Raw genomic sequence first — 72,089 nt, forward strand, 5'->3', positions numbered from 1 at the left:
CAAGAAAATATATGGTTTACAGGCGAATATCTGGACCGTTTACAAGTTTTCAAACAGGAGGGGGTGGGGTGACCCCCTAGGGACTTCCCTTTTATTTCTTTTCAATTGCTTTATTGTCCCCTATAATAATATGTATGGTTTAGGGGTGGGGATCTGGACCGTTTATAAGACAATAGCACATTCTCAAATTGAACAGGGTGGGGGCGACCCCCCCGGGCCTTCCCTTTTACATAATTAACTTTGTTTTATCGTCCCTTTCAAGAATATATGCTTTAGGGATTGGGATCGTTTAAAAGATAGTAGTATATTCTCAAATTTGAAGGGATGGAGATGACACACCAGGGATTCCCCTTTATTTCATGTGATTTCTTTTTATAAATTTATAATAATTTCTGAAGAATGTATGTGTTATCAAGTTTTCAAGTTATATTTATTTGAAAATTTTCAAAAACAAAATCCCCGAGGGTTCTATAGTTAGCCCCTCTCTTAGTTCGGCCCCCCAAAATACTCCTTTATAGACCGCAAACGAACGATTGATGACGCATCTAGACATATCAATCCCACATTTTATGAAAACATAAGTAAATCTGACAAGTGGTTTTGGAGAAACGCAGCGGCCAAGTTCATTTTTATAAAGTGGCAGAAGAAAAATAAAAATAATTAAAAACTAATTGTTCAGAGAACAATTGAAGGTCTTTCCACCAAAAACAATGTGTTTTAATATGAAAGTTGTAAAATTAAGTTTAAAATGTCATTTCAATCGTTAAATGATAGCTTATTGTATGCTGATTCCAAAAATATATGGTTTCTAGACATTTTTTTTAAAATAAGGGAGATGATTTGTTACTTCCGGTTTGAAAAATGTTACTTTCGATAATATTTAAATATTTACTTGACACTGATTCCAAAAATATCTGGTTCTATATACTTTTATATTAATAAAGTATCGAAAAAATCTACTTCCGGTTTACACAAGGTCACTTCCGGTTTTTTTTTTCAAGGTTAAATGGTTTGATACCTTTTGCCAAAAGTCTCATGGCTTTATCATGTATACATGTGAGGAAAAAGAAAAGGTCAAAATCTAGAACGTCAAATTAAGCTATGACCTTGAGATCAATTTCAAGGTCATAAACCAAGGGCCTCAAATAAAAAGATCATAGGTTTTTATTATATTTGGTTAATGAGTTGTATCACAATACGTGTATTTTTAAATACAAGAGAGGAGAAAACTCCCTATTACGTTCAATGTACCTTTGTAATCAAAATTTACGTGTTACGACATGTCGCAACTAACATTTTAGAAAAAGTAATTTGTTGATATCTTATACGGTTTCTGGAATGAGTGGAAATAAGCTAAATTCAAAAATGACCTAGACCTTTGACCTTGACCTAATTTATTTTTTTTTGGACCAAGGACCTCAAATCAAGGTGCTAGGTCTCTATCACTTATGGTTTACAGATAGAAATGCAGAATACTTATAGCAAATGCATTAGGGGAAATAACTCTCATATGGAGCATTCATATCGCTTCGGTCAAAATAGGACAAATCATGCGAAGGATATAACGAGCAATTTTATAAAATAAATTTGTCGTCATCTTTTACGGTTGCGAAGGATTAGTAGACAGAAGGAAAACAGTGTTTGGGGAGATAACTCCTAAAAACAAAAGTATTCAGTTATGCAGGTAAATTTCAAAAGCGCATAAACTGTTCGATATCATATACCAAATATTTGAGCGACATATTGCGAAACAAATATTTATCGCAAGAACAAAATTAGGTGGAAGAAAAAGAAAAAAAAATAATCAAAAGAAAAACAATAGGTCTTTCCACAGAAAAGTGGAAAGACCTAATAAAAAACAATAAGTCTCAATGGGGGGGGGGGGGGGGGGGGGGGGGGGGGGGGGGAGGGGGCGTTGAAGGTGAAGGAATACAACAACGATTGTTTAAAGTTTTTAAAGTTTTAGTTTTCATCATACAATGGCAGACAATTGTCTTAACTTATACATCGTTCATAAACATTCAGTTTAGATCCATACCAGCATGAAACGCCCGTGGAAAATATCTATTGAAACACCATGTATACCAAATACCAAAATAGTCGTAACAAGTGAAACTGCAATGCAACTGCTCACTGATGATACCCCCGCCGCAAGTGGATAATATTAATAGTGTAAAAATATGCAAGTGTTCGGTAAACGCATCACACGGTATAGCTGACTTATAGTTCCTAAGAAAAATGTGACGAACATTTTCAACTTGGCTATCATGTGTAAAATCATACAAGTGTTCGGTAAACAGGAAGTTGTCAAGTGATCAATCTGAAAACGCATCACTCGGTATAGTTGACTTAGATAAACCCTGAAACCAAATTTCAGAAATCCTAGTTTTGTAGTTTTGTAGTTCCTGAGAAAAATGCAACGAAAAATATTCATTGGACGGACGGACTGACGGAAGGACAGACAGAGGTAAAACAGTATACCCCCTTCTTTTAAGCGGGGGTATAACATCTCGTGGTTATAGTATCAATGAAACATTAACAACAAACCTTCTAAAGGTAACAGAACCATCTCAATACTTTCAGTAGCAAATGTCTTAATACGTTCCAAAATCTTTTCTAGAAATAAAACCAATGTGGATTGTAACAATTCATCTGTTTCAATCATTTCCAACGAAATATCTGCATTCAGGACAATACTCCCTTTTGTGGCAACAATGAACTCTATTCCATTTAAGCCTTCATTTATTTCGTCTTTGAGCGAATTGAGGATATCAATATTTTTCTCTACATCATTCTCGGTTTCAAAGATGATCTGTAAACGAACTTTCTGTCTTCCTACTCCAAAAAATATATAATATGTTATAATGATTTGATGTATATCTGTCTGAACATTTAATACAGACATAAACTGAGTCGTAATACAATTCAGTACATTAATTCGTAAAATAAACAGCGTAATAATCTCATTAAAATATTCATTAAGAAAAGAATGATATTAGAGCATCCATCACTAGGAAGAATACATATGGAAGAAAAAAATCATTGTAATTGTTTACATTTTTAAATGATCGTCACTTTGGGTATAAAAGAACATATATTTTACTATAATCATGCAGATGTTAAATCAATCAGCGTATCTTCGGCATGGCAATAATTTTGATATTTTTATGTTGGTCTTTCCCTATAGTAAACATCTGTAATCGACATTTAGTGGTGCCTCAATTTAGTGGTACAGGATAATATACAATACATCTATAGATATATAGATATTATTTTTAACATATTGAAATTGTTATTGATTGACATCAACTTTCTTATAGCTTACAAATGTTCTTTGTTCTCGATATCTGCAGGAGAAGATGTGCAATGATAATTCCCCAACACATTAATATTTCTAAATTTTATTTTTGCCCGTTTGTGCATTTCACTAAATGATGGAATACTGTTTTTTCTATTTGTAATTATCTTTGTCATTAATCGTCTGTTTACATTGATTGTTTAATATATTTCTTGAATACATCACATGTAACTTATAAATGTGAAATCTATAAAAGATATTGATCATATTAAGGCAAATTACCATCTAATATTTTTTCTTTTAAAAGCGATCGAAGATTCCTCAAACTTTTTTCAAAGGTCTCTCCCCAGTAAAACGTTATTGGCTCTTTTTCATATTTCACTGTAGAAGAAAATATATTGCCAAGCTATAAAAACTCATATTCAAAAGTCATTTGAAAAACAAAATATGTATACGTGTCGTTTCCTGGACACATCTTGATGTTCTTATCTGTACATAATGTATTCAGAGTCTAAGATGTCAACATTTAGACAAATTAAGGTAGTGAACAGAAACAGATAATTCCATGAAATTCAAATATATGTACAATACTAGTATTTCCGAATTTTAAGCTGAATGAGGATGAAAAAATAATAATAATAGACACGTGCTTAAATATTGTTTTCAAATTTAAGGATTCATTACTTGAAAGCCAACTATGATAACTATTTAAGATACTAATCTTGAAATGATTCTAAACAAAAATCAACCAAGACTTTTCTTGTGAGTTATTGTTTATATTGTTCAGAGTTTTTGAGTTGACTCTAGGTAAAAAGTATGTGTACATTTTCGTCCTCACAACGTTTGGTTGAGCATGTCTGGTTTGAGAAAATCCGTACCGGACATTCCAAATTTACACAATATATGTTTTCATCTTATGGAAACACTACAAACATATTTTAATGTTATATGTTTATGATTGATGATTGATTGTTGGTTGCTTTACGCCGAAGAAGCACACAAAGGCTATATCGCGGCGAGTGCTTAATTCGAATATTTTTTACGATTTAAAGCATATTTTAAAATTAGACAAAAGGTCCTTAAATAAACTAAAATTCTAGACTAAAGGATATTATTTATAAATTAAAATCAACAGAAAAATAACGTGATCAATATTAAAATCGATTTAAATATAATAACATTTTTATATTAAAAATAAATTCCAACTTCTTTTAAGAATGCAGCAATATTTGTATATGGAACATAATTCAATAAATCATTAATATTATAAACATTGAAATGCTTACTACGAATATCAGCAAAGTCAATACAATTAATTAAAACATGTTTGATAGTATACTTGCAGTTACAAGGTATACATTGTGGTTCTGCTTCATTCTTTAAAGGATATTAAAGAATATTCGTGGTACATGTGTACGAAAAATGTACTCAATGATTCAAATAATCAAAATAAACAAGTGTCAAAACATTGTAATACTGCAGTCATTGGAAAATTCAATAAAATGTTAGACTTGATGACTTACATTTAATGCTTTCTATCTCCTTCATCGCATTCTCATATTTTATTTGTGTTTCCGCATCCATTGCACATGTTGTGTGTCCAATTATTTGCTTTTCATAGTCGGTATAGTGGAAAATATGAAGATCCATTCTACGACAAATTTCTCGAAACTTATTGAAGTAATCATTGAAATGCGATTGATTGATATTGGTGTCACGTCGATGAGCAAGATCATTTCTATAGCATCGTATACGTTCAATATCATCTCCCAAACTAGTATCTGCATTGTCTGGAATAACTCCCCATCCTTTAGTTGGAGAAGGTATAAGCGAAAACTGTTTTAATAGTCTATACACTATTGTAATATCTAAGGAATCATAAGTATTTGAATTCGATAGTTCTTTAAGGCTTGTCCGTTGTTCTGGATAGAACGTTTTAAGAGATGGCTTACACATTGTATACAGCTGGCTTGCAGATATTCTTGATCGAATAACATGTCTTAAAATTTTCGGAAAAGTTTCGATGATGGCCATCGAAAGCCTAGAATACCTTTCTTGCTCTTCACTTTCACTATTTGGTAAGAACTTCGTCACTTCAAAAATTAAACAAATTGTAAATGAGAAATTACAAATGACTTTAGACACTTATGTGAATATTTGGTAAACCAAAAACATAAAAGTAAAATCGTTTGACATGTTTTCTTACTCGATATGTTTGTACTTGGATATATAAGTGATTGTGGTGAATGCGTAACGCAAATAGTATCACAGCATTGGCGATTTGTTTTTAATGTAATTATATATTACCGAGCTCAGTGTACACAAGTTTTGCATCTCAAATATCCTGCTTGTTATTATGTCAACGAAAATTTGAGCATCGGTCGTTAGTAACGAGAATCGAATACCAAAATGATACTCGATTAATCTATTTGGTTTAATGTTCAAACATTGTTCCCTCTTTAAATACATTTATTTTCTAAAGAACGCCTTTCAGCATGTTCAGAGAATCAATGGAATTCATAAACAAAATGTTGTTGACAAACTGTTTCGTATGTTCTGAAATATGTTTCTATTATAAACTAGAAGAAAATCAAAAGAACGTTAATGACTTAAGGTGCTTATTTGCTTATGAAATCATACTTAACTATACTTAACTTAATTATAAATATTGATTGAGCTAATAATTATGTTTGTCGATCATGTTTTGGATTACAGCTATTAAACCCAAAAAAATAAATTTGCTACCAAATACCGCTCGATAAATCGAGCTTTTCGATTAGTAAGTCTTCGTGGAAATGACATCTCTTCTGTGTGCGATTTTTACGAAATCACATTGTTGACACATGACAAAGGATATTATTGTTAATGCTCAACGTGAAATTTAATATACAGATTCATGTGTACTTGAATTTTGTTGAATCAAAATCTATAATAATCCTACGTGAAACTTACCTTCGATTGCTTTTATCATTGATAGGTCTTGTAAGACGGAGGTAGTATCTATTCCAGATCTGCTTAAAGTGTTATACATGCTTCTTAAAGTGTCTTGTTTAAAACATGAATCCGTTCTGGTAACTATCAATTTGATGTGCTCTAGCAACTTATCGGAATAATTCTGTGTTACCTCTTCAGATTTTATGCTAACTATTGAATTTGTTGCATTAATTAACCGTTGTATATCATCGGTCATTTCTACTTCTACCTCATGAGGGACATTTCCCCATTTACATTTAGGTTCGTCTAACATATTTTCAGATATAAGTATTTTGTAGCATAATTCAATTGTAAAATCGTCCACGTTTGGAAGCTTGTCCATTACAGCAATTTCATTTGCCCTAAACACAAAACGGTATTCGTTTTTCGTATATTTCCGTTGTAACCATTGTGGAGTGAAATACTGTATTAAAATCATCTGCATAACTTGAGGAAACAATCTAAGGACCATGCATCCTAACTTTGCATGTCGATCTTTATATGAATTGGACATTATGACAACTTATCTTATCGTACCGCTTGATTTCCAGCGCACACACCTTTTCAAACATGTTGTCTCAAAGTGACCCATCTGCCAAGAAGATATGAAAAGTAAATGCTTAAGAAATAAATTAGAAAGTTGCGTGTTGTATGGGAATTAGAAGCAGTATTCAATATATTGTTGAAACAAAATATGGGCGTTGCACTGTCATGTAGCCTTTGATATTTATAAAATGTTTTTATAGGCGATATCTATTCTACATGCGGTTTCAAATTAGAAAAAAATAAATAAAATAAGTTACATTATGAATTATATTTAAGCCAATGAAAACCTGTATTGACGTAGATACACGTATTTTGTCGTTGGAAGAGATACATCCTACTCTAATTCAAACAATCTTTGAAACTTATCAAGATGCATGATGTCTTGATTGACAACATTTTTATCACGTTTGGAGGACGTATATTTCAACAAACTATCGGCATTTCAATGGTAACCAAATGTGCCACTCTTCTTGACAACTTGTGAGGCTGACTTCATACATAGGAAGAAAGCAAAGGAGTTACCAATGCCCTTTAACTTTACTTTCCGCTGTATAGATGACTATAAAAAAGAAAATGTGGTATGATTGCCAATGAGACGTTCTCTCATTAAATAATTCAAAATTCAGTGACTATTTTAAACGCAACTATCGCATCGAGCTAATGAATAAGAATACACCAGAAACAGTAAGGTCTGCCTCAAATCTTGACTTGCATATAGTCATTGAAAATAAGAGTCAGTTGAAAACGGAACTTTGCGACAAAAAAAATGATTTCAGCTTCCAAATTATGAACTTTTCATTTATATGTATCATCATCACAGCAGCGCCGGCATACAGAGTATATATATATTCAAATTGATACGATATACCTGGTCTTGGATTTCCTTGATAGAGGGTTGCTGCTCACATGGAAGCTATTTAACCAAGAGTTCAAAATGGTGAAGTTAAGTATTTTTACGGGTCCCATCACGAGTTGTTTGTCAGTTATGGAATATCAGTGTCACATAATTATGAAAACGGAAATTTGCCTTATGTCGTAACTACAATTTGGTTCCTTTTTTTCAATGTGACTGACCAGGTTTGTAATAACATGAACAACACAACGGGACAAGAACTGCTTAACCTTCCGGAGCACTTGATATACCCCAAGTTTATGGTGGGGTTCGTGTTACTTTGTCTATTTTTCAATGCTGTGTTTCGTCTACTATTGCTTGTCTGTCAATCAATGGCGTCGTCAGTTTATTTTCGATTTGTGAGTTTGAATGTCCCTCTTGTATCGTTCGCTCCTCTTTTTTTGTGCTCTTGCTACAATGAATTTAGGACTGGCTGGAAATTTTGATTCACCTCCACATTACAGGTTTCTTTTGCACATTATAAACCATTATTTTCACGAAACACCTGATTTAGGCGAACATGGATTTTTCAATACCGGAGTAAAGGTATACTCTTAAAACAATGACATTCATATCAGAATTTCTACATCCACAACCACCTCTACCGAAAATGGGAGAGAATCATCCCATGTGTATGCAAACATAACAACCGTATATCGTTTATTTTTAAACAAGACAAAGGTAAGTAATGTTATTGATTGGTTTATTTTTTATGACTGATCTGTTTATCCTCGTTAAATGTTTTTATTTGACATTTCATTTTACTTTGATTTATTCATGGATTGGTATTTGATTTACGCCGCATGAGAACAAAAACGCTATATCACGGCGAGAGCTTTTTCAAATATCTTTACAACTTATATAATATTTTAAAAATCATACAACAGGTCCCTCAACAAACTTATATTATAATTTTTAGCAAATTGTTTATTTAAAAATAAAATTCAACACTAAGATAACGTGATCAACATTCAAATTTCTTTATCAGTTGATTTGAGATAATATTGATTCTTGTTTAAATTAGTTATGTAATAAATCGTTTTTTGGTTAAATAACATCCAATGCTGTTGATGTTTTTATTGTGAGAATGGGATTTAAATGGTGTAAATTGTAGCTCTGTAAAAATATTTGATTGAGTCTGTTAATTAAATATTTGTTCATCTGAGATATTTCGGGAAGGTGACATCTTCTGTATAGTTGAAAGTCTTTATACTGATTTACTTTTTAAAGAAAAGAACATACGACGAAAGTTGAATGTTATTAAACCAAATACAATTAAAAATAACACTATAACACGTAACTAAGATATCTGTCCTTCAAAGTTCGATATTTGTGTTATTTAATTTTTTCAACTCAAAATACCTTTATCTTACAGTTCATGTCCAAATTTCCCCGACCTTCAGCGTCTTAATTTCAGGACCTACATTGTGTACTAATCGTGAACATGCATGGACTATTTGCTACTATACTGCGAAAGTACTTTAATTCGTGGGTAGATTCGTGGATTTAAGTTTTCTGAAAGAAAAAAAATCAAGTTACGAATTGAAGCCATCAGAAACGATTTTATTTTTAATAACCATATTGATTTGTGGACGTGGACATGGAAAAGTAAGGTGCTCATTTTCACTTATAGTGACGTCTTTAAAAAAAATGACAACATTCAACAAATTTATGGCATGCTCGTATCCAAGCAAACAACCCATGTCTTGATTTGGACAATAGTTTGTATATTACGTGGGACACTTAAATTCTTGTTTAAAGTCATCAACAAAAACCACGAAAATTGGTTCCCTACGAACAGAAAGGCTATACATGAATGCACAGACATGTTATACGAACACGAAATATGGTCAATGGACAGGAGTAATATTTTTGTTTGGAATTGATTTAAGGCGACGGCTATTAGTTTAATCATATTTATTTATAGTGGATTGGGAAACAAGTTTTGCAATTTATATTAATCCCTTTCCACTTTGCGGGTGCGAGTGCTGCCTTGTAGCGGCATTTGCCTACTCTTTTTCGAAATCTACAAGGATGTCTTTAACATGCAAGAGATATGACTCTCTCTTAGCACGGGTCAGCTATTTATCATCCCCTTCCGCCAGACTATCATCGTTACCTCAAGACCATACTGCTATACATTAACAGCTATTGTTTTTACAAAGTGTATGACTTTTTTTGCGTTTACACATTTTTCAAATTTTAATATAAATATCCCTAGGTGTTCTGAAGAGCCTGATGCGCTCACCTGTATAAACAAGTAAAATTATGTTTTTTTCTTAATTAAGACACGGCCCATTATAGGGTGCTTGAACACTGTATGTTACTGTGTTTTTCAGCAAAGTTGCGAAGACGTGACTGAAAAGTGTACCTCTTGCACAGCCAAACGGACGCCCCACTTTAGCTCGGGTTTTACTGTCGATCGGGAAAATACTAATGGTGACCAAATTTCTATTCCCAGTCACCCTTCGGGTTACTTCTAACAAGTGAAAGTGCACAAAAATCACGCCCCTGCTTTATCGCAATAATTTATTGCATTCTTATCATCAAATATTTATTCCCTTAGTCATTCTCCAAGAGTTAACGATTCATATCTAGCATATGATAACGGTAATCTCTGCTTTGTTTTGTGGTGATGTAAACAGTATTTGTAAATATGAGAGTACCTTGCAAATTTCTTTACTAAGTTTCGACATATTTTTGACTTTCACTTTCACTGCGGTGACCTTTACAAACACATAAATTTGTAAAGATTATGGTCAAATGGTAAGTAAATTTCTATGAACCGTGGTGTAGTCTTCTCACACAAAGGTTCCTGGTTCAATTCCCGTTCCGGGAGTTCGGGGAAAAAATTCAGGGACTGATTTTTTTTGCCCTCCCTTGACACCGTTTGCCAGTATGGTATTGAAAACGATTATTGGAAGGGGACGATAAATGGCTGACGCGTGTTAAGAGAAAGTCAGATATCTTGCACGTAAAAGACACCAATGTAGATTTCAAAAGGAGCAGGCTAATGCCGCTTTAATGCAGCACTTGCACTCGAAAAATGGAAAGGGATAACTATAATTTGCAAAACTTGTTTACTATCCACTATAAATAAATATGTTTCAACAAAGTAAAATCCTGTAATTGACATGTGTGTGTGGTTACATTTCAAATAAAAATTGAAATAAGGTAGGGTGTCAACGTTTATTCAACCAGTTATGCTTACCTGAAACTTCCTAATCCAGTTACAAAAAACAAAGATTTAGATATGAATGCTTAATTTTGTCCAATATAAGTTATTGGCTCGAAAGTACTAATGTCAATTGCTAAATCACATATTTTTATAAAAGTATCATTTGATATTACTCCTATTTTCACACAACAGTTTCCGCATGTAGACTTAAAAACTCTATGGACAAACCAATTATTAATAATTGTATTATTACCAACATTGCGACATGTTTAAAATAACTGGTGTATTTTCAATCAATATTTTAACAGAATAACTGATATTGATCAATATAAAAATAGTAGACCATGATATGTAAACTAAAATTGAAAAAAATATAGATTTGTCAGTTCAAATTCGGGTACTAAATTTAAACTGTATAAACAAATAATTAGCTGCATTGACACTACTTTTTATGAATTTTTGGTCCTCTATGCTCATCAACATGTTCAACTTTGTATTTTATTTGGCCTTTTAAACATCTTTTGATTCGATCGTCACTGATGAGTCTTTTGTAGACGAAACGCGCGTCTGGCGTTAATATAACATTTTAATGCTGGTATTTATGATGAGTTTATTCAATGTCGTCCAGATCTTTTATATTATGTTTTTATCTTTTAATTAAATGAAAATTGTATAAAAACAATAGTTGTAATTAAGAAGTCAGACTGTATTAAACGTTTACAATTATAGGTCAACGTACGGTCTTCAACATGGAAGCCTGGCTCACAACAACAGATTTAAGAAACTTTTTGCTGTTTGTTTATTTTACAATTATTCACATTTATTTGCAATGGTTTTTTTTCTCTATCATTGTCTCAGAATTGATTATGTTTTCTACTTTAGATTGCTGTTTGTAAATTTATTACAAAATTCAGTTTTGAAAATTGAGATAGTTGCTTGAATATTTTCTGAACATTAATTCAAGCTATCACCACAAATTAAGCTGTCGTCCAGTCAAACGACACTTTTGTTTCCTGGCTTTCTCAAAAAGGCATACAGTTTTGTAAATAACCGTAATGCAAAACCAATACAGATTAAAACCCAGATATGTTTAGTCTTTTTCAATCTTTGATTACACAGTTTGTGTCTAAATTTTCCTAATCTTAGGACTTACCACTTCGTCTTGCAAGTGCAAGTTAATTTCTCAATGAGGTCCTACAATTAAGTTCCACTTGGCCTTTACACAAGAACGAAGGTTTCAATTCTGGAAAGGCCACGAAACAGCGTTTTGCGAGTTTTGGTTGTTGATATTTTGATATACATGTATTACTTTTTATCGCTAATTTGTGCATTTTCCCTTTGATCTTTTTTTGTAATATTTTTTCATATCATGCTACTCGCTTGAGATGGACAATTATCGCTAGACACTAAGGAGGCACGTGGCGTTGCTAATGAAATTGACAACGTCGTCATAGTTAAAATAGCGATAAACAGATGATAATTGGTCATTTCAACTCGATTACTTTTCTCGCTTTCGCCGTACCGGCTCAAGCGAGAAACCTAATGTCGTTGAGATGATCAACGATAATCTATCAGTATATATAAAATGTTATTATATTTTTATGCTATTTTAATTTTTTTTTAAATATTGTTATTAAGAGAAAATACAAACAGCGAGCGAATAAAAAATATTTGAAGTCATGTTCATCTTATTAATGTATAGAGGAGTTAAAACGAATTCCACCTTCAATGATCAAAAAATTATTGCATTCCAAAACATGAATTCTATACTTCAGCTTTAAACACGATATAATCTATTTAATTTTTAACTATATTACTTATATTACATAGTTGGATAATTAAACTTAATTAGATAAAAATGACGAAGCTGAAGAATGATTTATTCAGTAATTTAAAAATATGTAAAGATCGTGACCATATAATATAAGACAATGGAATCGAATCGACATGCCATGACAATAATTTTACAAATACTATTATTATGTTAGGGACTTATATTTGAGATGTGGTACTTTGTCATCCCTTACAGCAAAGACTTGTTCTGAGCCAATAATATAAAAACGCATTTGTATATTCAGTATTAGACAATTTTGAGGTGGACTGATTTAACGACATTTTTTGGGGGGTTTTTCGTTAACAATTTATTGAAAACTCAATGCAATAAAAAAAAAAAATTTTTTATTGCATTAATTGTACATTTTTATATCACATTCAAAAATCAACCGTTGGAATATTATATGTATCTCTGTCATTACTCGAATGTCACATCATGCATCTTTAAATAGATCTTTAAATACAACATAGTAAACACTAAGTAAACTTTAATAATACACATATACATTTAAATTGATTGATTGATTGTTGGTTGCTTAACGTCCAGTGGCAAATATTTCAGGCATATTCAGGACGAGAACAAGTTCACAATAAATACAATAAGTAGGTTGATACAATAGAGGCCATCTGGGATGACGGTCGGGGAAATTTAGACTGCCACTGGAAAATGAGAGTATATTGGATAGCGACAGAAATTTTGCCTTGCAACAGGCCACCCACGGACCCCTCAAAGAGTTGTTGCAAGGGTTCTTAACGTGCAAAGAGCGTGGCACTCTCTTTACACGAGGCATCGGATTTTACGTCCTCCTTCTGACCGGACGTGACTGCGAACTTGATACATCCCGCACAGCCAAACGGACGCCCCACTTCGGCAAGCGTTTTACAGCCGGTCGGGAGAAGACCAAGTGACCATATTTGTATACCCCAGTCACCCTTGGGGGTCATATACATTTAAAATGTAGTCATGTCTGATTTTGCAGAATAGAAAACAATATCTGCTTTAAAAAAAATGGTTACATCCTAAGACAGGAGACTGTAGTTGTTAATGTTAGTTCGTGTCGGTCATGATTAGTTTTAGTAATATGATTTATTTTAATCTAGCATTTGAACTGTTTCATATAAGTCATGTCTAGGCTTTTAATAGCAGATTATAAGGTGTAGGGTTTTCTAATTGTTGAAGTCGTACGGATGCATATAGTTGTTTAGATCCACTTAATTTAAACTTTGATTGATAGTTATCTCATTAGCAATCACATCATATCTTGTTTTCATATCATATTAATTGATCATGTTGATGTTTGAATAGAATAGTGCGTTGTTATTTCCAATCAATATTCACATATATTTTCAGGCCAAGCCGTATGTAAAGCATACATCAGATAAATTGGAAGAAATGAACGAATGAAAAATCTTTTATTACGCAGCAATTTGATCAATTCGGAAATGAACTTAAAATCACTTGTATGTTATTATTGATAGTGCTGAATATTGATTCTTACCTATATTACGATGGTTTAATAGTGCTGCATCCTGAATAATTTATTCACTTCATTATTATTCTAAAAATAAAAAAAGTACACATTGTTAAATTGAACCTCAACCTCATTCCTTTTAAACTCGTATCGTTTAACTGAGGCTGCCAATATACATGTTCACAGTAAAAACAAATTAAAAAATTGTTATAATTTGAAGTTAACGCAAAGATGAATATTTGTTTTGACGTTAAACATTCAATTTATAGTTGATTGGTTTATGACTGTTAAAAGAACTATCCGCTTAAGCTTATTGGAAATGAAAGTTTTTAACGACGGTTATCTTTTCTTACTTATATGAATCACATTTTACTTTTAAAATTTCACTGTCTCTAGTGTTATTATACTCTTATATGTTAGGACTGCCGTTAACAATATGCACTTGGTCTTTAATATGGTAAGAATATTTCTACCTTCACAATGTTATTTATAGTCGTGTTTATGGTTTTGTTTTGGTGTAAATGTTAACCATTGATATGACAACAAAGTAAATATATACTTAAAAACTCGTAACGTCTATTTTCAATTACCTTATAAAACGAATGACGCAGATTATACAAATACATTTAATTTATTGGCAAAAACACAATTACACTTATTTACAATCAGCTATATTTCAATACATATGTACCAAAAAAACAGCATAATGCCATTATATGTACAAGTTTAAAAAATGTAAAATCATTTCCATAATCAAGATATTTACACACCTTTTTCAATGGCAAGATTGTGATCACTTACTCTTAGTTTACGCATAAATGATCCTATTGATTTGTTCCTTAAAGCATTGATTTAGATTAAACATACGCAACTTTGTTCCTTTTCCTTTGTTAGATCCTTTACTAGTATCTTGCAATATCACCAAATGCTTCACTCATAGAGCTTGTAAATGTATATATGATAAAATATCGAATGTTTTAATGTCGTATTATGATTTAGTTTTATGTATGAAGTCTACACTATTAAGTTTCACTGCATATATCATATATAACTTTATTAAGCACAAACTATACACAGATGTTTTGGGAACCTAGTCGTATGCGGATGGACAAAAAGGCAGAGTTCAGATACTTTAAATAATTAAAATGTGCACTTTTCAAGTATTAAAGTATTAATGTATTGACCGTGGTATATAGCATCAGTACATGTTATTTTTTTGTTTGTTTCAATATATTTCTGTAAATTAATATCAATGTCTATATCATCAATTATTTCGTCATCACAAACAGGGCCATTGTATTTTTCGGCCTTGCATGTTGTATCTACGTGTTCATTGATGATTCTTTTATTAAATCCTCAACATGAATTATGCTTAAATTTAATATGCATAATATGGTTTCTTCATGAAGACATGATCTTTCAAACTTTTTCTAACTTGACTTTATATTCAAATTTCAAGGTATTGATATTTCTTTTTTTGGGATTGAGAATCTTCTTAATTACTTTTAGATGTTTCATTAAAATTGAATGAAAATGGAGGATATGTCCAAGAAACAACAACTCGGATAACGAGTAGATAAGTGCCGAAAGTCACCAATGGGTCTTCAACGCAGCGAGAAAATTTCGCACCAGGGACTGATCCTCAGCTGACCCCTAAATACAAATGTCTACTAGTTCGGTGAACATGGACGCCCAGTTTATTCTCATGAACAATCTTATAGCTGTGGATTATTCTGACTCCACTGCAAGAACCGCATGCATTCCTTATATCATTAATGTCTATACGGTAGAAACCCTCCGTCATTATAACAATTGATGAAGTTGTCTACAAGTATATATTTTTTTAAAGAATTTATAACGTTCTGCGTCCTTGTTCTTGAAATATATTCATTTGTAGATAACTCGTGGGCGATATGCTAGGCCTGGTAAAAACTGAAATGTATTGGCATACCTATTAAAATGGATAATAGATGCGCTAACAATCATCTCATTCACCCCACAGAATATCAAATAGTTGTCCACTAGTTGTTAAACAGATAGTTTATTCTAATGAAACAAGGTAAGTACAAAGGTAACAAAGAAGTTAAAAAATGAAATAAAAGTAGTTTTTATATTAAGCCAGTTAATTGTCCCGAAAGGGATGTTCTCCTAATGCTGAAATACACAATAAAAAACGTTAGTCACGCCGTACACATTCTATTATATCATCATTCATAGATTAAATAATGGGATTTAAACTAAACGGCGTCATAGACAATAACTGTTTAGTGTCTTTAAATATCAGCTCTATTTGTACGAGGCTAGGAAACAAGGTGTATGCGAGCTTTTAGCGAGCTACTACACCTGTTTCGAGCCGAGTACAAATACAGCTGATATTAAAAGACACTAAACAGTTATTGTCTTTATCCTGCAATTAATTCTGTATATTGGTTGTGTTTGAAAGACACACAAACTAACATATTTAGCATTTATTTTCGATTTGTAATCCCTTGAGGCCCGCGTAGTAATATCAAAATCACACATTACGCTGAAGACGGGTTCGCAAAAAAGAATCTCGAATAGTCAACAATAATACATCGCGCAAGGTGAATAATTATCTATTTTAATATAACATCTAATTTCAACAGTAAAAACAAATTACAAAACATTGTCAAATTTGAATCAGAAGTGTACGAGTTGTCCTACGCTTCAGACTTGACATTCACTAAATATGCATGCTGAAATTTACATGGTTGATTTTGTAACACAATCATACACATTCAAGTTTTGAAATCGACAATTGTCATCGTCATTGGAATGCAACTGGAATACACATTCTGAGGTCATACAGGTTCAAACAATACTTTAAAGCGACATCTGTATAGTATACAGATACAGCATAGCGATATCTGTAGGGCTGTATCTGTATAGTAGGACACCCAATTGCAGGATAAATGTTCATAATGTGCTTCTGACGTCTAAACCACCTATTTAAACATAAAAGGTACAGAAAATCATCCCAATGCAAACAAAAACACTCAAGAAATGGACATCTTCTGGCTCACTATCGAAGAACAAAAAAAAAATACGCCCCTGCTTTTTCACAATAATTTATTGCATTCTTATCATCAGTTATTTATTCCCTTAGTCATTCTCCAAGAGTAAACGATTCATATATATCACATGATTAAGGCCATCTCTGCTTTGTTTTGTGATGATGTAAACAGTATTTGTTAATATGAGAATACCTTGCAAATTCCGTTACTAAGTTTCGATATATTTACACTTGCCCTGGTGACCTTTACAAACAAATGTATTTGTAACGATTATGGTCAAATGGTAAGTAAAATTGTATGAGCCGTGGTGTAGTGGTTAGTGCATTGGACTACTGAATGTTCCTGGTTCATTTCCCTCCGGGAGTTCCGTGAAGAACATTTTAGGAACTGAATGTTTTGCTCTCTCTTGACCATTTGCAAGAATGGTTTTGAGGAAACAATTATAGTCCGTCGGAAGGGGACGACTAATGGCTGACCCGTGTTAAGAGAGAGCCATATGTCTTGCATATATCTTATAAGAGCAGGCTTATGCCGCTACAAGGCAGCAATCGCACTGGAAAAATGGAAAAAGATAACTATAAGTTTCAAAACGTGTTTACTATCCACTATAAATAAATATGTTTAAATAAAGTAAAATCCTGTAATTGACTTGTGTTTGCGGTTACATTTCAAATAAATTGAAATAAGGTAGGATGTCAACGTTTTTTCAATCAGTTATGCTTACCTTTAAGTTCCTAATCCAGCGACATAAAACAAAGATTTAGAAATGAATGCTTTATGTTGTCCATTATAAGTTATTGGCTCGAAAGTACTATGAAATCACATATTTTTATTATAGCATCATTTGATATTACTCCTATTTCACACAACAGCTTCCGCATGTATACTTAAAAACTATATTGACAAACCAATTATCAATACTTGTATATTTACCTTACATTGCGACATGTTTAAAATAACTGGTGTATTTTCAATCAATATTTTAACAGTATACCTGATATTGATCAATAGAAAACTAACAGACCATGATATTTAAACTAGAGTTAGACGTCTGAATTTAAACTGTATAAACTAAAAATTAGCTGTATTTGGCACTACTTTTAAGAATTGTTGGTCCTCAATGCTCGTAAACATGTTCAACTTCGCACTTTATCTGGCCTTTCAAATATCTTTTGATTCGAGCGTCACTGATGAGTCTTTTGTAAACGAAACGGCCGTCTGGCGTAAATATAAAATTTTAATCCTGGTATCTATGATGAGTTTATTAAATGTCGTCCAGATCTTATATATTATATTTTTATCTTTTCATAAAAAGAAAATCGTAAAAAAAAACTATAATTTTAATTAAGAAGATGTTGCACGAGTTTCCAATGACACCTGCCCATATTAGTCACAATGTATAAAACGTCTACAATTATGGGTCAACGTACGGTCTTCAACATGCAAGCCTGGCTCACACCAACAGATTTAAGAAACTTTTTGCTGTTTGTTTAATTTGCAGGCTTGAATATTTTCTGAACATTAATTCAAGCCTATCTATGATGAGTGTATTTACAACCACTTGATCGATGCCACTGCTGGTGGAAATTTATTTCCCCGAGGGTATCTCCAAGCCTAGTAGTCAGTACTTTTTGTGCTGACATGAATTACCATTGATATGGTTATATTTATAAATCAACTGTTTACAAAATTTTGAATTTTTTGAAATACTAAGGCTTTTCTACCTCAAGAGTAGATTACCTTGGCTGTATTTTGCAAAACATTTTTAGAAATTTCGGTCCTCAAAGCTCTTTAACTTCGTACTTTATTTTGCCTTTTTTTTTTAACTTTTTAGATTCGAGCGTCATTGATGAGTCTTTTGAAGACGAAACGCTCATCTGGCTTATATACAAAATTAAGTCGTGGTATTACAAATTTAGCTGTCGTCCATGTAAACGACCCTTTTGTGTCCTGGCTTTCTCAAAAAGGCATACAGTTTTGTAAATAACCGTAGTGCAAAACCAATACAGATTAAAACCCAGATATATTTAGTCTTTTTCAATCTTTGATTACACAGTTTGTGTCTTAATGACCGTTAACTTAGAACTTACTACGTGTTGCAATTGCAAGTAAGTATTTCAATGAGTTCCTACAATTGAGTTCCACTTGGCCTTTAAAAAAGAACGGAGGTTTCAAATCTGGAAAAAAACACGAAACAGTGTTTTGTGAGTTTTGGTTGTTGATATTTTGATATATTATTTTTGATCGCTATTTTGTGCATTTTTCCCTTGATCTTTTTTTGTTATAATTTTTCATATCATGCTGTTCGCTTGAGATGGACAATTATCGCTAGAAACTAAGGAGGCACGTGGCGTTGCTAATGAAATTGACATGCAGGTACATGTAAAATAGCGATAAACAGATTATAATTGGTCATTTCAACTCGATTACTTTTCTCGCTTTCGCCATACCGGCTCAAGCGAGAAACCCAATGTCGTTGAGATGATCAACGATTGATTGTTGGTTGCTTAAAGTCCAGTGGCAAATATTTCATGCATATTCAGGACGAGAACAAGTTCACAATAAATACAATAGGTAGGTTGATACGATAGAGGCCATCTGGGATGATGGTCGGGGAAATCTCGACTGCCACTGGAAAATGAGGGTATTTTGGATAGGGACAGAAATTTTGCCTTGCAACAGGTCACCTACGGACCCCTCAAAAGAGTTGTTGCAAGGGTTCTTAACGTGCAAAGAGCGTGGCACTCTCTTTACACGAGGCATCGGATTAAACGTCCCCCTTCTGACTGGACGTGACTGCGAACTTGATACATCCTGCACAGTCAAACGGACGCCCCACTTCGGCAAGCGTTTTACTGCCAGTCGGGAGAAGACCAAGTGACCATATTTCTATACCCCAGTCACCCTTGGGGGATGATCAACGATAATCTATAAGTATATATAAAATGTTATGATATTATTATGGTTTTTGAATAAAAAATAAAAAAAATCATCTAAAAGAAACTACAAGCAGCGAGCGAATCAAAGTATTTGAAGTAAAGTATTTGAAGTAAAGTATTTGAAGTTTTGTTCATATTCTTATTTATGTATAGAGGAGCTAACAAAATTACCTTCAATGATCAAAATATTATTTCAATTCCAAAACATCAATTATATACTTCGGCTTTAAACACGACATAATCCAATTATTTTGTAAATACATTACTTATATTACATAGTTGGATAATTAAACTTAATGAAGAATGATTTATTCAGTAATTTAAAAATATTTAAAACTCGTGACTACATGTATATAATATAAGATAATTGAATCGTATTGACACTATTATTTTGTTGGTTCTGAGCCAACAATATAAAATCGCATTTGTATATCCATTTTTTGAAGTGGACTGATTTAACGACATTTTTTTGTTGGTCTTCGGTTCAACAATTAATTAAAATTCAATTCAATAAAAAAAAAGTATGATTGATTAAAGTTATTGTATATCACATTAAAAAAACAACCGTTGGAATTTAACTACGCCATTACTCGAATGTCACATCATGCATCTTTAAATACAACATAGTAAACACTAAGTAAACTTTAATAATACACATATACATTTAAAATGTAGTCATGTCAATGATTTTTCGGAATAGAAAACAATATCTGCTTTAAAAAAAATGGTTACATCCTAATAAAAGAGACTGTAGTTGTTAATGTTGTTTCGTGTCGGTCATGCTTAGTTTAAGTAATATGATTTTTTTTAAATTATCAATTGAACTTTTTCATAGAAGTCATATCGAGGCTTTTGATAGCAGACTATACGGTTTTCTCATTGTTGAAGGCCGTACGGTTGCATATAGTTGTTTAGATCCACTTCATTTTGAACTTTGATTGATAGTTATCTCATTAGCAATCACATCATATCTTGTTTTCATATAATATTAATTGGTCATGTTGATGTTTGAATAGAAGAGTGCGTGGTTATTTCCAATCAATATTCACATATACTAATTTACAATCAACAGGCTGTTTATTTTAACTCATCTGGTCTAAAGGTCAAGTGATCTCTTCTCATCACTTGCCGTCCGTCTAGGCAACAATAATAAAAACCACGAAGTAAACAAAGACTCACAAAACCAAGGGACATTTACCTACACAGTTATAAATAATAAATTAGAAACAACACGCACTTAACTAAACACCGGGACTGAAATCAGGTGCTCCGGAAGGGTACGCATTTCCTGCGACGTATACGGCACCCGTCGTGGTATTTCTTTGTTCAGTTCGGTAATGATGGAAGGTTATTATGACTGAGGTAGAATATCATTTATGAATTCTGACACACGTTTGTCATAATGATAGCAACTATAAAATTTCTTGATTGATTGAATGGTGGTTGCTTAACGTCCAGTTGGAAATATTTCGTGCATATTCAGGACAAGTAAATACAATATGTAGGTTGATACGATGGAAGCCATATGGGATGATGGTCGGGGAAATTTGGACTGCCACTGGAAAATGAGGGTATCTTGGATAGGGACAGAAATATTGCCACATAAGGCCATCTACGGACCCCTCAAAAGAGTTGTTGCAGGGGTTCTTAACGTGCAAAAATGCGTGGCACTCTCTTTACACAAGGCATCGGATTTAATGTCCCCCTTCTGACCGGAGGTGACTGCAAACTTGATACACCCCGCACAGCCAAACGGATGCCCAACTTCGGCAAGCGTTTTACTGTCGGTCGGGAGAAGACCAAGTGACCATATTTCTATACCCTAGTCACCCTTGAGGTGTAAAATTTCTTGAGTGATGACCTTTATTTGATTGAGTCATCGCCCTGTCTTAGCAACCTTTAAGAAAGCAGTATTACTCGTTCAACAAAATGAACGTACTTTGAGCTAGCTCTAGGGAAACGTATCACTTTAGACACATATCCTGCATTTACTGGAGCCGCTGGGATGTTGCTTCACAAAATGTAAAGTTAATTATAGGAATATTATCGTTTACAAAGATCAGTCCCCCTGAATCTAAGATGACCGTCATGGCTAAAAATATAACATTTAATAAACTGCAGCTTATCCCAAAAAAGAGATAACCTAAGCCGTATTTGACACAACTTTTTGGAATTGTGGGTCGGCAATTCTCATCAAATTTGAACTTATTGGCTTATAATTATTTTGATATGAGCGTCCGCAGTGACATTAAGATGGTTTCCCAGCAACACCGAATAAAAAATAGTACACGGGTTATTTCCCCTGTTTGGAACAAATTTCAAAAATGCTGGTGATTTTTGACGTTGCACAGTATTAAATATACTAAAAGGTGATCTACGCGCAACGCATATATGTTAAATTATATCATGTCATATGGTGTCTTTTTTCATATTATAATGAGTTTTCACATCAAATAACGGAAATAATTCAAGTAATAAAGCTGTATTTATCAAAAGAAAAGAAAGATAGCAAGCGGAGTTTAAGCTCCGCCCACTTTTTACCTTATTTGGATATGCAATGTAGTCGCGAAGCTTACAGTTTGCATGTCCGTTAATTGACATGATTTAGAGAAATAATTTGTACGTGTGTGGTTTAACTTATTTTCTAATTTATAATAGAATTATAACATACTGACATAGTATAGAACGATAACACACCGACATAATCTTTTAAATTACAGATTCAAAGAAACACAGAGAGTCGCACATACAAAACACATCAACAAAATTGACACAGTAGGTGTTTTCCCTTTAGACCGATCGTTTGGGTGTGTTTGATTATTTAAAAGAAGAACGTTTGATATCCATTGAGCCGTTTCTATTATTCTTTGTGTATAAATATTATAATAACAATAGTTGTGATTTATTTAATTATTTTTCATGCCTCATGCTTATTAGAAAAATACAAATTTAAGTAATGTGCTATATAAATATAATGTATATTCATGTATATTATGGAGAAGACGGAACTAAGTTTGAAAACCATTTGCAAGAATGGTTTTGAGGAAACAATTATAGTCCGTCGGAAGGGGACGACTAATGGCTGACCCGTGTTACGAGAGAGCCATATATCTTGCATATATCTTATAAGAGCAGGCTTATGCCGCTACAAGGCAGCAATCGCACTGGAAAAAATGGGAAAAGATAACTATAAGTTTCAAAACGTGTTTACTATCCACTATAAATAAATATTTGGGCCCATTAAAACGTTTAATCCCGCTGCAAATGTTTGCACCTGTCCTAAGTCAGGAATCTGATGTACAGTAGTTGTCGTTTGTTTATGTAATATATACGTGTTTCTCGTTTCTCGTTTTGTTTATATAGATTAGACCGTTGGTTTTCCCGTTTGAATGGTTTTACACTAGTAATTTTGGGGCCCTTTATAGCTTGTTGTTCGGTGTGAGCCAAGGCTCCGTGTTGAAGGCCGTACTTTAACCTATAATGGTTTAATTTTTAAATTGTTATTTGGATGGAGAGTTGTCTCATTGGCACTCACACCATATCTTCCTATATCTATGTTTAAATAAAAAAAAATCCTGTAATTGTCTTGTGTTTGTGGTTACATTTCAAATAAATTGAAATAAGGTAGTATGTCAACGTTTTTTCAATCAGTTATGCTTACCTGAAACTTCCTAATCCAGCTTAATAAAACAAAGATTTAGAAATGAATGCTTTATGTTGTCCATTATAAGTTATTGGCTCGAAAGTACTATGAAATCACAAATTTTTAATATAGCATCATTTGATATTACTCCTTTTTCACACAACAGCTTCCGCATGTATACTTAAAAACTATATTGACAAACCAATTATCAATACTTGTATATTTACCTTACATTGCGACATGTTTAAAATAACTGGTGTATTTTCAATCAATATTTTAACAGTATACCTGATATTGATCAATAGAAAACTAACAGACCATGATATTTAAACTAGAGTTAGACGTCTGAATTTAAACTGTATAAACTAAAAATTAGCTGTATTTGGCACTACTTTTAAGAATTGTTGGTCCTCAATGCTCTTTAACATGTTCAAATTCGCACTTTATCTGGCCTTTCAAACATCTTTTGATTCGAGCGTCACTGACGAGTCTTTTGTAAACGAAACAGCCGTCTGGCGTAAATATAAAATTTTAATCCTGGTATCTATGATGAGTTTATTAAATGTCGTCCAGATCTTATATATTATGTTTTTACCTTTCATAAAAAGAAAATTGTAAAAAAAAAAAAAAAAATAATTGTAATTAAGAAGATGTTGCACGAGTTTCCAATGACACCTGCCCATATAAGTCACAATGTATAAAACGTTGACAATTATGGGTCAACGTACGGTCTTCAACATGCAAGCCTGGCTCACACCAACAGATTTAAGAAACTTTTTGCTGTTTGTTTAATTTACAGGCTTGAATATTTTCTGAACATTAATTCAAGCCTATCTCTGATGAGTTTATTTACAACCACTTGATCGATGCCACTGCTGGTGGAAATTTATTTCCCCGAGGGTATCTCCAAGCCTAGTAGTCAGCACTTTTTGTGCTGACATAAATTACCATTGATATCGTTATATTTATAAATCAACTGTTTACAAAATTTTGAATTTTTTGAAATACTAAGGCTTTTCTACCTCAAGAGTAGATTACCTTGGCTGTATTTTGCAAAACATTTTTAGAAATTTCGGTCCTCAAGGCTCTTTAAATCGTACTTTATTTGGCCTTTTTTTTTTACTTTTTAGATTCGAGCGTCATTGATGAGTCTTTTGAAGACGAAACGCGCATCTGGCGTATATACAAAATTAAGTCCTGGTATCACAAATTTAGCTGTCGTCCATGTAAACGACCCTTTTGTGTCCTGGCTTTCTCAAAAAGGCATAGTTTTGTAAATAACCGTAGTGCAAAACCAATACAGATTAAAACCCAGATATATTTAGTCTTTTTCAATCTTTGATTACACAGTTTGTGTCTTAATGGCCGTTATCTTAGGACTTACTACGTGTTGCAATTGCAAGTAAGTGTTTCAATGAGTTCCTACAATTGAGTTCCACATGGCCTTTAAAAAAGAACGGAGGTTTCAAATCTGGAAAAAACCACGAAACAGTGTTTTGTGAGTTTTGGTTGTTGATATTTTGATATATTATTTTTGATCGCTATTTTGTGCATTTTTCCTTTGATCTTTTTTTGTTATAATTTTTCAAATCATGCTGTTCGGTTGAGATGGACAATTATCGCTAGAAACTATGGAGGCACGTGGCGTTGCTAATGAAATTGACATGCAGGTAAAATAGCGATAAACAGATAATAATTGGTCATTTCAACTCGATTACTTTTCTCGCTTTCGCCATACCGGCTCAAGCGAGAAACCCAATGTCGTTGAGATGATCAACGATAATCTATAAGTGATATTATTATGTTTTTTGAATAAAAAATTAAAAAATCATCTAAAAGAAACTACAAGCAGCGAATCAAAGTATTTGAAGTAAAGTATTTGAAGTTTTGTTCATATTCTTATTTATGTATAGTGGGGTTAACAAAATTACCTTCAATGATCAAAATATTATTGCAATTCCAAAACATCAATTCTATACTTCGGCTTTAAACACGACATAATCCAATTAATTTTTAACTACATTACTTATATTACATAGTTGGATAATTAAACTTAATGATGAATGATTTATTCAGTAATTTAAACATATTTAAAACTCGTGACTACATGTATATAATATAAGATAATTGAATCGTATTGACACTATTATTTTTTTGGTTCTGAGCCAACAATATAAAAACGCATTTGTATATCCAATTTTTGAAGTGGACTGATTTAACGACATTTTTTTGTTGGTCTTCGGTTCAACAATTAATTAAAACTCAATTCAATAATCGTCATTACTCGAATGTCACATCATGCATCTTTAAATACAACATAGTAAATACTAAGTAAACTTTAATAATACACATATACATTTAAAATGTAGTCATGTCAATGATTTTTCGGAATAGAAAACAATATCTGCTTTAAAAAAAATGGTTACATCCTAATAAAAGAGACTGTAGTTGTTAATGTTGTTTCGTGTCGGTCATGCTTAGTTTTAGTAATATGATTTTTTTTAAATTATCAATTGAACTTTTTCATAGAAGTCATATCGAGGCTTTTGATAGCAGACTATACGGTTTTCTCATTGTTGAAGGCCGTACGGTTGCATATAGTTGTTTAGATCCACTTCATTTTGGACTTTGATTGATAGTTATCTCATTAGCAATCACATCATATCTTGTTTTCATATAATATTAATTGGTCATGTTGATGTTTGAATAGAAGAGTGCGTGGTTATTTCCAATCAATATTCACATATACTAATTTACAATCAACAGGCTGTTTATTTTAGCTCATCTGGTCTAAAGGCTCAAGTGATCTTTTCTCATCACTTGCCGTCCGTCTAGGCAATAAGAATCAAAACCACGAGGTAAACAAAGACTCACAAAACCAAGGGACATTTACCTACACAGTTATAAATAATAAATTAGAAACAACACGCACTTCACTAAACACCGGGACTGAAATCAGGTGCTCCGGAAGGGTACGCATTTCCTGCACCGTATACGGCACCCGTCGTGGTATTTCTTTGTTCAGTTCGGTAATGCTGGAAGGTTATTATGACTGAGGAAGAATCTCATTTATGATTGATTGATTGTTGGTTGCTTAACGTTCAGTGGCAAATATTTCATGCATATTCAGGACGAGAACAAGTTAACAATAAATACAATAGGTAGGTAGTTGTAATAGAGGCCATCTAGGATGATGGTCGGGGAAATTTGGACTGCCACTGGAAAATGAGGGTATATTGGATAGGGACATAAATTTTGCCTTGCAACAGGCCACCTACGGACCCCTCAAAGAGCGTGGCACTCTCTTTACACGAGGCATCGGATTTAACGTCCCCCTTCTGACCGGACTGCGAACTTATACATCCCGCACAGCCAAACGGACGCCCCACTTCGGCAAGCGTTTTACTGCCGGTCGGGAGAAGACCAAGTGACCATATTTCTATATCATTTATGAATTCTGACACACGTTTGTTATAATGGCCAAACAGGGGATGAGAGCAACTATAAAATTTCTTGATTGATTGAATGTGGTTGCTTAACGTCCAGTGGGAAATATTTCATGCATATTCAGGACAAGTTCACAATAAATACAATATGAAGGTTGATACGATGGAAGCCATCTGGGATGATGGTCGGGGAAATTTGGACTGCCACTGGAAAATGAGGGTATATTGGATAGGGACAGAAATATTGCCACATAAGGCCATCTACGGACCCCTCAACAGAGTTGTTGAAGGGTTTTCTTAACGTGCAAAAAAGCGTGGCACTCTCTTTACACAAGGCATCGGATTTAATGTCCCCCTTCTGACCGGAGGTGACTGCAAACTTGATACACCCCGCATAGCCAAACGTACGCCCCACTTCGGCAAGCGTTTTACTGTCGGTCGGGAGAAGACAAGTGACCGTATTTCTATACCCTAGTCACCTTGAGTGATGACCTTAATTTGATTGAGTCATCGCCCTGTCTTAGCAACCTTTAAGAAAGCAGTATTAATCGTTCAACAAAATGAACGTACTTTGAGCTAGCTCTAGGGAAACGTATCACTTAAGACACATATCCTGCATTTACTGGAGCCGCTGGGATGTTGCTTCACAAAATGGAAAGTTGATTATAGGAATATTATCTCTTACAAAGATCAGTCCCCCTGAATCTAAGATGACCGTCATGGCTAAAAATATAACATTGAATAAACTGCAGTTTATCCCAAAAAAGAGATAACCTATGCCGTATTTGACACAACTTTTTGGAATTGTGGGTCGGCAATTCTCTTCAACTTTGGACTTGTTGGCTTATAATTTTTTTGATCTGAGCGTCCGCAGTGACATCAAGGTGGTTTCCCAGCAAATACGAATAAAAAATAGTGCACGAGTTATTTCCCCTATTTGGAACAAATTTCATAATGGCGGGTGATTTTTGACGTTGCACAGTATTAAATATACCAAAAGGTGATCTACGCGCAACGCATACATGTTAAATTATATCATGTCATATGGTGTCTTTTTTCATATTATAATGAGTTTTCACATCAAATAACGGAAATAATTCAAGTAATAAAGCGGTATTTAACAAAAGAAAGATCACAAGCGGAGTTTAAGCTCCGCCCACTTTTTACCTTATTTGGATATTTAATGTAGTCGCGAAAAGGTGGCAGTTTGCATGTCGGTTAATTGAAGATAATTGAAGCAGTCGTGCACTTGTCAATTGCGATTTGAACAATTTATTCAATATGGTCCAACTTCAGAACAAAACATGATTTAATAGAATAATTTTTACGTGTGTGGATTAACTTATTTTCTAATTTATAATAGAAATATAACATTCTGACATAGTATAGAACGATAACACACCGACATGATCTTTTAAATTACAGATTCAAAGAAACACAAAGAGTCGCACATTCAAAACACATCAACAAACATGAAAGATAATACAAACACAGTGACGGGATGTACCGAGCCACGTTAAGTGGATATCACAATCAAACAGGTTAAGTAAAATTTAAAATAGAACAAAGACAATTAAAAGAACAACATAAACACGTTAAGATGATAAACAACTTCAGTACGCAATATCATTAATTCAAGTCCATCATACTCCCCAAGGGTGACATGGGAATAGAAATATGGTCACTTGGTCTTCTCCCGACCGGCAGTAAAACGCTTGCCGAAGTGGGGCGTCCGTTTGGCTGTGCGGGATATTGCAATGCTAAATGTCTGTCCTTATCCAATATACCCTCATTTTCCAGTGGCAGTCCACATTTCCCCCACCATCATCCCACATGGCCTCTATTAAGCCAACCTACATATTGTATGTATTGTGAACTTGTTCTCGTCCTGAATATGCATGAAATATTTGCCATTGGACGTTAAGCAACCAACAATCAATCAATCAATTAAGTCCATTATGTATTATTTATGAATTTAATACGGAATATTAATCAACAAGGTCTTGGTAACTTGCGATGAATTTTTTTAGAAAAAGGACGTGACGTTCTTTAACAATATTGTATTCCCAGTTTGCCCATACAAACAGATTTATAACTCATCAAACATTTGCAATAACTGTATCTACATATACATGCAATTAAAAGTGTAACTGTACTCATACGAGGAAAATCAAGTGCATGTATAGTAGTTAAAAATTTAGGTGATTGAATATGCACCTTTGAGTCTATCTAAGGAGGCATTAATCTGTTTCCAAGCTCTATCGCATGGATTTCCCGGTTTCGATTTGTTAACTAGCTTCGCCTCCAAAGTTTGGTCCCCAGAAGTCACTATCTGGTCGATTCTGTTTTTCCTCACAACAGAAAATACCATGTGCACTACTGTGTGGTATGCACAAAATCCCAAGACACAATTGAGCTAGATGGTTGAACATGAGGTTTCCATTTGTCTAATGGTATTCCATTTTTTATCCACTCTGTCAAATGCTTCCAGTTCAGATGCTAGATTATGTGTGTTGATACAATTTTTCCGAACAAGACTGTATTAGACCAGTTTACTGATGTAATATCTGTAAATAGGAAGCCTTTAAGGTCAACAGCTGGCTATTTGGGCCTGTAGTTTTGAAATTATTAAATTGATGAGTGCACTTATAATCAAAGCGCGAAAGCGCTGTAAAGGCAGTTAATTACAGGTTGTGTGTATTTCTAGTCCAGTTATACCATTATCTTCCATAGAACAGAGGTGGTTTGTAGAATTTAAGATTCAGAGTTCTTTTGTACCTAGTTCACCTATATCTATAGTCTATGTTTACAGTATATTTTATGTGCCTCCCATGAAATGCATTTTTAGCCATGGCCTTGTCAGTTTGCTTTAAATTTATGAGTTTGACTGTCCCTTTGGTGTCTTTCGTCCCTCTTCTTTAGACATATAAGAACTTTTCCTTTTCAATATAAATAGACTATTCGTAATTATTGATTGTATACACATATTCTATGACTCTCATAAAAAATAGTTCACAAAGATTGACTAGTCTCTGTACTGTGTTTATAGCAAGAACATCAAGTAACATAATGGTAAATGTACATAGTAACATGTCAACTTTTTTGATGACCATACCTGGCAACTGTCAGTATTTGCAGAGTATTTCCCCCATCGAGCTCAAGGCTCCCAAATGGAAATTTTGTAAGAGCAATTTTGTCGACTATTTTAAAGAAAACAATTAATTCAACAATGGCTATGAGCTTGTTAATGCACGAAGAAGCCAAAAACCACATTAGAATATATTTGAAGGGAATCCATGACAAATCGTCCCACTTTAAAAACAAGAGTGCACACACTGAAATGTCTCGCCTTCTTTACTAATCATTGATATTATGTTGATAATCCTAATAATAAAGCTTTATTACAACTGTCACATAATCTTAACATAAACCAAGAAAACTAAACATTGACAATTGAACCATGAAAATGAGGTCAAGGTTAGATAAACCATGCCAGGTAGGCAAGTACAGCTAACAATTCTTCCATACAACAAATAAAATTGACTTATTGCTTATAGTTTAAGAAAAACAGACCAAAACACAAAAGCTTAACACTGAGCAATGAATTGTAAAAAATGAGATCAAGGTCAAATAAAACCTGCGCGACTGACATGTAGATCATGAAATATTTCCATACACCAAATATAGTTGACCTATTGCATATAGTATTAGAAAAAAAGGCCAAAACTCAAAAACTTAACTTTGACCACTGAACCATGAAAATGAGGTCAAGGTCATATGAAACCTGCCAGGTAGACCTGTACACCTTACAACCATTCTATACACAAAATATAGAAGACCTATTGCAAACAGTATAAGAAAAACAGACCAAAACACAAAACTTAACTATAACCACTAAACCATGAAAATGAGGTCAAGGTCAGATGACACCTGCCAGTTGGACATGTACACCTTACAGTGCTTCCATACACCGAATTTACTAGACCTATTGCTAATAGTATCTCAGATATGGACTTGACCACCAAAACTTAACCTTGTTCACTGATCCATGAAATGAGGTCGAGGTCAAGTGAAAACTGTCTGACGGGCAAGAGGACCTTGCAAGCTACGCACATACCAAATATAGTTATCCTATTACTTATAAAGGGAGAGAATTTAACATTACAAAAAATTTAATTTTTTTTCAAGTAGTCACTGAACCATGAAACCTTACAACCATTCTATACACAAAATATAGAAGACCTATTGCAAACAGTATAAGAAAAACAGACCAAAACACAAAACTTAACTATAACCACTAAACCATGAAAATGAGGTCAAGGTCAGATGACACCTGCCAGTTGGACATGTACACCTTACAGTGCTTTCATACACCGAATTTACTAGACCTATTGCTTATAGTATCTCAGATATGGACTTGACCACCAAAACTTAACCTTGTTCGCTGATCCATGAAATGAGGTCGAGGTCAAGTGAAAACTGTCTGACGGGCAAGAGGACCTTGCATTGATTGATTGTTGGTTGCTTAACGTCCAGTGGCAAATATTTCATGCATATTCAGGACGAGAACAAGTTCACAATAAATACAATAGGTAGGTTGATACAATAGAGGCCATCTGGGATGATGGTCGGAGAAATTTGGACTGCCACCGGAAAAAGGAGGGTATATTGGATAGGGACAGAAATTTTGCCTTGCAACAGGCCACCTACGGACCCCTCAAAGAGTTGTTGTAAGGGTTCTTAACGTGCAAAGAGCGTGGCACTTTCTTTACACGAGGCATCGGATTTAACGTCCCCTTCTGACCGGACGTGACTACGAACTTAATACATCCCGCACAGCCAAACGGACGCCCCACTTCGGCAAGCGTTTTACTGCCGGTCGGGAGAAGACCAAGTGACCATATTTCTATACCCCAGTCACCCTTGGGGGACTGTAAAAAAAGGACCTTGCAAGCTACGTACATACCAAATATAGTTATCCTATTACTTATAAGAGAGAATTTAACATTACAAAAAATTTAACTTTTTTTTTCAAGTAGTCACTGAACCATGAAAATGAGGTCAAGGACATTGGACATGTGACTGACGGAAACTTCATAACATGAGGCAACCATATACAAAGAATGAAGCATCCAGGTCTCCCACCTTCTAAAATATAAAGCTTTTAAGAACTGAGCTAACATCGCCGCCGCCCCCGGATCACTATCCCTATGTCGAGCTTTCTGCGACAAAAGTTGCAGGCTTGACAAAAAAAACTGCCCAAACCTGGATTACCAAATCGCCCCCCACTTGTGAACCGTGTTAAATCCCGTTAATATTACCCCTGCCAACTGGTCCCACTTAATGGAAATCGGTGAAATCTAGATAAATATATTAATAACCAGGATGAATTTAGTAATGCCAACTCACCCCACTTATGGAAAAAGATGTTATCCCATGGAATATAAGTTCAATTCCATATATTGCATTATGATACATTTAACAGGTTTCTTTTCAATTGTTATGCAAATAACTTAGAGCTTCAAAACTTAGTTATTCTTTAACAATCAGGTTTTTTTTAGAATTATAATTTCAGTATATATCAATAATAGTAAGTAAATTAATTTTCATGTTTGTTTGTATTCTGTGTACATAAGTTTTCATTAAAGTGGTGCGAGTTTTTATTTTTAATTATATATATATTATTAATCTAAATATTACCGTTTTTTTATAAGTAGGGCAAGTTGGCAGGAGTAATATTAAACATGATTTAACCAATTTCACATGTGGGGCGATTTGATAAATCAGTTTGTGGCGTTTTTTTAAAAAGTGGGGCGATTAGCCAGTGGGGCGACTTGTCCTGCTTCCATTTGAAGCCCCCCTTGAAGGTTTTGTATGACTATATGAACCATCTTTCATGTAAAACCCCCATGTGCATTTTGAAAAGTTGGCAGATATGTTTCTAACTCCAGGCAAAATCTACTGGTATGAATGAAAAAGAAGTTTTCAATTAAGGCTCTGTGGCCATAACAGCTGTCTCATTAGCATTTTAACCACTTCCAATATTTGCAATTAAAACAATAGAAGAAAATTATTCAACGCAAAAACAAAACTTACTTGTAAGTAAATATGAAATTCTCTTTACGGTATGAGTTTTTCTCATTGTTTGAGATTGTACAGTAGTACATGTACCTGTAACTGCTTATACCAATTTCTTATTCACTTTTGCTTGATTAACTCACTAAATATCATATACATTGTACCACATCCCCTTATTTTTATAAGCATTCCAATAACATGAACAATTGTAATTCAATTCTATATACCAAAGCAAAATGATCTGCACCACTTTCATTCACTAGTATGCATCTTTTGGCAAAATACAAGTTCTTAAATGACACAATATATATTTATTGATAAAAAAAATAAAATTTAGTATACAACTCTATAAACAGGTATAAAAAAAACACAGCTGTGTCATAACTTGTGAAATCTGTGCTGAAAACACAAACATTGATGGTATTTGATTAATTCCATATGTGAAGCTCAACATTAGCTCGTCAGTTGGTGGTGGACAGTTATAGTTCCTTTCTGCAGGCTAGGATGAATGACTTTTCAGGAAAACCAATTTCACAAATCAAAACTTTCCTCTAGATTTCTCCTACAATATTCATCCAGTTTAGTTCTTTTGTTTTAATTGGACACCGTCCTGATTTTTAATTTTGCAAACCATTCAGTCTCTTGCTTGCAAATGGTGCATGAAATAAGGATGGGTATGGCAGTAGACAAGTGTCTTTAAAGTGGGTTTGTGCCCTGAAAAAAAGTTTTATAACTTAATTTTTTTGAAACTTGTGCAACACACATACCTAAATAACTATAACATAGAAGAGAGCAGCATTCATGTCAATGTTTTGTTCCTGTTTACATTGTCATTGATATTTTTTTCAGAAAGCCTGAGGCATAGCTCATGAATTCCTGTCATTACATCCTAAATTAACATAATTACTGCTAGCTAGCTAGAATAATTATCAGTATGATATGCGTACACTATCATTGTACAGCCCAAGTCTTCAGTATATATAATTGTTGCATTCATTCACTCCTGTGTTCAGTCGTTCAAAAATATTTAAACATCAACAAATGAACTTTAATAAGGACAAGAAAACACTAGAAAAGATACGTACATATCCCGTGTTTAAGTGTATTTGAGAGAAATATATCGGGTTAAACGATTTATAAAGGAGAAATATATCTGGTTAAACGATGTATAAAGGAGGAAAAATTGTAGATATTGCATTACGATGCTTTCTACCTAATAGCACGTGGATATGTTTACATATTTAGACTTGACCCAGTATGACCCGTACCTTGTAGGTCACCGCCGTCGACTAGACTACAGTCGTGTATAAGACAACAAAAAGCTTAAGCCTGCACTATTTGTGTTAAGTAAATGTGTTTGTTCTGTACATTTAAATTGTTTTACCTGATAGCAAGGACGTAAATCTATCCGTTTCCTTCTCAATTCACTTTGTCAAATTCTTCGAGCTTCTTCGAAACATACGTATTACTGCGCCGGAAGTGAGAAAAATATGAGAAATCCTCGTAAAATAATGCTTTTTTCAATTTTGTGGAATCCATTTTGTTATATTTATTATACAAAGATAAAAAAAAGTTACGATTAATTATGAATTTGATATCATTATACGGAACGTTTGTGGACTATTTTTTCCATAGCTGTAAAACGGTCATTTTGGCGGGAAATCATGTACACATACACACGTAGATTGGCTGGTACCCGATCGTAATGTTACACATCACATACACAAAAAGCTAATACCCGGAACGTAGTACCGGGAACCAGGATAATACGTAGACAACATACATAACTAATACCGAAATTGAAAACGCTTTACAGTTTCTCGTTCATAAACCGAATTCCGCTTTGAATTATAGAAGATGCAATATTAATCATGTTCAGTCGACTTTTCATTGTTATATCAACGTCTGAACTAATTAAAGAATCTTTAGATGTCAGATAACACTCGAAATTGACCCGACCTCTTTCCGCACGGAATACACATAATGATAGTTTGTAGTCAGGTTGACTGCTTATAATGCAAAATACACACTCATAACAAGTTCTATAAAACAAACAAAACACACTGATCGTTTCTTTAGTCCCCAATGTAAATGAAAGAAATAAAAACCATATCATACCATAAAAAGAAGAGGAGAAATTCGAACATTTCCGGATCTATTTCTGGCCAAAAGACCCCCTGCAAAGATTGCGTATGAAAAGATGAACCTCATGACTTAAAAGTCAGGCCTTAAAGCACTGCCTTTAAAAACAAGAAACCGACCATTTGACAAATATCAGTATGAAAATAATTACCCATTTAGGGAGCAACCATTTGACTTTTAGGGGGGAGGGGGCTAGGATTAAATTTGAAAAAAATTGGCAGGACAGGAGTATTGAGTGAAAAAAAGGCAGGATGAGACACTTGCAAAACAAAAAGTCAGGATGACAATTGATGTAAAAAAAAGTCAGGATTAACTAAGAAAAAAAGTAGGACCGGATAGAGTGAAAATTAAATAGGCAGGACAGAGATTACAACTAAAAAAAATGCAGGACATAAATTTTCATCCTAGCCCCCCCCCCCATAAATGGTAGCTCCCGTAGTTGTTTCACTCAGTTCTCATTTGGTTAAAATATATAACTTCCCATATAATAATAAAAATAATCAAGTGGTCAAGTCGGCATTCAATCACTCGTCGGCTATGAAACCCGGTCTTAAGGTAGATCATAAGTAAATGTTTTTTGAGACAGAATTTTCTTATAATTTGCCAAAATGAAGATTTTACTATGCTTTTACAAAAATATAATAAAAAGTATGGGTCACCGTGCTTTTTTTCAAGCTATGAGTCGTTGAAAATTGCCTAATTTGGTTAGTTTGTTCATGGAAAAACCCATAAGAGTGCATACAAAAAGTTCTATGAGATAGAATTTTGAAATAAATTGTGAGAAGATAGGTTTCGTAATACTCTTTAAGAAAATAAAAAGAAAACATGGTGTCACCGAACTTATTTTCTTGCCACAAGTAAAAATAAAAAAATTCCCTATTAGTCTAGTATAACTTTTGTACTAAAAGAGTTATCTCCCCTTAATGGCTCATTTGCAAAAAATGATTTTAAAAAACAAAAAGGTTGATATTTGTTAAAGTATTTTGGATAATACAATAAATTAACAAGTTTTCTTTATATAAACAAACAGTCTAACCATAAAATTGCAAATCTGTTTCCAAATTTGCTGATTTGGGCAAATAACTAGACCGATTTTGTACTGTGATTGTACAATCCAAGATGGCGGTATACCATCAATCTACCTTAAACACGCATGTTCGCAGTAATTATTTTAATATTGTCAGTATACAAACGTAACTTACCTCCTTCAAAATAATCGGAACAAATCCGACCAAAGGATCTAGGTTCCCAATGATCTCTCCTTATCTTTTTGATCCATGTACTTTTCTGTTTCTCATCTTCGGGAAACCTGTAGTACAACCTTTTAATGTTACTGTTCTTGTTTTCCCCCTTTAAATACTGTATCCAGGGACACAACAATAATCTTCATAAGTCTTTTTCTTTGCACATAATACAGGTTGCAAATTATTCTCGGACATCTATAAACCGGAACTCCGCCACTCCGCTGAGTAAGTGAAAAACACTATGAAGCTTTTTTCTCGATGGAGCATACAATCTTCAGTTGTGAATTAAAAGAAATGTGGTTTGTTGAGTTTTATTGTCCTAAGTCCTGAAAATTGACAAATTGCCATTCGTGTAACTTCGGACAAGGTAGATCATTTGTATTTAATTAACTTTATTAGCTTTACACGTGCATCTAATCTAAGTACCGCGTACCTGATTGATTGACAGTTTAACTGATTAAATATCTAATTGTATTTTTTAGGATTTCCAGCAGTTGTTAAAAGCATGTCTTAAGCGTATTATTAAAGTATAACAATTTACATGGATTAAGTTATAACATAGTGTCAGATATGAACAACTCATGAAAGTTAGTAGATTACCTTAGCCGTATTTGGCACAACTTTTTGGAATTTTGGGTCCTCAATGCTCTTCAACTTTGTATTTGTTTGGCTTTTTAACTATTTTGATCTGAGCGTCACTGATGAGTCTTATGTAGACGAAACGCGCGTCTGGTGTATAAAATTATAATCCTGGTACTTTTGATAACTATTAAGACTATTGTTTGGCGAAGGTATCAACACAAAAAACATGGATGCGAATTTAAAGAAGCCTCCTGATATGAACTTTTCAGTGACGGAAATATGGCAGAAAGATGGAAGAGATGGCGTCAGACAATGGAACTATACTTGAATGTGGTTATGAGCGAAGCGGAAGAAAGGAATACATGCAAAGCGTTCCATGCAATACATTCATCAAATACTCGGGCAGATTTGGTGTACCATTCTCTACTATTATCTTAAAAATAAGGTCGACTAAAGGTAACATCTGAATGGAATGTTTCAAAAAAGGTTAAATTTACTAAGAATATTGTTTTATAATGATTGTGTTGTTGATTTAATTTTACTTCTAATACAATTTCAATAACGTATCGGAGAATTATTTTATCAAAAGCCCGATTTAATTAAATCAAATACGAAGGCAGATTTGGTGTAACATTCTGAACAATTATCTTAAGAATATGTTCGATTAAAGGTAACATCTAAATGAATTATCCCTAAAGTGGTTACATTTTCTAAAAATGTTGCATTTTCATAATGATTGTTTGGTTGGTTCAATTTTACTTCCAATACAATTTTTATTACGAATTAGAAAATTATTTTATCAAATGACCGATTTAAGGTAACATCAAATACAATTATCAAAATTGTGGTCAAATTTACAGTTAAATGTAGAAAAATATCAATTAAACGAAATTTGTGGTCTAATTTACAGTGAAAAGTAAAAAAATATCCATTACACAATTGTGAATACATATGTGATTATTTTTTTTTTATCAAATGACCGATTTAAGGTAACATCAAATACAATTATCAAAAATGTGGTCAAATTTAGTGAAGTTTTCTGGAGATACTTTGATCTAATCCGACGAAGATGTTGACATAGACTTTTCAACAGAAGTTCAACCCGGTTCCGATATGAACCATACTTATATTTTGGATTTATTGACAAAGTTGCGCATTTTATCTATTTCTAAGGATAGCCATTACCTAGATCAAACGGAACAAATGATTGCAATGACCGAGGACTTGATTGTAAAAAGCAAACTAGCTACACGTCAGACAACATTGGATAATTATTTCTCTTTACAATGAGACAGAATAACAGTTTGAACTTGCCCTTTATTGATCATTAAAAATTGTAATTTTTTTTTTTTGCATCTATAAAATATTTTTTTTATATATTTAATTTTATTTAATATTGAAACCAACACGACAACACTTGTCATCTGGTGTATTATTTGGTGTCTGTCTTCAATGTTTAAATTATTTTGCTGTCCACTTCTGTTTACCTCCACAATCCGAACACCTGTGAAAACCGAACAAAGCACAAAGTCCCATGGGAATTCGGTTTGGACAGGTTTCACTGTAGTAAAAAAAGACAAACTTGCTTAATTCAACTGGTTATCAGCCCGTTTTACTATGGGCTGAAAATTTCAGAGCAGATATATCTTGACCTGTCAAACAATTTACCTCAGTCAGATTTGATCGTTTTGCTTTGATTTCAGAGAAATAAGCCAAAATCTACACTTAACCCCTATGTTCTATTTCTAGCCGTGGCGGCCATCTTGGTTGGTTATCCAAGTCGTCAGACACACCTTTTAAACTTAATACCCAAATTCAAAAGAATACTAAAACTAAAATGGTTAAAACTGATTATAAAGGGCAATCTCTCCTTAAGGGATCTGATCAACTGACAATTTTGCTCATGTTGGCTTATTTTGATTTTTGAAGTCGTATATTGGTATGACGTTGGTTTGTTCAATTCCGTAAGGAATTCTTAATCATCACAGCTAACTTATTACTTTCACAGTTTAATAGTAACATTTTTTGTCCAGAAGGGACAAGTTTAGTGTCATAAACTCTATAATTGGGACTATTTATCATAGGTCGATAATGCTTGATATGATATTGCATTAGCATATGTAATTTTAATTTTATTCAGGTTTGTGAAAAACTTCAAATAGTATTTCAAATAATTCAGTCATCATCAAAAGTTTGAAAATTGTGTTGGTTCATGGTAAATGCATAAGGGGTTTTATAGTGAAATACATGGTTTGTCTTGATTGTCTGGAATTTTATTTTTCAGAACTACTTTTTTTTTGCCGCTAGACAGTTAAAAATTCGTTATAGAACATTTAATTTTTCTCAGCCTCCAACCCAAAGTCTGTGCTATGCGTTCTGTTACATGGCAGTTTTGTCTCGCCTGCGATAATGGATATCAAATATTAAGGCAGACTAATTTGATTATAGCTCTTTGGATTTCATTTACCTATTTGAAATTCTGCTCCATTTTAATTACTTTAAATGATTTTAACTAAAAAAATATTAAATCACCAATTGAAAAGAGGATTTTTTTAAGCAACACCTTAAAGAGACAAATGTTAAGAAAATTAAAAGATTTGCTTGGTTGCCACTGTTTTTCGTCTGCGAAAATGATCAAGTTGGCCTAACAATGAATTTGAAAAAAAATCAAATTAATTGAATGTCTAGAATATAAGATCCTCTTTCACTTGTTATGTTCAGGAAATCTCAGTTTGTAAATACTCCCTAAATAAAGCGTTTCTTCATTTTAGCTCAATTCCGGAATAGAAACTATTGACATTGAGGAAAGAGGAAGTGATGGGAGAAGTGCAAATTGCAAAAGGATAAGATGGACAGATGCTGAAGTAAAAGAACTAAAACGTTATTTATAGAATTTTTGCAGTCAGGCACAACACCAATATCTGCCTTTAAGGACTAAGTGAAGAAAAAAAGCAAAACAAATCATGGATCATCCACTTAAGAGAAATCATCTAATTATCAAAACGATTTCTAACACGAATCATGCTAAACGCTAGTTTTTGCATTGAATACAACTGACAGACTTATTTGAACAGAACTGTTTTATTTTCACAAGTTAGTGATATAGACTCAGATAAGCATTTTGTTTTTATACGACTGCAAATTTTTGCTGTACAATGTTATTGTCATCTCTTCATTGGTGGAATCTTCTGTGTGTGAACACCAAGGGCTCAGCAACTTATTTGTTTAGGTAACATCTGAATGAACATCCAGAAAATGTTACTGAAAATGTTGCAATTTCATAATGATTGTGTGGTTTGTTCAACTTTACTTCTAGTACAATTGTCAATACATATTATACAATTATTTTATCAAATGACCGATTTCAGGTAACATCAAACACGAAGCCAGATTTGGTGTTACATTCTATACAATATCTTAAGAATATGGTCGATTCAAGGTAACATCTGAATGAATTATAAAAAAAATTGTTAAAATTTACTGAAAATGTTGCAATTTCATAATAACTGTGTGCTTGGTTCAACTTTAATTCGAGTACAAGTGTCAATACATATTAGAAAATTATTTTATCGAATACAATTATCAAAAACGTGGTCAAATTTATAGTGAAATGTAGAAAAATATCAATGAAACGATGACGGGTTTTGTGTTACATTTTATGGAATAAACTTAAGAATATGGTCGATTTGAGGTAACATCTGAATGAATTATCCCAAAATTTATATTTACATAAAATGTTTCAATTTCATAACGATTGTGTGGTTGGTTCAATTTTACTTCTTATACAATTTCTATTATGTATTCGAAAATATTTTATCAATCGAACGATTTCAGATAACAACAAATACGAAGGCACATTTGGTGTTACATTCTATACAATTATCGTACGAATATGGTCGATTCAAGGTAACATCTGAATGAAATATCCCAAAAGTGGTTAAATTTACTAAAAATGTTGCATTTTCTTAATGATAGTATTGTTGGTGCAATTGTTTATCTGATACAATTTGTATTACGTTTTAATTTTTTTTTTAATCAAATGACCGATTTAAGGTAAAAACCTTTTAAAAATATTATAATGGGGAATAATTACACAAATTTTCATTGAAAAAAATTCCTGAAATATTCAAGTAAATATCATACTTTCAAAAGGAACACTATCATGAAATATAGGAAGAAAACCAGAAGTAATTTCAAAGACCGTAATTGTTAAATTACACGACGGGTGCCACATATGGAGCATGATCTGCTTACCCTTCCGGAGCACCTGAGATCACCCCTAGTTTTTGGTGGGGTTCGTGTTGTTTATTCTTTAGTTTTCTATGTTGTGTCATGTGTACTATTGTTTTTCTTTTTTTCTTTTTTCATTTTTAACCTTGGCGTTGTCAGTTTGTTTTAGATTTATGAGTTTTTGGTATCTTCCGTCCCTCTTTTATATCAGGATTAAATAAGGTAAGAGAAATACATGTAAAAGTGAGTTTGTTCAGATCTCAGTACAAATATCAATTTAATAGTAAAGGTAGAAATATAGTTGCATTACTTCTGTCACCAGTAATGAAAGAATTTGATAAAGCTGATATTTTGAACTATATAAATAGTTTTCTATGTAAATAGTTTTGTCTGGGCACACAAATGTAGTTGTTTATTCTACGGAAATCAGATAAATCATAGCATAACAAAATATGGTGGATATAAGGTAAAATCTGAATGGATTATCCCAAAAGTGGAAAAAATTCCTGTGACAAATTATCCTCAGCATAAAATATCACAGAGGAAGAAATAAATCGTAACATATGAACAATGTACCTAGGCCTATTGTGTTTTATTGTTGTGCTATAAATTCCAAGTTTACTTTCAACAGCAGTCATTGAGACTCAGAGTGAGAGAAGGTAATTCACTTCGTATCCTAATCATAGTCCGTTTGATTTCTATAAATCTTCAGAAATTAATTCTTTAAATTTTAGTTTTATTTAAATATTTGTTTTCTTCATGTGTGTTAATGAATGATACATACGAACTTTGACTATGAATACCATAATTTTAAACCAATAATCAAAAATGTTACTCATTGGCTCTCTATGTTAATTCTATTTTTATTAATTTAAAATACTCAATGGAGTAAGTATGAACAGCGTAACAACCTTCCATTCATAACAAAAACAATAGACATGTGCTTTAAACCTGTTTTATTGTACCATGTGACTTTACTCATTTACCTCTGGTCATGTGATTACTGAGTTTTCTGTTTGCATCTTTTTGTATTTCTCATTGCATACAGAAAGCTCAGTAATCACATGACCAGAGTTATTAAAATGAGTAAAGTCACGTGCAATTTCAAAATAATTGTGTGGTTTGTTTAACCATTCTTGTAATACAATTATCAATACATATAAGAAAATAATGTTGATCAAAAATCTTTACTCTGAAACTACTTTAAAAATTTACTAGACTTGTTCACAATCATCATAATGGTACCTAGTTTATAAATTGTGTTCGATGAACAAGGAAAGCAATCATTTTATATTAAAGCAGGCTAATTCTTGGTCATTCTTTAAAAAAAAGTTTACAAATTTCTACAAACACTTGATCCTTTTTCTATATTTATAAAAAAAATATTAAATGTTTGCTCCCTAAGATTATTATAAATATATATTCGGATAATTGGTTGCAAATTTAAACTAGAGGCTCTTTGTGTCGCTCACCTGTTACTGTATTTACTGATGTCGATCATCTCGGTTGGTAGGTGGGGTCATTAGACACTTTTTTTTAAATAGATACCCTAGTAATGATTGTGGCCAAGTTTGTTTAAATTTGGCCCATAGTTTCAGAAAAGAAGATATTTGTACAAGTTACAAAAATGACGAAAAGTTGTTCAATATTGACTATAAAGGGCAATAACTCCTAAAGGGGTCCTCTAACAATTCTGATCATGTTGACTTATTTGTAGATCTTACTTTGCTGAACAGTATTGCTGTTTACAGTTTATCTCTATCTATAATAGTATTCAAGATAATAACCAAAAACTGCAAAATTTCCTTAAAACAACCAATTCAGGGGCAGCAACCCAACAAAGAGTTGTCAGATTCATCTGAAAATTTGTGAGGGGAAAGATCTTATTCTGATGGACATTTCAATCTTGAAAGATTTGCCCTAAATGTCTTAGTTTCAAAGATATAATTCAAAAACTGCATTTTACCGCTATGTTCTAATTTTAGCCATGTCGGCCATTTTGTTTGGTAGGCGGGGTCATCGGACACATTTTTTAAATTATATACCACAATGATAATTGTGGCCAAGTTTGGTTAAATTTGGCCATGTAGTTTCAGAGAAGAAGATTTTTGTACAAGTTACAAAAAATGACGAAAAGTTGTTAAAAATTGACTATAAAGGGCAATAACTCCTTAAGGGGTTGACTGACAATTTTGGTCATGTTGACTTATTTGTAGGTCTTACTTTGCTGAACATTATTGCTGTTTACAGTTTATCTCTATCTATAATAGTATTCAAGATAATAGCCAAAAACTGCAAAATTTCCTTAAAATAACCAATTCAGGGGCAACAACCCAACAACAAGTTGTCCCATTCGTCTGAAAATTTCAGGTCAGATAGATCTTGACCTGATCAACAATTTTACCCCATGTCAGATTTGCTCTAAATGTTTTGGTTTCAAAGATATAAGCCAAAATATACATTTTACTCCTGTGTTCTATTTTAAGCCATGGCGGCCATCTTGGTTGGATGGCCAGATCACCGGACACATTTTTAAAACTAGAAACCCCAAGGATGATTGTGGCCAAGTTTGGTTAAATTTGGCCCAGTAGTTTCAGAGGAGAAGATTTTTGTAAAAGTTTACGGACGACGGACGACGGACGCCAAGTGATGAGAAAAGCTCACTTGACCTTTCAGGTCAGGTGAGCTAAAAAAGGGAAGGGTTCCGATACATTGACCTTTGAATTCTTATTTCCCGCCATTTACCGACCAAAAAAAGCAGAAACATTAAACAATGATGAAATCAGCGGTTATATGGTAGAAGTGTCAACGATTTAGACTTCTCAGCAAGCTAGGCAACAAATACTTTGATGGTACTATTAACTCGATAGAAATTATTTTCAACACTTTGTCTGCTTCGACGTTGGAAAACATTCTCAATTCCGATCAGCCAGCACTCAAAAGTCTCCCAAGTCAAGACTGCCATTTATATGGAATATGACAGTTCTTGTCCATTCGTTTTTGATGCGTTTTGTTATATGATTTTGCCATGTTATTATGGACTTTCCAAATTGATTTTCCTCTTAGTTCGGCTTTTATTGTGATTTGACTTTTTAAGTTCATTTAGTAGTAATGCTGCTCAAACACCGATTAAAATCATCCCCAAAAGCTGCCAAAGTGAGTACTGTTAAATGTGTTAAACTGATCCAGCAAGTTGTTGCGACAGGATTATATATGTCATATGAGATTATATATGTCATATGACAAATCTATAACATTAAGCATGTACCTCTATTCAACATCACATAATACAAGGAACTGACTGGTAAAACGAAAAAGCGAAAAAAGGGGAGAAGAATGAGACAACTCTCATTTAAACAACAAGAATACCTAGGAAAGAGACACAGGCGTCTAACAGACTTAGCCTTTACTACAATTAGTGATGCAAAAGGCTGTGATATTTCCTTAATGAAATTGCTAATTTGAATGACAATATTTAGGCGACAAACTGTGAACTGATATTGAACTGATCATAGTACAGGGTTACCAAAACAACTCGACAAAAAAAAAAAAAAAATGGGCACCGAATGAAATTAGTTGTGCAAGTTAGATTATAATGATATGGGTAAAAGTAGTCAACCTGTTCTTTCTGAGTCAATTAGCCTAGTCACTTCAGCTATAATATCTCTAACCAATTGGCTTTAACTCTATACATGTGCATGTAGTTGTGTTGAAGATATTATAATGTACATTTTGTACTAAATAGTGCTAAAATAGGACTGTCACATGATCTTTATTTCATGGTTCATTGATTTTAAGGTCGAACTTTGTTGAGCTGAAGTTTATATAACCTCATAAACTAATACTTTTATTCAGTATATTGGGGGTAAAATGAGAAAATAGTGCAAACCTTCTTTTTTGTAAATACTTTCAAAAATACAAAACAAATTAAAAAGCGATAGTAAATGTTATTGCATTTTTTTGTATGTTATAATTTTTGAGTAAAAGGATATGATTTAGATGTTTAGCGCACCTTATTATTTATACACCTGATAAATAACTACATGACATCCCATGCTAAGCTCATATTTAACTGCAAGAATATGATACATTCAATATATAAACCCTTTTATTTTTCAGGTGTTAGGATCAGTAGTTATAATTATAGTGAACGACAGTCAGGAAAGTCGTATTGTGATAGCAAGATAGCTCAAATGAGGTGCAAGATAAGGACGTATGTAGCTAGCAAACTGCAAACGTCATGAGAGCTGCGACTTATAGTGGAAAGGCTGTCACAGGATGTCAGTTAGCTGTTGCAAAAATAGACACGTCAAACCATGAGATAAAGAGTCAAAAATGGAACGGTGTCAGCCAAATAAGTAACTTAAAGCTGCATGGAGATGGAAGCATAACTGTCTGGAAAGCCTATGACATTGGAACAGGAAAAACAATATCAAAAGAGGTAATTTAAATATTTGTATATGTCCAAAATAAGTAGACACATAGTTATTTATGTACCCGTTTGTATCATCATTTACCAGTTGTCTGAGATAAGTCAAACAAAACCAGGTCATGGCCATATAAAAAAGATGTGGCATAATTGCCTATGAGACCAAATGACACAGAAATTAACAACTATAGATCACTATACAGCCTTCAACAAGGAGCAAAGCCCATACCGAATAGTATTGATACTAATGAGGGTATTTTATCTAAAACTGAGGGTACTTTTAGAACCAGGTTTAATCCACCATTTTCTACATTTGAAAATGCCCGTAACAAGTCAGGAATATGACAGTTCTTGTCCATTCGTTTTTGATGCGTTTTGTTATTTGATTTTGCCATGTGATTATCCGAATTGATTTTCCTCTTAAGTTCAGTATTTTTGTGATTTTACTTTTTTTTATATGGCCTTCCAAATACAGTTTCGATCCCTAACATCACTGAAAAGACATGTATTGTCGAAATCCGGATCTGGTGTACTAAAAAATATTGACACCTTATGTTTGTGGCATAACATCGTGGCCACAAGTTCATTTTTATCTGTTTAGTATTAAATTTATATTAAGATCCATTTTGTTACATCTTGTGATCAATTTTATTTGGCAATCGCCAATGGCAGTCAACAGGTTTATAGAACATCATGTGTTCGACCTGTTAGTTAAATGCGTTTTGTTTAAATATACTTTTTTCACTTTTTTGGTCTTTTAGAAAATGTTGTTTGTGCTGTTTTTAGTCCTTTCTACAACGAAATTTGTTTTACATGCACATGTATTAAAATTGCGGTTTTTATCCAACACAATCATAGGTTTGAACGTAGTTTTAAATTTAGCCTCGTTTATATATATATATATATATATATATGGAAAATGTAAATTGAATACATTAGTACATTATAGACAAATATGGAGGGAAAGTTGAGGTTAAGGAAGGTCATGGAACTGTGCGTGACAATCCAAGAGATAGTTGGCCATGATTTTTTTTGTTAGCACTATTAATGAATTTATTTAAGCCTGTGTGTATATGAATGGATTAAATCCAGAATTTTTTCTTGAAAGAACAACGCTCGTGGATCTAGGAGATGCTTTGAAAGGACAACGCTCGTGGATTTAGGAGATGCTAAGAAAATGACAAATATTTTGATTTTCAAGGAGAGAAGATATCCTTATTTAAATGGATACAACGTTCTTAATGAACGGTAAGTCTTTCACATTTTTAGCCTTTTTTGCATACAAATTACGGAAGTAAATTTTTTTTTATATCTAAAGCTTCAATTTTTAATGGTGATTTATATAAATATAAAATTATGGGTGTAGCATACTGAGGATAAACAGTAAACAAAAATTATATTATAGTTTCTCATGAACGATGACAGCTTTTAACGAGGATAAAAAGAAATTAAATAGTATTATTAAACCCTATGAGGCGTTGCTAAAAATAGTCCATTCCTAAAAAAAAAGAAATAAAGTAACTATTTAAAAAAAGTTTTGAATATGTCGATGGAACCATCCGTTATTACGTACATAAGAGTGGGCGAATTTTTTTTTTAATTTCTGTTTTAGGCCAAGGAAAATATATGTATACAGTAATAAACCATAAATTACTTATAAAAAAAAGAAAAAAAAAGAGTGGGCGAAGAGTTAGAAGTAAACACTTGTTTGAACTTTCAATTTTCCACTGAATAGCCTGGCGGTTTATAAAAGGGGAAGTCTTTGTGCATTTAGATTAGTTTTATACTGGGTTTGTGAATAGAAGGCAGTCTTTAAGATTTTGTTTTGTTTTTCAATTTAAGTGATGACAATTAAAGATCTATCACGTTCTTGTCATTCCCCCAAAAAAATGGTCGTGGAAAAGGAAGTAATAAACATGGAGAAAACTGTTACCAACTTCAAAAGAATATACATGAAAGCCTTGACTTCTAAGATTTACGTAATCCGTGGACTTTTTTCAACCTCCCTTCTTTCTGCAGATGATGATTTCTTTAGCTTGCTTATACAAAACGGGTTACTTTTAGTGAGTTTATAAGGCGTCAAGTGTACCCGTGAATGCACTCTATACAAGCGTGCAAAGTCCAGAGCTGGGTGTTCATTTTGTTGATCAAATTGACAAAGAATTCGGTATGAGAAAGTTTTAATTTTTTTCAACGTTCTGCCTACAATATCAGAATTTTATTGGTTTCTTTTTAGAATTATTTAGATGGGCACACGTTGCACCAGAGTGCAATTAAATTGGAGATGAACCTCAACTGGGCGAGTTATGCGAGAGAACTATTGTTTGAACATGTTCACAAAGAATATCAAAATCTAGTATTTGATGGTGGTGTCGAAATAGATGAAAGTTCCTTGAAATAGACCGAATTTTATAAATATGTGTAAAGAATTTATACCAAACCTCCAACGGCGTATTGATAACTATTTACATTTTACTCAAATTTGACAACTTTTTTTACATTTAATCGGTCAAGATAATTTTCAATCAGTATTGACATTTACGGTATAAATCAACTTACAGATGGGTGCAGTCCTAACCTGTACAGCAAGTTAACTTGATAACCAGTCATTTGGACTAATCAAAGTTGACCTGTGACCGGATTTTGGACTGCTCTGACCAGTCCTGGACCAAAATCTAGTTAACTTAAAAAGCGGACTTGGTCCTAGGACTGTTAATATGACTGCCAAAAAAAAGTTCACTGTAATATATATACATGGATATAGGAAGATGTGGTATGAGTGCCAATTAGATAACTTCATTAAAAAAACAATTGATAAAGGTAAACCATTATGGGTTACGGTACGGACTTCAACACGGAGCCTTGACTGACACCGAACAGCAAGCTATAAAGGGCCCAAAAAATAGTAATGTAAAGCCATGTATATATGAAGAAAAAATTCATGGAGTCTGTTCCCTCCGAGTTAATTTATAAAATGTATTAATGTAAGCAAATACAGAACACGATAAGTCACGGCATACCTTAATTTAAAGTCTCAATACAGTAAAACAAATTTATGAAGGAAACAAAAAGCACAAAGCAAAAAAACGTATACACATGTCAAACAATTTAGACACTACAATAAAATGGTATCACAGAGATTATATAACTTACAGATAAACTAAATCAGGAACATATATATGTTAGATATACTGTTCCCAGATTAAATGATAGAAAATATACAGCAAAAATACAATAAAAAGTTGGTGAAATTTCCAACAAACAATAATATATGAAATATGTATGCAAAATCAGCGAATACGAACCTAGGACGAACAATCTCTGAAAGCAGAGGACTTCCTAGATCCACATTCTCACTACTGACCTACAGAGCAAGAACTCTTTGCTATGGATATTGCGGTTCCGTGTGCCAGGATACCCGGCGTGAATATGAAATAGTCCACGGTAAGCATGTTTAAGTAAGGACTGGTTGAATATAACTTAATCAGCCATAACCCTAAAACTAAAGTAAAGTTTTCAATATGATTATCTGTTTTTCAAAATGGGGAACATCTTTTCTACCATTCTTTGCGAATTTCCATATTTCTCCGCAACGGCCTGATTTAATATTATCTAATTGAACTCAGAGGTATGTGTTTTCTCCGTGGAATAGTTATTGCCCCTGCTAAGCGTTATTTATCGATTTTTTAAATTTTATTGTTTTTTAGTTATTGACTACGGCCCTATTTTTTTGCTCATCAGTTCGGTAATTTTGGTATTACTCTTGATTTGTAATGATCATATTGATATTTGTATTTGTTTTACAGAAAGAAATGGATGACTATTATTAAGTGATTGAATTTCTAAAAAAACGAAATGCATCAGATGAATCAATACACAAAATTAGAGAAGAGAGGGTACATTATCATTATTACATGTATATTCACATTTTAATACACAATACTACATTATAATGCCAGGTTTTGACATAAATGTACTGCCATGACAGTACAAACATGTACACTGTGCTTAAACGACATACTTAACCCTCAGTCAAAGATGGAGATGCCTTTCGTCAGTAAGAAATTTGTCTTCTATATAATAACAATACCATGAATAAACGCATCACTTAAACCACTGAATTGAAAAGTTGCATCACTTAAACCACTGAATTGACAAGTTGTATCAATCGTTTACTTAAGGGAACTTATCCCAACAAGTGATTAAATACTAAAAAATAAACGATCACAGCACGAGTTCGATAAAACACTTAAAATGTCTGTTACTTCACAACAACTTGTCCGTAACTCTATTCATTATACCAATGGGGATGTCCGTAACTTTCTAAGAATCGATATACGTGGATATAATGTTAAAACATAAAATTGAGAATGCATCGAATATGTAATCAGAAATGAAGTAGATTTCTAATATGATATAATTCATTGTATTGATGGATGACAAAATCGTGATTAATTTGAAAAAAATAATGATCGATCCGTAAAACTCTAATTTGATTTTGTATACTGGCTACCCCAGGATAGCTACTGGATATGTTCCTGCTTTTCTTGTTTATTTTGATGCATTTCGTAATAATGTTTAAAATATCACATGATAATTATTAAAGGTTCAGCCACAAAACGAGGATATTCAAAAAACACTCATGTCCACTAATTAGAAACAAAAACAATTATAAATATAATAACAATCCCTGATACTACACCAAGAGCTCTAGAAAAATATAATACATACTAAGAAACATTCATAAAATTGATTGATTGATTGTTGGTTGCTTAACGTCCAATGGCAAATATTTCATGCATATTCAGGACGAAAACAAGTTCACAATACATACAATAGGTAGGTTGAAGCGAAAAACTGTGACAAGACTCACAATAATCAATATAAATACTCTTGCTATCAATCATTTTTATGAAAGGTACAATCATGTGAAAACAACTTATTATATTAAAGGAGCTAGATTATTTTTGGCTTGAAAGTGGTTGTCACATTTAATTGATAAAATCCGGTAACATAAAGCATATATTATATTGAATTCTTTTTTGTAGGAACAGTTTTGGTCCGAGACCACAATTGTCGTCCCTTGATTTTCACGAATATAGTCCCTAGTGTTAACAGTGGGTTACTTGCCATTAATTTTTATATCCTTTCTAAATTTATTTCTCCATGTTTAATGCCTCAAATTGTAAGTTTGGGGGGGGGGGGGGGGGGGTAAATTACACTGTAAAAAAATTTGGGTCCAGAATTTTACAGGAAAGTAGTGATTTGAAAGCTGAAAAATGTTAAAAATTAGCACTTCGGAAGCCGACAAAAGATTTCAAGACACCCTAAACTCAAAAATGTCCATATTTTGAGTTAGAGGCGATGAAGTTATTTATAATTTTGATATAAATTGTCCCAAAAAGTAGTACAACACACTGTAAAAAATTCATTGAGAAAGCGATGTTCTAAAAGAAATGCACTACAAATTAATTGTAGTCTTGGACCTTTTATTGATTGGGTAAAAGACTGGCAAGGTGGTTGGCTACAGTGCTAAATATAAGAGATGTAGAAAACGTGATGTTGCAAAATTTAAAAATACAATTACCAACAAAACATTACTCGTAAAATTTGGTGTGACTCAGCAAAATCTATGAAACCAGCCATGAATGTTAAATTCACCAAAACGATATTCCGGAAGTTACGCTCATAGGAGATGACGATTGTACTGCATCCAATCGAGTAAAATGTGGAGTCGGTTCATGTTTGAAGACAGTCAGTGATATCTATCATGTTAAGAAGAACATATCCAATAGGCTCCATGAAATAAAAGACTGATATAAAAAAACCTCTCAGTTAAACTAATTAGGCAGCAACCATTTGATTTTCCGGGGGGAGGGGGGGGCTATGGTTTTTGTTGGAACAAAAAGTTTGTTTCCAGTTTTTGGAGAAAAAAATAATTTGTTTTTTATTCTGAGAAAAAAAACTTGTTTGTTTCACCCTCAGCTGCCACTATATGTAATGCTAAAATTAAAAAAAAAAAAATGCTTTCGACTTGTCGCGAAAAAAATAGATTGTTTTAAGCGGCAGGCGAAAAAACAAATTGTCAAAGAAAATACAATGATAAATGCTATTCAAGGTTATAAAAAAAATAAGAGTATAGGGCCGTTTATGTCTAACAAGAACTTTTCCGAAAATGTAAACCATCAGCCTCCCCACCAGATTTGAATCCAAGATCAGCCGAAAGACGAATTAAACACGATGAATGGACACTGAGTACAGGCAAACCTGTGCATCTGGAAAGTTTTAAGGCGTAGCATGCCCTACATAAACAGAATTCAAATGCATTGTATATTTTAGAAAATTCATAACTTAACTGGATTTTGCCGTACACTTTTTTTCGTCTCTGCAGAAGATAATAAAATTAACAAACAGATGAGTTTACCTTCATATGGTCCACAGTTTAAATAACCAATTATTGAAAGGTATCTAATGTCCATCTAATGTCCCTGTCAATTAAAAATGCTCACTTTAATTTTTACCTGTGGGGAAGTTCTCAAACCTGTTTCTCCAACTTAGTTTATTTTGACACCTTCTGGAGGAATGAAAAAAAGTGCACGGCAAAATCCTGGTAAGTTTTTCTTTTTCTAAAACATAAAACATACTTGAAATTCATTTACCTAGGGCATGCTATGCCTGAATGTTTTTACAGATGCGAAGGTTTGTCTGTACTCAGAGACTCAGAGTAAATTTTGAGGTGAAAATACGGTCATTTTAGCCATAGGGTCCACATGAACCTTAATTCAAGGGATGCAGTTAGATGTTTATCATAGGGAATTGTCAATCCCAACTTAATGCTAACTTCGTCGTGTATTACATTAACTTAAAATGTGTCTAGGTCTTCCTAGTCGGTAGAGTCACCACCCTTGTAGTCAGTTGGGATATATATCACGTTGTTCGTGTAGAAATCGTGTTACAGTAGCCCTTTATACTGTAAACGACAAATTCATTTTTCATTACCTGTGTGACGTACAAAAAATATTTGTCATTTACTGTCATGTGACACACTTTCCTACATTTTTTGGTCATGTCTTATCACACGATGTTGTCTACGATTAGTTCGGAGGTATAAGGACATTTGACTAGTATAAACATATGATGCCACCCTGATTTTATAAGCAACACAAGTTTAAGGTTCCTAAAAAGTTAAAGACTGCCTCACTCCACACTAATGTAAGGTGTGTGCATGTGGTTGTTATAAAATCAACGGTACCAATTTTGTTGCACCAGATGCGCATTTCGACAATACTTGTCTCTTCAGTGATGCTCGTGGCAAAAATATTTGAATTTGTTAATTATATGAAGTCATAACACTGCCGGTATTAGATGAAGATAATACTGCGCAACTGCAACGTGTTGCTTACTTTGCTATCGAGTGGACGTGATTTGTCTAGATGCGCAACCTCTAACCAAGGTTTTATTAAAGATATATTAAGTCAATGTGATTGACTTGTACATACATTTTATTTATATTGAATAAAAGTATATGTCTTTATAAAGAAATTTTTTTATCTCTTTAAAACTTATGGTTGGACGAAGTTAAAATAGCATATAAAAGGAAGGGTAAAGGTCCCTGCTCAAAACCTAATGCCGGTAAAAGTAGTACAGGTATCGGTCCAAAGGAAACTAAAGGAAAGACTGATAAACAAGGGACACGAGGTGTCGGCTAGTACATCAGATCGCAATAATAATGTGATTATTAATATGCTTACTGACATGAGAAATGAACAATCTTTAACTTATAAAAGGTTGTAAGATATGAGTAGTTATAGAATAGGGATGAGGGGACAAATTAGGGTGGCTCAAAGTGATCGGGAAAATTTAGGTTGGCTTAAAGTGGCCAGGACAAATTAAGATGGTTCAAAGTGGTCAAGACAAAAAAGGACGGCTCAAGGAGAAGGAGATGCAGCAACCACAGGAATGATTATTTGTTGATTTAACCATGATGCAACTGGTTCTTAAAATTGCACATTATGCACATAATTACTAATGTCATCCTTCTTTTCGCACACTTCAGAAATTAGACCCTGTTCTAGTATACGCACCTCAGTCTCAACTGCTGCTACTTTACTCTCCTGTTTCAGAATGATTGTCGGCTTCAATGGTTGCTTTTTGTTTCATAAGTTCGCCTTCCTTTCTAAAAAATTCCAGTTTCACTTTCTCGGCTTTTGCCTTTGCATGCTTACTACTTGCGTTTGAACTTCCATTTGAACTACTTACTTGTGATAATTGTTCAACTAAGTCGGCTTTCTTTTTCTTAATTTCAGAGTTCACTTTCTGTATGTTGCAACACACGTCACAAAATATTCATAAAATCACTTATTAACTAAGGTTATTCATTTGTATCAGCTCTTGTTATGAAATTTTTGTATTCTTCGGACCGACGACAAAAGTTTTTATAGTAAAATTGAGAAAGGAAATGGTGAATGTGTCAAATCGACAACAACCCGACCATAGAGCAGACAACAGCCGAAGGCCACCAATGAGTCTTCAGTATAGCGAGAATTCCCGCACCCGTAGGTGTCCTTCATCTGGCCCCTAAAAAATATGTATACTAGTACAGTGATAATGGACGTCATACTAAACTCCGAATTATACACAAGAAACTAAAATTTAAAACATACAAGACTAACAAAGGCCAGAGGCTCCTGACTTGGGATAGGCGCAAAATTGCGGCGGGGTTAAACATGTTAAGAAGATTTCAACCCTCCCCTATCCCTCTAGCCAATGTAGAAAAGTAAACTCGTAACAATACGCACATTAAAATTCAATTCAAGAGAAGTCCGAGTCCGATGTAAACAGATGTAACAAAAGAAATAAATAAAATGACAATAACAACAGACTACTAGCAGTTAACTGACATGCCAGCTCCAGACCTCAATTGAACTGATTGAAAGATTATGTCTGCATCATATGAATATCAGACACAAAATTATAGTGACTGTCACTATCTGTATTTAATTGTCTTGTGTTTCTAATGTGATGTGTTGCTAGAAGGAACAGTTGTCCTACGATCTTCAACTTTAGACCATATCTTGTCACATTTTTCGCGAAGTTCGTTACTCTGGTCGACAAACATGGTTTGTCCTTTGGGTGTAAACTTTCGGTCACGCTTCTGACGCGTTTCAGACATAAGTTTACACTATCTATTCCGCTAAGGTACTCAGCACATAGATAACCATACATTTAACTAAAACACCACTGCTCACATTTAAGTGTATTCCTAATTCTGGCATGAATGTATATAGACAACTGTGTATGCAGGTAAAAAGCTGCAATAAGAATGAAAATATCATATAATATTTGAAAAGGCTATTATATTGAACTAAAAATACAACAATAAAAGTGTAATGTTCTTGCTTAAAATTGACTTAGTTGAGCATGTTTAGTAGATACAAAAAAAAAACAGCATTTAACAACTTCAATATCAAATTAAATACATGAATGTGCTATGAATTATTTCAAACTTGACAAATGCTTCAACAGAAACACTAGAAATTTAGCTCATACGGGGTTCCTTACTCAAAATATTATAAGAAAAATGAATGCTAATACTTTGCTCTAGAACTTTATAATTAACTTATTTGCATCAAAAATAGATATGCACATACAAAATATAAACCTTAGTAATACATATTTAACTTACATAGTGGTTTGCCATAAACGGATGATAAAGCTACAGCTTGATAGGGTTTAACATTGGCCCCATGTCATTGTGGATCACAATTTAAAACAGGAAACAGGATATCAACAAAAGTAAAGGTGAACGTAACTTTAAAGTGCAAGTGAAAATACAATCACATAAGGTCAAATGATAGTAAACAATTAAAGTTCTCAAAATTGAAAGTAATGAATTACTGATAATAAATATGATATACAAACAGAACAGTATGTTCCTGAAACTAAAACAGTAAATACTTTAAAAATTACATTTGAATAGAGCATACAATATTTGTTAACTCTATCAGATTCGATTTGGAAGAATAATAAAATTATTTAATGTAATTTAATGTTATGTTTTACCTTAAATATAAAAAAAATAACAGTACCGCACAACATGTGAAACTTATGTAAATGTGATATGTATAATTCACTAGATTTTATATAAAGCGCATACTTATGAAATTAGAGTTGTCATTAAGTATATAAAATAATGTTCACTTCGAGTGTTAGAAGCACTGGGTTTCATCCAAACCAAGATTAGCAGGACGTAAAAATTAGAATTTGCTACTCATCTGCAAAGTACACCTTATTAAAGAGATACGATATTCCCGTGCTTGCATTTCATAATTATCATGATTTTCTTAATAGAGGGTTGCTGCTCACAAGGAAGCTATTGAATCAAGAGTTTCAAATGGTGAAGTGTCCCCAAGGGTGACTGGGGTATAGAAATATGGTCCCTTGGTCTTCTCCCGACCGGCAGTAAAACGCTTGCCGAAGTGGGGCGTCCGTTTGGCTGTGCCGGATGTATCAAGTTCGCAGTCACGTCCGGTCAGAAGGGGGACGTTAAATCCGATGCCTTGAGTAAAGAGAGTGCCACGCTCTTTGCTCGTTAAGAACCCTTGCAACAACTCTTTGAGGGGTCCGTAGTTGGCCTGTTGCGAGGCAAAATTTCTGTCCTTATCCAATATACCCTCATTTTCAAGTGGCAGTCCAAATTTTCCCGACCATCATCCCAGATGGCCTCTATTGTATCAACCTACCTATTGTATTTATTGTGAACTTGTTCTCCTCCTGAATATGCATGAAATATTTGCCACTGGACGTTAAACAACCAACAATCAATCAAACAATCTTATTAATTTGACACCTCATTTAGAAAAGTTGTCCCAAATATAATTTTCCCACTTTTGAGTTAAAAATCTTAAAAATTTTCTCAACTGCTTAAACCTGGATTTATCGCATTACATAATAAGATAAGATGTAAGATCTGACAAGTCACACTAACCCTTATATGCGTATGAGTTAACAGAGAATAGTACTTTCATGTAGTGTAGAGTGGCAGTTTTGAGGTATCTGGGTACAATTTTTTTCAACCTCACTAGGCATTTATCTGCAATTGCTGCACCGACACCAAGTTGTAATATCTACTGAAGGTGTTGGTGTAGGTTCTGGCTCTGGTATAGTTTATATTGCGGTAAACTATTGGTTTACTGCTTCCAGTACTCTGTACGTGGCCATCATTGCAAATTTCATCTGATCGTCAGATAGGCCATCAATTCGTTCCTGAAAAAAAGAACTTTTACATTTCAAGGCAAATCACACACATGACACAGCACTTTCAGTAAAATATTCTATTGAATGAAGAAAAAAATGAAACAATTAAAGTGTGTTCATATGTAAATGTCGGATAGTTTATCTGCATCTGACGATCTCTTTCAGCTCTGGCCTGTGCCGCGACGTCAGCCCTGTTGAGTGGTTCTGGGTGTCCTTGTAAGGCTCTATTTTGGCCTCTTCTGCCTCTGCCACCTCTCGCCCTATTTCTTCCCCGCGCTGTCCGTATCCTATTACCCCTCCCACGAATGGGCCTTTCTCCATCCGAAGAAAGAACTTCAGGCGTGGGAGACCTGCTTCTAGTATCTGAAATCTGAGGAAAAAAAGTAGTCCGTAAAAAAATTCTCAAAAATATAATTTTCTATGATTGACATATATGTTGTTATCACAAGACTGTCAATAAACTACAGCACTATATAAAGTGTAAACACCTTGCGAGACATGTTTCCATACGAGACTTGTGAACACATGCAGAAATTCCCAACCATAGGTCACCGTATGGCCTTCAACAATGTGTAAAGTCTATACCACATAGTTGGCTATACAAATTTTGAAATGACAAATGCAACAAAAGTCTAACTGCCTGATTTATGTACCAAATCATGAAGAAGAAAAAAAAATATGATATACAGAATATACAGAGTTTTAATTAGCTCAACGTCAATAGCTAATATAAATATCGTGCATCTAGAATTGAAAAGCTGAGTTTTTTTTACAACAGAGAAATCATTGATTGAAAATAAATCTTGAGGTTCCTATTACCCTACGATGATTTTTTACCACGTCGATCTTTTGATAGATTAATTGATTGATGGTTGCTAAACGTCCAGTGGCAAATATTTCATGCATAATACAATAGGTAGGTAGGTAGGATGATACAATAGAGGCCATCTGGGATGATGGTCGGGTAAATTTAGAATGCCACTCAAAAATTAGGGTATATTGGAAAGGGACAGAAATTATGCCTTACAACAGGTCACCTACGGCCCCTCAAAGAGTTGCAAGAGTTCTTAACGTGCAAAGAGCATGGCACTCTCTTCACACGAGGCATCGGATTTAACGTTCCCCTTCTGACCGGACGTGTTTGCGAACTTGATACATCCCGTACAGCCAAACGGACGCCCCACTTCGGCAAGCGTTTTACTGCCGGTCGGGAGAAAACCAAGTGACCATATTTCTGGACCCCAGTCACCCTTGGGGAGTCTTTTGATAGAGGACATCGATGTTGTCTAAAGGCCAAATATATTCCAAAAATGTAAAACCACCAGCTTCCTCACTAGATATGAAACCAAGAGCAACCGAAACACGAATCAGCAACGGCGAGTTGACAAGACTAATACAAGGGATGCAGTTGGATGTTTATCATAGGTAATTGTCAATCCCAATGTAATACTTATTTCGTGGTGGATTTCATTGTTATCCAGTGTCCGTATTACATTAATTAATAACGTGTCTATGACTTCCTAGTCGGTATAGTTACCCTTGTAGTCAGTTGGAATATATGAAGTGTCCCCAAGGGTGACTGGGGTATAGAAGTATGGTCACTTGGTCTTCTCCCGACCGGCAGTAAAACGCTTGCCGAAGTGGGGCGTCCGTTTGGCTGTGCGGGATGTATCAAGTTCGCAGTCACGTCCGGTCAGAAGGGGGACGTTAAATCCGATGCCTCGTGTAAAGAGAGTGCCACGCTCTTTGCACGTTAAGAACCCTTGCAACAACTCTTTGAGGGATCCGTAGGTGGTCTGTTGCAAGGCAAAAATTCTGTCCCTATCCTATATTCCCTCATTTTCCAGTGGCAGTCCAAATTTTCCCGACCATCATCCCAGATGGCCTCTATTACATCAACCTACCTATTGTATTTATTGTGAACTTGTTCTCGTCCTGAATATGCATGAAATATTTGCCACTGGACGTTAAGCAACCAACAATCAATCAATCAATCATGTAGTCAGTTGGAATATATATTATATTGTTCGTGTAGAAATCGTGTTACAGTAGACCTTCATACTGTAAACGATAAATTATTTTTTTTATTACCTGTGTGACGTACAAATATATTTGTGATTTACTGTCGTGTCACATCCTTTCCTACATAATTTGGTCATGTCTTATCACAACACGTTGTCCAGTTCGGAGATATAAGGACATTAAACTATTGTAAACATTAGATGCCATATCAATGACGGCATAAGATAAGATAGTACTGCGCAACTGCAATGTGTTTCCAACTTTGCTATCGAGGTGACGTGATTTGTCTCGATGCGATACCTATTACTATGATTTTAATAAAGATACATTAAGTCAATGTGATTGACTTGTTCATATATTTAATTTATATAGAATAAAAGTATATGTCTTTAAAAAGATTTTTTTCACCCAAGTAAAACTGTTATCAATATTTCGTTTGTGAAAGGAGAGTAGTTTATTACTTGACAAAAATGGCGAACGCCATGCTTCATAAGGAGGAAGGAGATAAAACTTCTTAATCTTCTTTTGAAGAAAATTTGTTAAGGATGGACGAAAAAAAATAGCGTATGATGGGAAGGGTAAAGGTTCCGCTAAAGGTCCCTGCTCAAAACATATTGCCAGTAAAAGCAGTACAGGTAGCGATCCAAATGTTAATAACAAGAAAACTAAAGGAAAGACTCCGTTAAACAAAGGACACGAGGTGTCGGCTAGTACATCAGATAGCAATTATAATGTGATTATTAATATACTTACTGACATGAGAAATGAACAATCTTCGACGGAAGATATGAGTAGTTATTATATAAGGGATGAGAGGACAAATTAGAGTGGCTCAAAGTGGTCAAGACAAACAAGGATGGCTCAAAGTGATCAGAACAATTAAGGTTGAGTTAACAATGCATAGAGCATTCTACAACCTTTTGACATCACACCAATGAAATTGTTTCACACAAGAACAATAAAGCATTCGTTTGGTGGAGAAGATGGTTGGTAAGTTGGTATGGAGATTTATTGACAACATGACATACTCATTTAAAGCGTTGTCAAGGGTGACTGGGGAATAGAAATATGGTCTCTTGGTCTTCTCCCGACCGGCAGTAAAACGCAGTCGCATCCGGTCAGAATGTGGACGTTGAATCCGATGTCTCGTGTAAAAAGAGTGCCACCCAACAAGTCTATGAGAGGTCCGTAGGTGGCTTGTTGCAAGGCAAAATTTCTGTTCATACACCTTTATTTTCCAGTGGCAGTCCAAAATTCCCCTACCATTGGCCTTTTTTATAACAAGACCTACCTATTGTATTTATTGTGAACTTGTCCTCGTCCTGAATATGCATGAAATAGTTGCCACTAGACGTTAAGCAACCAACAATCAAGTAATCAATCTTCCTTGAAGATTCTTCACCCTCCTTAGTGAACAATTTCTTTTTATATGGTGCAACATTGTAAATGTTTCCTGTACTTTTTATAGTGTTACCCGACTTTGATAGGATTGAGTCTATTTGTGTTGATGTTTCTCAATCATTGCCTCTTGTCTTTTGATAAATTCAAGTAGATCGGATGTAGAATAACTTTATTCATTGCTTGCCAACTGGACGTCCTGGTTTATAGTGGATTATTTGTACTGTCTTTTTTTTCCAATGTTCTGCTGTGTCACTCAATTCAAAAAAAATAAGTGCGGGAGACTCAATGTTTGAACGGCGGAGCTATATTCGTAACCCTTCGAGTTTCACTGATTCTGCAAATCTACACTTTAGAGCAGCGTCTCTACAAGTCGCAAGCGATAAATCGAGTTGAATAATTCTGTCCCCAACTCGACTATATTCAAGCAGCATAATATAAGGTCTTGCTCCTGTTGATAATATGCGTAAATAAAGGCAACAGTAGTATACCGCTGTTCAAAACTCATAAATCCATGGACAAAAAACAAATTCGGGGCAAAAAACCAAAACCGAGGGAAACCCATTAAATATAAGAGGAGAACAACGACACAACACCGAAACGCAACAGCACACAGAAACAGACGACACACCACGAGAATAACAAACATAACATCAAAACCAAATACATAAATATGGGATAGACAAGTACCGTGCCACGTCTTATCTTAAAATTAAGAGAAAACAGAAACGACTCAACGTTAAAATGCAACACACACACAGAAACGAACAATATTATAACAATGACCATCTTCCTGACTTGGTACAGGACACTTTTAAAGGGGAATAAAAGTGGTGGGTTGAACCTGGTTTTAAGGCATGCCAAACCTCGCACTTTAATGGCACAGTTAAATATAACATTGAAATGAAAATAAAATATTACAGGACTACAATACAAATAAAAAGCAGAACATATTAGACAAAGAAAAGCATGATTAATAGATAACAAAAAGCATCAGGTTTAAAATTCAATACGCCAAAAACGCGTCTAGTCCACACGAGACTCACCAGTGACGAAAAAAAATTACAAAATTGTACAGCACTGAAGATCTAAAGTTGAAAAGGTTTTGCCAAATACGGCATTGTTTGTATGCCCAGGATATGAACATTCGTATTATATAAAACAATTCACACTATTGCAAACAGTAAATTTTAACAAATGAATATGAAAGAGATATACATGTACATAATGAAACTGAAGTAAAAACTAATTACAGAAAACTGATTCCAGAAAACTAAACCCGAATATATAACGCCCAGATATACAAGACCGAAAGTGAAAAAAGTACAAAGTTGTACAGCACTGAAGATCAAAAGTTGAAAAGGTTTTGCTAAATACGGCATTGTAATATGCCCGGGATAAGAACACTTTTATATAGAACGATTCATGTTATTGCAAACAGTAAATTTTAACATATGAATGTGAAAGATATATTCATAATGAAACTAAAGTATTAACTTATTACAGAAAACTAAACCCGAATACATGATGCCAAGTTCAATACAGCATAGACACACCAGAATCAGTGCAGGCGTTAACGCAATTAAAAAAAATGACGTCACAAACGATGGCGAAAAGGCAAACGTTATGCTACATTTGAATTTATAAAATTTAGAAACAGCATGACGTCACACATGAATCCTGGTACTTTTGATAACTATGAAAAACTATAATTTAAAAGTGAGCTAGAATTAGGATTGCTTTAAGATTATATTTAAACTAAATACTGTTAATTCATTAAAACAAAATGCATATTGTAATACTTATTAATAGCAATTAACTGTAATATATATATATGTCCAGTTTGTTATGAATGCAACTTCAAACGTAATTAATCGTACAAAATTAAATATAATTAATAAAGGCGGTGATTAATTTTTCTATCCGTAACACCTAAATATAATAAATAGACGTCAACACATTTGACAAAATGAGAAGATGAGAATTACAAATATAACATTAAACATATAAACTAAATACATGAATTTGGGATAAACAAGTACAGAAACACGTCTTATAGTAATACGCCCTCCGGTGGATCGCTATCCTTGCCGTGGTCGGAGGGCTTGCGTGTCTCAGTGACCCCAAGAGCTATGCCAGCTGGAGCTTCGTCTCCTGGTAGGGTTACCCATGCTGGACAGGTCGAAGGGTAGAGACCAGACTAAAGTGATCCGAACATCGTGAGATGCCCGATGTTTTAAATAAAATAGGCTCTCCAACCCGTTTGCCGTGGGTTGCTACCCGTGTCGGTGGTTGACGAGATCCTTGTGGATGAGGGCTATAGCCAGACTCCTTACGGTCAGAAAATACCCGGACGGACGAGACTATAGTTCAATAAGCTGCTTTGGCTTCGAAATCATCTAAACGGGAGGTCGGATGGACCCGGTTCGATCAATCGGCTGGTCATGTCGAGCCCTTCAGTTAATCCTCAACAATAAGCTTTCTTGTAACAATTTTCATAATATACACATGTATTTTAAATTAAGCTATTTATATTTTGGATAACTGAAGAAGGCGATGGCTCATGGGTCAATCAAGTGGTACGCTTTCTTTTTCGCTTGATGGATACGCTCTGCTTGAGTATACTATTCTTGGAACATCTGGTGCTTTCCGCAGTGGATCTTGGGTGCTGATTTTGAGGAACAGCTACATTATATTTGGAGCTCGTTTTCAGCATTAGCACTCGATCCCGGTTCGCCACGGAATCACAGCATCGCTCTTGTAGGCACTCCGAGGTGGGTGGATGGCAAGAATGGTGAATCTTTCTCCTTTCGCAGCGACGTTAAGGGCGTTTCGAAAAAAATCCCATTTTATACACAGGAAAAAACATATTGAACTCAAAGTGAGTTTTCTTTGCCTATATGTCAAAAATGCACGTTAAAAGCGTAAACAGAGGGAAAATATCTTTTCTGAATTTCATTCCAAACTTTTATTTATAGAAAAATATAAATACATTGGTGTCACGTGACTTCAAACTGAAAGTAATGACATTTCCCAAATAAGTCAAAAGGGCAGGTGCAAGATGAAATCGGATCGCCCTGGTTTAGGGCTCCCTGCGATCGGGATAACTTATTTTACTGGAAAAGTGCTGTGCCTAGTTTGATAGCAGAGGTTTTGTAAATAAAAAACAATAAAACGTGGAGAATTTTTGGCACTTCAGGTTCTGAAATTTCCTTTAAACGAACTTTTTTGAATGTCGCCTTTCTACCAATACCAGAATCGAGTAGGTTGGTATAGCTCTTGCACCTGCCCTTTTGAATTTATTTAACATGTCGTAGCATTATCGTCTTGAAATGCGAGAGAGAAACGTTTGAATGACGCGGCGGAAGTCGGATCGGCTGACGGAAACACTAAGTGTTTTTTTTTTGTACTCGCCGTCAAGCGTTTCATAATAAGCCTACGTCTTGTTGGGGCAGATAAACACATATTCTGTTATTGCTTGCTTAATTTATTGAAGTTCCTAATTCATAATTGTTTCTATTTCAGAGAATATTTAATTGTGATAGGCAGGACTTTCATAAAATAGAATATTTACATCTTGCATTCCATCTCTGATTTCATCTCTTGTGCAAATGGCAGAGGTGCCACCGTGGGATTTAGATGGGCTCTGAACCCTTGTGTGTGAACAAATTTATTGTTAATAGTGTGAACTCGTTATGTCGCACTTAATTAATAACTTCCATTATTGTTGGGACACGCACCCCCCTTTTTTGTCCAAATCCGGAATCCACATCTCGGGTCCTAGTGATGATCTCATTTTGCAAGTGCAAGTATATTAGGAACTATTATCATTTTAATGAAAAAAGTGGGTTTTTTACAAACTTTATACCAAAATTCATGATTTATTTTTGCTCTTTGTCATTGATCATATTAAATTAATAAACATAAACTCCTACCTGCATATAAATATTCAGATTTACTAGTTGAATATCTCCTGTTACTCAAGTGTGCCTGGAATCAATTTGTAAAACATGATAGGGAGGTCTTTTTGAATTTATTCTGTAGGGACAAGGTGATTTTTTGGCATCACTGAATATGAATTTTCACCAGGGCAGTATTTTGTATGGCTTGCTTTTTTTTTTAATGATCTCCCTAGTGAATTTCTACATTTTCTTGGACAGAATCTTCCTTTTCATTCCATCTTAAAAAGCAATATTTTACCAATTCTAACAGTCTTACAGTTACTTGGTAACTTTTTTTCTGACCTCCCATTATTAATTTAATTCTGGTTGGATTATTCAAAAGCACACAAAAGCATTAACAATTCTGTTTTCCTCGAATGAGTAAGTTTGAATATTTGCACAAACGTATACCTTTTTTGGGGTACTATTAAAGGATTAGAAGCTATGGCGTTGAGTATCTGATACTTAAAAAAATATTCCTTGAGCACTCATGGTTTCCATGTATGCATACAGTGAACACAATGAATTACTAAAGTAAATTTTTATCGCATCTGTGAAAAATTCAACTTTGATTAGTTTCAGATACATGCGCATGCACATATATGTAACTATGATTCAATCAGCTACCTTGAGCGACACATACAGTTACATGTATGCATTAGCCATAATTTTTCAACCTTATACATTGTAGTATATATTTGTACCAAGAAGTTGGAAACAGAGACCCATTTGTTCTGCCGCTGATTTCATATTAAATTCCTGCCTACCAGCAGGCTAGTGTCAACCAATACAAACGGACAGCCAAGAAAAAACTAAAAGTGCTTGCGTCTCATTCAGCACAATCAATATTTTTTTTTCATTATCAAGTGCCATTATATTTTAAAGTTCATATTAAACATGATAAAATCAGAAAACTGATTTCCCCATCACCTGCTGAGATATATTGGAGGCTACGTATACTGAATGGTACTTCTTTTCTGTCAGAATAAAAGAAATTCTATGTACCAGTACATGTACATAACAATTTTTTGTTCTTCCCTCTCCAGGAATATATAATGTTTCATTGTTGAAGGCCGTACGATTACCTAAAATTGTTAATTTCTGTGTCATTTTGGTCTCTTGTGGAGAGTTGTCTCATTGGCAATCATACCACATCTTCTTTTTTATGTACACGTATAACATGTATATATAATATACACATACAGAAATCTGACACTAAATTAATCACAGTTCTTACAAAAGTTTCAGGTGAATGAATCATGACATAGGGGACAGGACAAAATAGTCCGAATGGAAATTAAAATGACAAACATGTATGAATGCTTACATGTATAAAACTACTGCCTACCATGCCTACCAAATTTCATTGACAAGGGTACAATCAGTGGTTAATCTTACAAATGTCATGATGTACCTAACCAAATCACAAACATGACAAAAAGTATAATTACTTAATTGTTAATCAAAACTTCATTGACAATTATACCACATGCTTTAAATCAAATTCTAGCTGTATTACAAAAATATGCATGGAATTTCAAAATAGAAGAAAGCAATTTCTGTCTGTGTTGGGGTCATGCTGCCTCCTCGCCATACATCACATCTCATGCAAAATATGCTATATATAAGAATCTTTAGTCTTCTAATACTGTGAATATTCCATCAAGTTTTCAAGTTTATATAATCATGATAATTATAATGTATATCCTTCAAATAGACTCAAAATGTGCGAGTAAATTTATTCCCAAGATAATAATAATTTATATTAAACAATGCCAGGACAATAAACATGGTAAATGTGAGATTTATTATTGCAGTGCCAGTTACAGAAAATCCTGGATACAAATAATGCATTGTAATACCATCATTTAAATAAATTTATATTTTTTTATGCCTAACATTTACAATTATCATGATTATATAAATAACCAATTTTATTTTAGACAAAATGCATTATTTGTATCCAGGATTTTCTGTAACTGGCACTGCAATAATAAATCAATAATTAATATTCAGTAGTTGTCTTTTGTTTATGTAATTTATATGTGTTTCTTGTTTTCTTTATATAGATTAGACTGTTGGACTTGGTTTTCCTGTAAGAATGGTTTTACACTAGTAATTTTAGGGCCCTTTATACTTTAAGTTTGGTGTGAGCCAAGCTTCCGTGTTGAAGCCCGTATGTTGACATATAACGGTTTACTTTTATAAATTGTTATTCGGATGGAGAGTTGTCTCATTGGCACTCACACCACATCTTCCTATGTCTATAGACTATTAACCCCTCCACATTCTGTATGCATGTGCCTGTTATTCGGTGGTTGTCGTGTGTTGCTGTGTTACATATAAGACTGTTAGTTTTCTCCTTTGAATATGCTAAAAATTTCATTTGCAATTTAGGGGCCTTTTGTAGTGGAATATGCAGAATGGGCTTTGCTCATTGTTGAAAGGCCATACAGTGACCTAAAACTGTAGTTGTTAATTTTGGTGTCATTTGGACACTTGAGGAGAGTTGTCTCATTGTACAAAAGTGAGCTGATTGCAGGATAAAACAATTTACCTGTCTATAAAAATAAAACTCCAATTTCAACATGTTCATGCATGTTCAAAGCATCACTTTATATTTCATCAAACCTGGAATGGCATACTGTATCTTGAAATCAACAGGTAAGCTGAAAAAAGGTAATCATTTAATTACAAACAGATACTTTTTTAAATAAGGAACATAAACATGTGTATAATGATACAAATAATTGTTAAATAAAGAAATAACATCTGCCACATGCACACAACCCATATTTGATCGCAGGATTTCCTTCATAGATAGATGTATAATGCCTATTTTTTCCTGGATTTCTAGAATTGCTGCATGCTATGCAAAATAGAGATCCGCCTGCTTGGTTAGTACCTATATCAACTGTACGATGATACACGGTGATAACAGGCAAAAAAAAAAAATACATGTACATGTATATTATGTCTGTTTACAGTTACTGGACTGACCATAATTTGAGCACTGACCAAAAGCCATTTTATTCCTGTCGTAAAGTGAAAAATTTATAAAACTCATGTCAAAAGCGAAGTAAGGGTTGCCAATAAATTTAATATATTGCCTGATACATGTGATACATCCCAATATTCACAATTGTGAATATGACAGCTGTTCTAAGGAAACTTGCAACTCGTGTAATGAAATAAAAACTTCGCCCCCATGTTTTCCAACCAATAACCAAGGGAAATCAATCATTAACCAGATGCTTCGCAGGGCGTAGCTTTATACGACCGCAGAGGTTGAACCCTGAACTGTTGGGGCAAGTATGGACACAACATTCAAGCTGGATTCAGCTCTAAATTTGGATTGTGATTAAATAGTTGACACAGCATAGGTTTCTGACACAGAATGAATGTGTTCAAATGAACTTAAAATTTTTGTTTTCTGTTAGAGCAATTCACTATGCTGTTGAATATTAATCCTCTCAAAAAAATGTTTGAAGAAATTTTCTTTTATTTATGAAATTTCAAATGAGAAAAATTGAACCCAATTTTTTAATCACATCCCCCTTTCCCTTATTCCAAAACTAATCTCAATTAAAATATTCTAATGGAGTTTGCAACAATAACTACTCATTTAAATACATCATAAAATATTAAGATGTAAAAAAACTGCTTGTTATCACTTAATGGTAAAGATTATTTAAATTTATCAGTTGGTAGTAAAAAGTGATTATACATTGTATATTGTATATAACAAAGATTTAAGTTGATTCTGGACAAAGAAAGATAACTCCAATTAAAAAAAATTCTTGCAATAAGATATTTCTTGCTTACTATTCTGGACAAAGAAAGATAACTCTAATTAAAAAAAAATTTGCTATTTCACAATATTGTGAAATTAGATATTTCTTGCCATTGCACAATACTGAGCAATTGAAAAGACTTGCTATTCCACGATACTTAATATAATAATTTAAGATCCTGATTTGGACCAACTTGAAAACTGGGCCCATAATCAAAAATCTAAGTACATGTTTAGATTCAGCATATCAAAGAGGCCCAAGAATTTAATTTTTGTTAAAATCAAACTTAGTTTAATTTTGGACTCTTTGGACCTTAATGTAGGCCAATTTGAAAACGGGACCAAAAATGAAGAATCTACATACACAGTTAGATTTGGCATATCAAAGAACCCCATTTATTCAATTTTTGATGAAATCAAAAAAGTTTAATTTTTGACCCCGATTTGGAAACTTGAAAACTGGGCCAATAATAAAAAATCTAAGTTCATTTTTAGATTCAGCATATCAAAGAACCCCAAGGATTCAATTTTTGTTAAAATCAAACTAAGTTTAATTTTGGACCCTTTGGACCTTAATGTAGACCAATTTGAAAACGGGACCAAAAGTTAAGAATCTACATACACAGTTAGATTCGGCATATCAAAGAACCCCAATTATTCAATTTTGATGAAATCAAACAAAGTTTAATTTTGGACCCTTTGGGCCCCTTTTTCCTTAACTGTTGGGACCAAAACTCCCAAACTCAATACCAACTTTCCTTTTATGGTCATTAACCTTGTGTTTAAATTTCATAGATTTCTATTTACTTATACTAACGTTATGGTGCGAAAACCAAGAAAAATGCTTATTTGGGTCCCTTTTTGGCCCCTAATTCCTAAACTGTTGGGACCTAAACTCCCAAAATCAATACCAATCTTCCTTTTGTGGTCATAAACATTATGTTTAAATTTCATTGATTTCTATTTACTTAAACTAAAGTTATTGTGCAAAAACCCAGAATAATGCTTATTTGGGCCCTTTTTTGGCCCCTAATTCCTAAACTGTTGAAACCAAAACTCCCAAAATCAATCCCAACCTTACTTTTGTGGTCATCAACCTTGTGTCAAAATTTCATAGATTTCTATTAACTTAAACTAAAGTTATAGTGCGAAAACAAAGAAAATGCTTATTTGGGCCCTTTTTGGCCCCTAATTCCTAAAATGTTGGGACCAAAACTCCCAAAATCAATACCAACCTTCCTTTTAGGGTCATGAACCTTGTGTTAAAATTTCATAGATTTCTATTCACTTTTACTAAAGTTAGAGTGCGAAAACTAAAAGTATTCGGACGACGACGACGACGACGCCAACGTGATAGCAATATACGACGAAATTTTTTTCAAAATTTGCGGTCGTATAAAAAAATGGGTAAACTCGGCCCATGGACACAAATAATAAAATTCCGACCTACATGTACATTATATATATTGATGATGTATATGTAAGAATGTAACTTTAAACAGACATACTGACATATATTTGTTTTGGCCATACAAGTACGGTCTGACATTTTAGCTCTTCTTTATGTCTTAAATAAATTTTCATGATTATCTAGCTAGAAATGCTGAAAGCACTGCCCATAATAGCCAGCCCCCCTCAAAAATTATATAAATCTAAAACAAACACCTGAATCTGTGAGAGCTACTGCTCACTTATAATATCCCCATACCCTTAGAGTATAAGGTTAACAGAAAGTTGTTGAGTGATGAATCTGAAAAAGCATCACACAGTATAGCTGACTCGTACATGTACATGAATAAACCCTGAAGCCAAATTTCAGAAATCCTTGTAACATTCCTGCAAACAGTGCTACGAAAAATGTTCATTGGACAGACTGACCTAAGGATGTAGACAGAGGTAAAACAGTATGTTCCAACTTTTTTAAAGACTAAAAGTGGTGCCAGGAGTATATTGTACACGTACAAATATAAAAAAAAATGCCAACAGTGGCACAGTTCGTGGATAATTTTTTAAATAATATTAAAATCCCATAAAGGGAATGAGTAAAATCTAGAATATTCATTGAATAAAAAAAATGTAAGGGATCCAACATGTATATTACATTTCAGCAAAGTTTCATGAAAATTTGTTCAAGCGGTTTAAAGTCATTATTTGAAAAACGCGATAATTTCGACCCTCTATTATGAATAATGTCCCTATACATGCAGTACTCAAAAACAAGATGTATATATAAATTATATGTTAATTGGGAATAAAATTGAGAATGGAAATGGGAAATGTCACCAATGGGCAGGGGCAGATCCAGTTATTTAAAAAAGGGGGGTTCCAAACCCATGACCAAAAAAAAGGGGGGTTATCTGTGTTTCTGATGCCTGGTTTGTTTAACTGTTACAAATGAACACTTTCGTGTTGTATTTTTTTTTGTCTCAGTGGCATGTGGTAGACTTACTTTCAGAGCAATAAGAATATGAGACCCCCTTAATCTACGGGTTCCTACAAAGCAATGGCTTTCTCTGTTTAGAATAAACAACTTTCTTGCAACCAGGCTCCCAAAGAAAATTTTATAACTGGGTCCCTTCTGTTTACTGGGTATCGGGAGGGTTCGCCCTGATAACATGTTCGCCCTAGGTTTGTTCGCACTGAGTTTGTTCGCCCTATATTCATTTATGATATGTATATGTTACATCAATGAATGGAATATATATATATCAAAATTTATGTATACATGTATCTATTAAAAGTTAAATACAGAATATTTGCCAAAATTTATATTAATTAAATAAAATTCTTGACTGCATTGTTACACATAATTTTATAATTACTTTTGATTGAATTTTGATTGTTGATTAGGTGTCTTTTGAAACCTTTGATATCCCTGATTGTTATATAAATTGTCTTTGGTGGATTATCTTGTAGTCCTGGAATGTACCGGCTGAAACATATAACCTAGTAGAGCAGCTAGCTTTAGACAAGTTAACATGAAACATCGTAAATATTCTGCGAAATTGTAGACGGACTTCAACACATTCAATTATATACACACTACGCAGCAAAAAAATAAAATCAGGGCGAACGGACTTGGGGCAAACAGGTATTAGGGCGAACAGAAATTAGGGCCATGCAACCATGTAACAGGAAATCCCGGGCTTAAAAAATACAAAATCTGGAGGTCCCGAATTCGAAAAAAGAATTCCCAGATCCTGAAAGGTCAATCCTAATCCCAATCTTAAAAACACCTGATCCTGGAGTCCAGATAAAGGTCCTATCCCCCTTATAATTATTTGGACTAGGACTGAGACTATTGTAACTGTTATACAAGTAGTCTCAGAATAGGGGGAGGGGTACAACATGTGTCAAGCTCCAGATAACATGTTTCAGGTTCCTTTTGAGCAAGTATGTATGTGCAGCCCATGTGCTCCTAAAAAATAGCTTCACGATATTATCAGCAATCCCAATCAGCAATATGTACCCAAGCAGGCAGGATAACTGCGAAACGAAAATTTATTCAAAATTAGAAACGAATTTCGGGGTAAACGATGAGAATGGGCCCTTGGTATAATGCAGGGAACTTGTTTCATTCGATATATTGTTCATTTATTGACGAGACTCAATAAATAACTTATATTTCAGTTATTTGTTGCAGTCTTCTTTTGTTTTGATCACGTGTATATAATGCTTGCCCTCATTGAACTCGTTTTTATCTAATAATATACAGTTTT

At 33.7% G+C, this 72,089-nt stretch overlaps 1 protein-coding gene across 1 annotated transcript; it reads right to left on the reverse strand.

The window, feature by feature from the left end:
* Positions 1 to 1,600: 1,600 nt before the first annotated feature.
* On the reverse strand, positions 1,601 to 14,479 carry LOC134717881 (uncharacterized). Its single transcript, XM_063580379.1, has 6 exons — positions 14,220 to 14,479; positions 6,251 to 6,863; positions 4,822 to 5,391; positions 3,581 to 3,679; positions 2,548 to 2,835; positions 1,601 to 1,656 (listed from the first exon to the last, which is right to left on the reverse strand). Exons 2-6 carry the CDS (start codon positions 6,783 to 6,785, stop codon positions 1,601 to 1,603), a joined length of 1,548 nt encoding a protein of 515 aa, XP_063436449.1. The 5' UTR covers positions 6,786 to 6,863; positions 14,220 to 14,479.
* Positions 14,480 to 72,089: the final 57,610 nt, after the last annotated feature.

Source organism: Mytilus trossulus, chromosome 5 (assembly GCF_036588685.1).
Source record: "Mytilus trossulus isolate FHL-02 chromosome 5, PNRI_Mtr1.1.1.hap1, whole genome shotgun sequence".
NCBI lineage: Eukaryota > Metazoa > Mollusca > Bivalvia > Mytilida > Mytilidae > Mytilus > Mytilus trossulus.

Coding starts and splice junctions, on each gene's coding strand:
- LOC134717881 (XM_063580379.1), bottom strand. CDS start 6,785: ATGTCCAATTCATATAAAGATCGACATGCAAAGTTAGGATGCATGGTC. Junction 5,392..6,250: donor AATGATAAAAGCAATCGAAG/GTAAGTTTCACG, acceptor TAATTTTTGAAG/TGACGAAGTTCTTACCAAAT. Junction 1,657..2,547: donor GGTTCTGTTACCTTTAGAAG/GTTTGTTGTTAA, acceptor TTTTGTTTTTAG/GAGTTATCTCCCCAAACACT.